The sequence below is a fragment of the Artemia sp. Qi Xiang Cuo genome, chromosome 4, assembly GCF_049724085.1.
Source record: "Artemia sp. Qi Xiang Cuo chromosome 4, ASM4972408v1, whole genome shotgun sequence".
Lineage (NCBI taxonomy): Eukaryota > Metazoa > Arthropoda > Branchiopoda > Anostraca > Artemiidae > Artemia > Artemia sp. Qi Xiang Cuo.
In genome coordinates, this window is record NC_142797.1 from 48,090,785 (window position 1) to 48,162,873 (window position 72,089).

General features: G+C 33.5%; 1 long non-coding RNA gene across 1 annotated transcript; it reads right to left on the bottom strand.

Annotated features, from left to right (window-relative positions):
* Positions 1-22,175: 22,175 nt before the first annotated feature.
* Positions 22,176-37,385, bottom strand: LOC148953177 (uncharacterized). Its single transcript, XR_016141626.1, has 3 exons — positions 37,362-37,385; positions 31,190-31,269; positions 22,176-22,608 (listed from the first exon to the last, which is right to left on the bottom strand). It is a non-coding gene; the product is annotated as an uncharacterized LOC148953177 (long non-coding RNA).
* Positions 37,386-72,089: the final 34,704 nt, after the last annotated feature.

A 72,089-nucleotide genomic window follows, 5' to 3' on the forward strand; every position in this document is an offset into this window, starting at 1 on the left:
CCTAAACCCATTATCGATATTTAATTACCTATCATTTTCTCACTACAAAATACTTTACATATTTTATTTTAAATAAAACAAAATAAACACATTTAGTATAAATGAACAGTGCAAGTTTTTATATAAGTGTAAAAAATAAGACCAACTTACAAGATGAAGTACTTATCTTTTTAAACAAAAAATAAACGATGCAGATTTTTGGATACATCAGCACCAAGAACTACATTTCAAAGACCATTTTAGAGTAAGTTACTTTCTTAATGTCCCTCCTAAACCCATTTTCCAACTAGAAGTACTTATCATTTTCATCCCACAACAAAAATTTACAGATTTTTGTATACATCACCACCAAGAAATACTTTTCAAAGACCTTTTCAGAGCAAGTTGCTTTCTTAATCTCTCTCCTAACCCCATTTTCCAACTTGAAGTACTTATCTTTTTCACCCACCTCTAGACTTTAAAGCTTTTTGGATAACTCATCACAAAGAAATACTTTTCAAATACCATTTCAGAGTAATTTTCTTTATTAATTTCCCTCCTAAACTCATTTTCCCACTTGAAGTAATTATCATTTTCATCCCACAACCATAATTTACAGCTTTTTGGATACCTCAACACCAAGAAATACTTTTCAAAGACCTTTTCAGAGCAAGTTACTTTCTTAATATCTCTCCTAAACCAATTTTACAACTTGAATTACTTATCATTTTCATCCCATAACTATACTTTACATCTTCTTGGATACCTCAAAACCATGAAATAATTTTCAAAGAACATTTTAGAGCAAGTTTCTTTCTTAATGTCCCACTTAAACCAATTTTCCAATTTGAAGTACTTATCTTTTTCACCCACAACTCTAATTTACAGCTTTTTGTATACCTCAACACCAAGAAATACTTTTCAAAGACCATTTCAGAGCAAGTTACTTTCTTAATGTCCCTCCTTAACCCATTTTCCAACTTGAAGTACTTATCTTTTACACCCACAACTATACTTACATCTTTTTGGATACCTCAACACCAAGAAATACTTTTCAAATACCATTTCAGAGAAATTTACTTTCTTAATCTCACTACTAACACAATTTTAATAATTTTAGTAATTATATTTTTCAAACAAAACGATACTTAAAAGATTTTTGGTTACATCAACACCAATAAATACTTTTCAAAGACCAGTTCAGAGCAAGTTACTTTATTAATTTCACTCCTTAACCCATTTTTCAACTTGAAGAAATTATCTTTTTCACCCACAACTATACTTTACAGCTTTTTGTATACCTCATCATCAATAAACAGTTTTCAAAGTCCATTTCAGATCAGATTACTTTCATAATGTCTCTCCTAAACCCATTTTCCAACTTAAAGTACTTATCTTATCCACCCACAACTGTGATATAAAGCTTTTTAGATAACTCAATACCCGGAAATTCTTTTCAATCGCCATTTCTGATTACTCTAATTTATTAATGTCCCTACCACATCAATTTTTCCAACTTGGAGTACTTTTCTTTTTCACCAACTACTGTACTTTACAGATTTTCCTATACATCAACAACAAGTAATACTTTTTAAAGACCATTTTAGAGCACATTCCTTTCTTAATGTCTCTCCTAAACCCATTTTCCAATTTGAAGTACTTATGTTTTTCACCCACAACCATACTTTACAGCTTTTTGGATACCTCAACACCAAGAAATACTTTTCAAAGACCATTTCAGAGCACGTTACTTTCTTAATTTCCCTCATAGACCCATTTTCCAACTAGAATTAATTATATTTTTCATACAAAACTATACTTTACCTATTTCTCTATTCCTAAGCACCAATAAATACTTTTCAAAGACCATTTCAGAGCAAATTACTTTCTTGATGACCCTCCTAAGCCCATTTTCCAATTTGAACTAATTATCTTTTTCATCCCACAACTATACTTTACAGCTTTTTGTATACCTCAACACCAAGAAATACTTTTCAAAGACCATGTCCCTCCTAAACCCATTTTCCAACTTGAAGTACTTATCTTTTTCATCCCACAACTATACTTTACAGCTTTTTGGATACATCAACACCAAGAAATACTTTTCAAAGACCATTTCAGTGCAAGTTACTTTCTTAATGTCCCTCCTAAACCCATTTTCCAACTTGAAGTACTTATCTTTTTCATCCCACAACTATACTTTACAGCTTTTTGTATACCTCAACACCAAGAAATACTTTTCAAAGACCATTTCAGAGCTAGTTACTTTCTTAATGTCCCTCCTAAACCCATTTTCCAACTTGAATTACTTATCTTTTTCGACCACAACTATACTTTACAGCTTTTTGGATACCTCAACACCAAGAAATACTTTTCAAAGACCATTCCAGAGCAAGTTACATTCTTAATGTCCCTCCTAAACCCATTTTCCAACTTGAAGTACTTATCTTTTTCAACCACAACTCTAATTTACAGCTTTTTGGATACCTCAACACCAATAAATATTTGTCAAAGACAATTTCAGAGCAAGTTAAATACTTAATTACCATTATAAATACAGAGTCAAACTTGAAGTAGTTATTTTTTTCACCCACAACTATAATTTACAGATTTTTCGATACCTCAACACCAAGAAATACTTTTCAAAGACCATTTCAGAGCAAGTTACTTTGTTACTCTCCCTCCTAAACCCATTTTTCAACTTGAAGTACTAATCTTATTCACCCACAACTATACTTTACAGCTTTTTGGATACCTCAACACCAAGAAATACTTTTCAAAGACCATTTCAGAGCAAGCTACTTTCTTAATGTCCCTCCTTAACCCATTTTCCAACTTGAAGTACTTATCTTTTTCACCCATAACTATACTTACAGCTTTTTGGATACCTCAACACCAAGAAATACTTTACAAAGACCATTTCAGAGCAAGTTACTTTCTTAATGTCCCTCCTAAAACCATTTTCCAACTTGAAGTACTTATCTTTTTCACCCACAACTATCCTTTACAGCTTTTTGGATACCTCAACACCAAGAAATACTTTTCAAAGACCATTTCAGAGCAAGTTACTTTCTTAATGTCCGTCCTAAACCCATTTTCCAACTTGAAGTACTGATCTTTTTCACCCATAACTATACTTTACCGCTTTTTGGATACCTCAACACCATGAAATACTTTTCAAAGACCATTTCAGAGCAAGTTACTTTCTTAATGTCCTTCCTAAACCCATTTTACAACTTGAAGTACTTACCTTTTTCACCCACAACTATACTTTACCGCTTTTTGGATACCTCAACACCAAGAAATTCTTTTCAAAGACCATTTCAGAGCAAGTTACTTTCTTAATGTCCCTCCTAAACTCATTTTCCAACTTGAAGTACTTTTCTTTTTCACCCTCACATATACTTTTCAGATTTTTTGAAACATCAAGACCAAGAAATACTTTTCAAATAAGGTTTAAGTGCAAATTTCTTTCTTTATTTCCATCCTAAATACTTTTTCTAATTTGAAGTACTTATTTATTACTCCAATAACTATACTTTACATCTTTATGGATACCTCAACACCAAGAAATAATTTACAAAGACCATTTCAGAGCAAGTTGCTTTCTTATTGTCACTCCTAAACCCATTTTACAACTTGAAATACATATCTTTTTCACCAACAACTATAATCTACAGCTTTTTGGATACCTAAACACCAAGAAATACTTTTCAAAGACCATTTCAGTGCAATTTACTTTCTTAATGACTCTCCTCAGCTCATTTTTCAACTTTTAGTTATTAAAATTTTAACCCACAACTTGACTGGACCTCTTTTTGGAAACCAAAACACATATACAAGATATACGTTGGCAATTAAAGATCCCGACACTTTCTTATTGTCCCTAATAAAACAAAAATTCAGCTTGAATGACGTGTCTTTTTAACACACAACTTTACTTTACAGCTTTTACGATACCTCAACGCCAAGAAATACTTTTCAAATACCAGTTTAGAGCAAGTTACTTCCTCAATGTCGCTGCTAAGCCCATTTTCCAACTTGAAGTACTTATCTTTTTCTCCCAAAACTATACTTTACAGCTTTTTGGATACCTCAACACCAAGAAATACTTTTCAAAGACCATTTCAGAGCAAGTTACTTTCTTAATGTCCCTCCTAAACCCATTTTCCAACTTGAAGTACTTATCTTTTTCATCCCGCAACTATACTTTACAGCTTTTTGGATACCTCAACACCAAGAAATACTTTTCAAAGACCATATCCCTCCTAAACCCATTTTTAAACTTGAAATACTTATCTTTTTCACCCACAACTATACTTTACAGCTTTTTGGATACCTCAACGCCAAGAAATACTTTTCAAAGAACAGTTCAGAGCAAGTTACTATCTTAATGTCCCTCCTAAACCAGTTTTCTAACTTGGAGTAATTATCTTTTTCACCCACAACATTATTTTAAAGCTTTATGGATAATTCCACAAATAGATATAAATTTCATAGAAAAAATCACAGAAATTTAATTGATTTTTGAACCAAATAACAACATTTTCCATCATGAAGTCAAGATCTGTTTCACAATAAACTATAATCTTCAGGTATTTGTATACATCAAAACCAAGAAATACTTTTCAAAGACCATTTCAGAGCAAGTTACTTTCTTAATGTCCCTCCTAAGCCTATTTTCCAACTTGAAGAACTTATATTTTTCACCCAAAACTATACTTTAAAGATTTTTGGATGCATCAACACCAAGAAATACTTCGGTTTGGCAAAATTAAATTAGGTTAGTTTAGGTTAGGTTAGGTTATCCTACGCACACTTCACTTAGGTTAGGTTAGGTGAAAGACAGGCAAAAAGTTAGGTGTATGGTTAGATTAGGATACACTAGATTAAGTTAGGTTAGGTTAAGTTAGGTTAGGCTAGGTTAGCCTACGTACGCGCGCGTACGTAGGCTAACCTAGCCTAACCTAACTTAACCTAACCTAATCTAACCTAATTTAATCTAGCCTAACCTAAGTATTTCTTGGTGTTGTGGTATCCAAAAAGCTGTACAGTATGGGTGTGGGTGAAAAAGATAAGTACTTCAAGTTGGAAAATAGGTTTAGGAGGGAGATTAAGAAAGTAACTTGCTCTGAAATCGTCTTTGAAAAGTATTTCTTGGTGTTGAGGTATCCAAAAAGCTGTAAAGTATATTTGTGAGTGAAAAAGATAAGTACTTAAATTTTGAAAAGGGGTTCAGGAGGGACATTAATAAAGTAACTTGCTCTTAAATGGTCTTAGAAAAGTATTTCTTGGGGTTGAGGTATACAAAAAGCTGTAAAGTATAATTGTGGGTGAAAAGGATAAGTACTTCAAGTTGGAAAATGGGTGTCGGAGGGACATTTTGACATTAACGTGCACTGATTCTGTAGTTTTAATTTATGTGGGGGTGTTGTGTTATACAAATAGCTCTAAAGTCTAGTTGTGGGTGAAAAAGATAAGTACTTCAAGTTTGAATATGGGTTTAGGAGGGACGTTAAGAAAATAAATTGCTCTCGAAAGGTCTTTGAAAAGTATTTCTTGGTGTTGAGGCATCCAAAAAGCTGTAAAGTATAGTTGTGGCTGAAAAAGATAAGTACTTCAAGTTGGAAAATGGGTTTAGGAGAGATATTAAGATAGTAACTTGCTCTGAAATGGTCTTTGAAAAGTATTTCTTGGTGTTGAGGTATCCAAAAAGCTGTAAAGTATAGTTGTGGGTGAAAAAGATAAGTACTTCAAGTTGGAAAATGTGTTTAGAAGGGACATTAAGAAAGTAACTTGATCTGAATTTGTCATTTAATTGTAGTTATTTGTTTTTAGTTATAAAAAAATAATTTTATTATTTTAGTTTGTGTTTTAGACAATTTCGTAAATTTTGTTAATGGTTTTAGGAGTGTATTTAAGTAAGTTACTTTCTATTTATGTTTCTTTGAATAGTAATTATTTTTGTTTAGGTATACATAATTAGGATAAGTATAGATTTTTGTGTAATAGTAATCTACTTCAAGATCGAGAATGTCTGTAGATCTGACATTAAGAAAATAACTTGCTCTGAAATGGTCTTTGAAAAGTATTTCTTGGTGTTGAGGTATCCAAAAAGCTGTAAAATATAGTTGTGGGTCAAACATATAAGTACTTCAATTTCATGGTCTTTGAAAAGTATTCCTTGGTGTAGAGGTATCCAAAATGCTGTAAAGTATAGTTGTGGGTGAAAAAGATAAGTACTTCCAGTTGTAAAATTGAGTTTAGGAGGGACATTAAGAAAGGAAATTACTCTAAAAGGGTCTTTTAAAAGTATTTCTTGGTGTTGAGGTATCCAAAAAGCTGTAAAGTATAGTTGTTGGTAAATAAGTCAAGTACTTCAAGTTGGAAAATGGGTTTAGAGCAGATATTAAGAAAGTAACTTGCTCTGAAATGATCATTGTTAAGTTGGTATTGGTTTTGTTTTTAACATTAAGCTTTTATGAATATCGATGTGTGCAAATGATAAGTTCGTCTAGTTGTAAAATGGGTGTATGAGGGTGGGTTAGAAATTAACTTGCTCTGAAAGGGTCTTTGAAAAGTATTTCTTGGTGTTGAGGTATCCAAAAAGCTGTAAAGTATAGATCTGGGTGAAAAATAAAAGTAGTTCAAGTTGAAACATGAGTTTAGGAGGGACATTAAGACAGTAACTTGCTCTGAAAGGGTCTTTGAAAAGTATTTCTTGGTGTTGAGGTATCCAAAAAGTTGTAAAGTATGGTTGTGGGGTGAAAAAGATACGTACTTCAAATTGAAAAATGGGTTTAGGAGGGACAGTAAGAAAGTAACTTGCTCTGAAATGGTCTTTGAAAAGTATTTCTTGGTGTTGAGGTATCCAAAAAGCTGTAAAGTATAGTTATGGGTGAAAAAGATAAGTTCTTCAATTTAGAAAAATGGGTTTAGGAGGGACATTAAGAAAGTAACTTGCTCTGAAATGGTCTTTGAAAAGTATTTCTTGGTGTTGAGGTATCCAAAAAGCTGTAAAGTATAGTTCTTGGTGAAAAACATAAGTGCTTCAAGTTGGAAAATGAGTGTATAAGAGACATTAAGAAAGTAATTTGCTCTGAAATGGTCTTTGAAAAGTATTTCTTGGGGTTGAGCTATCCGAAAAGTTGTAATATATAGTTGTGAGGGAAAAAGATAAGTACTTCAAGTTTTATAATGGGTTTAGGAGGGACATTAAGAAAGTAACTTGCTCTGAAATGGTCTTTGAAAAGTATTTCTTTGTTTTGATGAATACAAAAATCTTTAAATTGTAGTTGTGGGATGAAAAAGATAAGTACTTCAAGTTGGAAAATGGGTTTAGGTGGGACATTAAGAAAGTAACTTGCTCTGAAAGGGTCTTTGAAAAGTATTTCTTGGTGTTCAATTTTCACCTACGAATCTTGGGAACTTCAATTTTCAAAACCAAATGCGGGTGCTATACGATCTAGACCATAGTGATCCTACAGTAGAGACGTGTCGAGGATGACCGTTCCAGTGCCAAGCGGTGGAAGTGGCAGCACAGACACTGGTGGCAGAGAGAAAGCATGGATTTTTTAAAGTTGAAGTTAAGTGTTTATGTTTGTAAGGGTGGACCAAGGTAGCACGTGGGTGGTCATTTATCTTACTGTTTTGAAGTGTATTTTATGGTATTGAAGTGATGTTGTTGTAGATGCCTTTATTTCTCCCTTTATTGGGGAGGTAAACTCTGGCCCTAAGGTAATTTAACTTTGGTAGCGTGCCTTAGACTATGACCGAACTAATGAGGCGTACCGACTGGGTATGTTCGAGGGGTTAAGGGTAGATCGTAAAGAGGTTTTCTAAAATACAATACTTTTATTTAATTAACATATAATAATTCCAGATATAGATATTCAACTGGGGCTGGCTGTCCCAAGTAGGCTAGATCACAAGTCTCAGAAACTGCAATAATATCTAATAAGAAACTTAGACACTTACAATGATAAGACAAGATTCCAAGGTATTTCTAAAAACAACGGACCAGAGGTCAGTCCGGCATAAAGTTAGTATCCGATCTAAACCTTCTGATAAAATGTATCTTTTATACATTTTTGTCAACCACACCTTCCTTTAACCAACCCACGTAAATGCTAGGAAGTGGTAATTTCTCAATTTCCCGTTAAACAGAAACTCGGCAGGATATGTTCCTTATCTTAATAAAAAGTGGTATTTTGAAACTTTGTATTTGCGTCTTAATATATTTCTATTAAAATAATAATTAACTAATTAATTTGAAAGCTTTACCACAATACTACCCATTTAAAGAAGAATTGTCCCAATTCTCAATATTTTACTTTTAAAACAACTTAATTTTGTTTACAGCTATTATGCTGCCATCTTTCGGTCATTATGTGCATATACCCTTAATGGGTTTCCTTAGGGTCATGGTTCTGGTTCAATATAGGCCAGGTTCTTTTTTTCTTTTCTTTTTTTCGAGGGATTTCAATTTGAAACTCATCCTTGTTTCTCTTTTTCTCTGTCTCTAGGACTGAAAGATACTCTGTTTACCCTTCTTCATATGCATCTTATGCTTTAACTTGACCCCAAGTGGCCTTAGCATTTTATTTGTGGTTCATCCTATATTAGATTTCAAGTTATATTAGAAAAGCTTATGAATTATTTGACTTTAAATTTAATTTCCATTAGTAATTTAATTTATTTTTGTGATGTGGTTGATATACTGTTTATTTATTTATTTCTTTTTTTTCGTTTTAGAAATGCTTCGGGTAAATTACACATAACATTTTGATTTTTTTTTAATTTTCACATATTTTTCCCGCACAAGGCATTTTCATATATTTCAATAACATAAGCCATTTGGGCTATGTAGCACAATATCTAGGCCTAAATTATTTTCTGATTTTATCTCACTTTTTGATGAACTTGTATTAAAGTCTGTAAGACTGCTATATTTTCCAAAATATCAGTTCATCAAGTATGGTTTGGTTTCTGATGGTATGAGATGATAGTATCAGGATACATTTGAAGTGTCTTCAAAATTTGCTACTTTCCAAAAATGTGTCAAAATATGATTGAAAGAAAAAATGGATCCAAAAGGATACTACGAAAAATTTGATTTCCAAAAAAAAAAGCTAAGGCTGTATCTAAAATAAATATTCACATTAGTATACATATAAAGCATATAGTTTTACATATATAGTAGAAAGAAACACTCAATTTCATAAAGTTTAATTACTTTTATTTACTATTCTCTCTTTTAATTACTCCAAAAATAATATCCCGCTTAAATCGAAACATTATGTTTCTTGCTGGATTATTCTTTTCAAACTTAATACTAAACAGATTATTTCACAATAAAAATTATTAATGCGTTGACTCGAGGTCAAACATTTACATATAACATTAAATCACTAGTTAAAACTTAAAGTTAATAAAAACATAGTATATATATATAAGCATTGTGTAATAGCTTACACAAGTATTTTTTTAATTCGCAAAACTAGATAGGATATTTAACTACTGTTTAAAACTTAAAGCATTAAAAAAATAATACACGGTATAGATTAGCATTGGAATTAATTCTAATTATTTTTTTGTTAATTACTTATGAAGTATTAATGTAGAATACTTCTTGAATTATATAAAAATAAAAAAACACAAATGCTCAACATTTAATTCACTATATTTACATGGATAGTTTAGGTTATATATATATATATATATATATAAATATATATATATATATTAACAGAAGTTATGCTGATACTTAATTGTTAAAAACAAATAATAATTATGTACCCTAATAATTTATTTAATCACTGCAATATTTGTTCTTTTTACAACTTTTAATTAAGTCCGTCAAGACTTTTATATGATAAATCCTAACTGCAATTAAAATATTTACAAAACAAAAGCAACTCCAACAAATAGATTTATGCACTATAACTGATAACTGTGATTAGCCTCTATATAAGGGCTTGGCAATAGTTCATACAGCTGGATTTTGCTATCAAACTTTTCAGACTTTTGAGCCTTCTAATTTTTTTTGAATATTTGGTACTTGATACATTTTTGTAACATTTTTTTCTGTAATATCTCTTTTTAACTTCAATGTCCTTTTGGTATAAGGCTTCATTCACAATTTAGTTCTGAAAAGTTAAAAAAAAATTTGCTGTAGACTTGATACCTGTCATGTCATAATCAAATGGCTTTGCCTGTGCTCTGAAGGTTTTCTTACCAGGGCTACCTTCTGATAGTTCCTTATGATGGTTCCAGGTCCTCATGTCATGGGCTCCCGCTAAAAGGACTATTATGAACCTGCACACACAAAAATTAATAATTTATAGTATTGCCACATTTTTGATTTGTGGCCACAATTTTCTCTTGGTCTATTCTTTTTTCAGAAAAGAGGCCCTTCTGCAGAAAATACCTGGCCTCCATGGTACACAGTAATTTTTCATGCCATGTTAGTCATTTTTCTGAAAACGACTTCCACCTAAGAGAGCAAAATTTCTGTCCCGTCTACTTGGAGCATTTTTCCAATATTTTTGTTAATCTCGGCCCGAGTTAGCCACTGTAACGGTGGCTCCGTAGTATTGATGCTTCTTATTTTGTACCTATTTATTACAATTTTCGTACTAGTATCGTTCAGTCAATTCAATATGTGCGTATAACAGACTTTAACGTACTCCATTCAGTTTCTTCTCCTTTAATTTTATCTGACTATATTTTCAACTTTAACCCCTCTCCTTTTTTTGATTCGTTATTTCAATGAAGCCTAAGGGTTTTTTTTAAGTATTTTTCCGCTTTTTCAGTAAAATAGGTCTTTCCTAAGCCTATATTTATGTTTCACGTATTTTTAAAACCCTTAACAAGTTTTTATGCTGATTGCCCTTCTATGGTCAAATTCATTTTCTCCATATTTTTAAAAGGTGGGGTGGGGGTGTCTAATTTTTTTCCACCTTTATTTTTTTTACATAGTTAATTTTTTTTCTGTCCAAAAGTGTTTGTGCCAGAAAACTACTGTATTCTTCAGTTGATTTTTAGAACACTTTTAATTAAGTTTTGCTCCGCATTCTTCCTAAAAGTGCAATTATTACGATATACTGGTTGCCAGTTTTATCCCAGCTTTAATTACTATTTAATTTGCCATAGAAGAAGAGGCAATAATTCCTTTGCAAGGTTAAATAACTTTGAATTCGGTGCTCATTATCTGTGGTTTCTTGATAAGCTTGAATCTGGGAAAATTACAAGAATGAATTTCTTTTCATTACTGCGAGTTTTTTTGTTGTGTAATGTTATATTTTATTTTCAAAGAAAAAGTGGGTACGTTTAGTTTCTGTTAGGGTTCAACGGCTTGGAATTCGGGTGGTTGGGTTGGCACAGGTGACAACCAGTTGTTTAAACTAGGTTTCTTTTGTGCCAGTTCGTTTTTCTCAGATCCAACACATCGCTAGACCTAAACTTATTATCTTGAACTATGAATTGTCGTTTGCTTGTGACGATGGGGTTAATTTTTTGGCTTATTTTTAATGGATTTTGTCGTTGGCTTACTCCTCCTGGTAAGTTTTTAGGTTATAACATATTTTTATATTGCTTTCGGTTCCTTTCTTTTAGCACCCATTTTTTTCCTTCTAAGCTTATTCTAAGTTTCGCTTAAATCTTTATAGCGCTTAATTATTGTCTTTAATTTTTTTTTCTTTTTCACCTAGTGTAACTAATTAAAAAATATTATATTATACTATAACTAATTTTAATAAGACTACAGCCAGCTTGTACATGTATTGCGCGATTAATGTAAACTCTTGCTGTTTTTCCTATTATAATTATTTTAAAATTCTTCAAGAACCATTTTTTTTAATTCTACTGGAAGTGCCACTTCAGAGAGTCAAAGGTCAGTAGATGCTTCGCATTTGCTTAACAACGAGAGACCAGCAGTGATTGAGCTCAATTCCAAATTTGCTATCTTTCAATGACCCTATTTCATTAAACTATCCTCATTCGTTTTTTTTTTAATTATTACCCCAAAATATTATTTTTTAAATATACATATCAAAAGAATTGCCTTTTAATTTTGATTCTAAATATGTATAATTTAATTAGTTTCACAACACCTATTTATAAGTCACGTGGCCTTACTTAATTTCTTTTATGGGACGTAGCCTAATTCGTTTTGACAAGTCTTGTCATTTACAAAATTCGCGAAGTTTTATCTCGTCTTGGAAACAAAATTTTTTGCAGGAAGCTATGATGTCACTTCAGATTGGAGCTTATTTCTTTTCTGGGAATCTTACGAGTATTTAGGCTCAACAATTTTTGAATTTCTTTTCTACGGGATTGTAATTTTTTTTTTTGTTTTTTTACTGGCGATATATATTTGAAGGCAAACTTGATGTTATTTACATACCGATTAAAAAGAAAATATAGATAATTTTTTAAAGGATTATTACTCGTTTTATTTTTATTTATTATTTTTTTCCGTTACTATCGTTTTATTCAAATATAAATGTGCTGGGGGCTACGCTTCTTCTGCCTTTCTCCGTTTCCTGGTCCGAGTTTTGGACCCCCAATTTTTGCTTTTCTTCTTTATAATATTTGCAAGTTTTTCCGTGGTCTCTATAGTGCGGTTTACAAGGCTCTGAATTTGAGCGCGATTTTGTTGCCTCGTCAAATATCTTTAATCTTTGTTTCTCTTGATGTTTGGCCTTTTTCATAAGCGTTTTAGCTACTTGTGCTGCTGAAAAAGGAGCTTGTTGCTGCCCCTCTGGTTTCTTTACTTTTCTCCATAATTTCTGTCTTAAAGAGGGTTTTCTTAACGATGGCCCAGGTTTAGTGATATCGGTTTCTGTAGAAGAATTATCAGTGTCACATTCTGTTAGCTCGCGTCTGGTAGATGGCGTTTGTTCCAAAAGCCATTTTTGCGTTAAGACTGTAGTTGAGTCTAATGTATAAAAATCAGATAATTCATTGCTTCCTTCCAATTTTTCTTCCTCTGTGGATTTTACCCTAGGTTTTTCAAATTTTAAACCATTATGTTGTGTTTGATTTTCTTCCTCGCTAGTAGCCGATGAGAATCAAATATTTCCCTTTTTCTCTTGTTTGTTGTGTAGAGTTTGTACCAAGACCGGGCTAAATACTCCTTCCACTCCTCCCAACTTTTGTTGTCATTAAATAGGTCAAAAAATTCATATGGTCTTCTGATATGTAGTGGTGAAATTGTTTCCTCTATTTCTTCGTCTGAAAGAATAGGCTCTGTTTTCCACGGTTTTGAAAAATATCCCTTTTTCATCTATTGTGGTGTACTACTTCTTCCTTTTCCTTATACTGATGCTTTAAAACATATGTTAAGTTATTTGGTAGAATCTTTATAATTCTGTAGGGTCCATCACATTTCGGTTTTAACTTTTTGTTCCTTCCAGATTAGTTTTGTACACATAAACTAAGTCTCCTAAACAGTAACTCGTTTTATTTTCGCTTGTTCGGTCATATTTTTCTTTTTATTCTGTTTTCGCATCTTCCAGATTGTCTTTAACTTGTTCCATAGCCGTTCTCATTCATATCACCATTTCTTCCTTATATTGGTCTAGGTTGTAATATATTCTATCATTTTGTATTTCATCTAAACGAATTCTGGGATCTCTTAGATGTTGCAAAAAACATGGCGTTTCTTTTAAGGTACGTGAAATAGCCGTATTTATTGCAAAGACTACAAATGGTAAATGTTAATCCCTGTTTTCATTTTCCTCTGTTGCATGAATTCCTAGCATGTAAGCTAATCCCCTATGCTTACGTTCAACTCTCTTATTAGCTGCGGCCATGTAAGACGAGGTAAACCATCGTTTAACATCCAGATATTCTGTAATTTCGACTAAATATTTGGTTCTAAAACATGGCCCATTGTCGTTAATTAAAAGTCTAGGAAAAATTCTGTGTTCCAGAAATTGACGATTGACCAAAACTTTCCCAATGGTTTTTGTCTTTTCACCTTTAATTGGAAAAGCGTATAAATATGAGCTAAAATGGTCGACTACGGTTAGTAGGCACCTGTTTCCTTTCCTGGAAACTGTTAAACTTCCTCCTGTTCCCCAAATTGACTATTGAAATTAATTCTTTTATTCCAGAAGGAGTGGGGTATAGACCTCCTTCAACCGTCGGGGTGTGTGGTGGTGAATTTTGTTTGTCACACGCTTGCAGCTTTTTATGAAAACTTTTACTTTTGAGTACATTTTTGAAAAAAGAAAATTTTCTTTCAACCTCCCCATAGTTTTTGCTTCCCCCATGTGACAGCCAATCGTTGCATGTGCCATCTGTAGAATTTCTCCTTCCAAATATTTTGCAATTACTGGAATAATTTTTAACTCATTTTTTCTATATGCTTGCGATGGTCTATGATATCTTACCAGAAGATTTTTACTTTCCTCCAGATAAAAATTATCCAAGTCCTTTAAAAAATGGTTAAAGTGCTCTGGCAGTTCCCTTCCTTTTGATAAAAAGGATTTCATTGCTAAACAAAAATCATCTTTATCTTGATGCTTCGAAATATTTTCATTAGACAGTATTTCTAGCCCTTCCAGTTCGTTCTGGATGGTTATTACCAAATTTCCTTCCGTATCTGGATGTCGTGACAAATAGTCTGGTAAAATGTTTGTACAGCCCTTAATATATATATTGGGGTATATGAATGTTCTTGTAGGCGCAGTATCCACCATGTCAGCCGGGCTGAAGTATTTTGTATCGTGTGTAGCCGAATTAATAATTTTTTGTCTGCGCGTAAAATGAATTTTTTTCCAAGTAAAAATTGTCGAAAATATTCTGTAAAAACTACAACTGCCAAACATTCCCTCTCAACTGTCGAATATTTTCTTTCTGCCTCCGACAGTGACCTGCTGGCGTATTGGACTATTGATTTTACTCCTTCAGAATTTATGTTTAATAATATGGCTCCTATACCGTACCCCGAAGCATCTGTTTGCAGACAGAAGTCTTGTGACAAATCTGGTAGTTTTAGTATTGGTGCCAGTAATAATTGCCTTTTTATTTCATTTAGCGCTTGTTTTGCGTCCGCTGGACATTCGAATGCAAAGGTTGCGCTATGGTTGCGTAATTTTTAATATATCGTCTGAAATAGCTTAACAAACCACAAACTGATCTGCAGCTTTTTTTATCTTTAGGAGGCTGTAAATTTTCTATAACTGTAAATTTATCTGGATTTGGTGAAATAGTACCTTGGTTTATTAGGTGTCCAAGAAAAACTAATTTTGCTACTACTATTTTTAACTTTTCTGGTTTTAAGTTTAAGCCTGCTTTTTCAAACTTTTCCAGTATTTTTCTAAGTCCGACCAAGTGGTCTTCCAAGTTTTCATTAAACAGAATTACATCATCTAAATAAGCTAAAGTATTTTTTTTTCTTCCTGGCTCGTTATCTTTAAATAGCAAATTCAATAGTTAGCTCACGAAAGTTCGACTAAATAATTGTCCGAAAAACAAATTTTCAAAGTTGTATGTTCTTCCATTATCTAAAATTAATGTTGCCTTATGCTCTGCCTCTACATCTAAAGCGTTATGCCAATATCCTGCTATTAAGTCAAAACTAGTGTAATATTTTGAACCTCCTAGCGAGTCTAAAATCGTATCAATTCTTGGTAACTTCATCACGTCCTTAACCGTGACGGTACTCTTTCAACTATACTAATAAATAAAAAAGTTGAAGTGTGTCCGGGTTGTCAAAATGGCATAGATTCTGTATCCCTGCAACAGTAAAGGGTTCCTAGTTAAGAGTTCCAGGGATATTAAGGGTGATGGTCGATGAATATTTGTCAATACTGAAGTTTGTAACATGACGGGATGAGAATTCCTTAAATACTATAGGAGTCACCAGACTTTACAGATTTTCAATTCATTTGTTTTGAATATCTTGCCCAATGCTCATCCATCAAAATAATCAAGTAAAACTTTTCTTAAAATTTGTTGAAAATTTTCAAAAAAAAAAGAAAATATTGATAAACAAGTATCTAGATTGCTCAAGAGAGAAACTGACAAAAAGTTTTTTTTAATTAAGCAACAAAAATTTATTAGAAAAAGAACATGGATTAATTTTAAAACAAGCTTTTCTAGAAATGTTGTTTTGAAAGAAAAGTAAAAGGCTGCAGTAAAACAAGAGAAGATAAATTGTGAAGACCGGAAATAACCAGAAACCTCGTTAGTATCTTTTGTTCTGAATGCTGGAAATCACAAACAGAATAAAGGCTAACACCCACCCCTCTTGTCCCTTCTAAAGAGCTGGACATCATTTGAACCTTACTGTTGTTAAGAGCTTTAATTCAGATCAATATAGCCAAAACATATAATTGTTGGCGTAAGGCCTTTTCCATAGCAAAAACTATTTCTAGACTGGCTGATATCCTCATGAATCAAAGCCCTGGTTACGATCATGTTTCTAATATGCGTGTCTCTGATGAAAGGTAAACGAAAACGTAAAAAATTCATAAAACAGATGTCCTTTTAATCTCAAAATCTGCTTTCTATTACACAATGAAACCAATTAAAAAAATTTGCTCATTAGAAAGGTTACAGAAATGGAGTTGTAAATACGCGCAAGAGTAGCAAAAGCTTTTAGAAACATAAAAATTTACTGTACCGAGTTGTTTCTCAAGTCAGAAACGAGTCAAACAGGCAGTGACTTACTGAGGTTATAAGCGAAAAATACAGAGGTCAACAACTTTAGTGTTTTCCCTCAGTGTATTTCTCAAATAGAACAATAAAACAAAAGACAGAAGCGAAATGTACTCCCTGAGAGGGATGAATCAATAAATGAACTTTAAAAAACAGCAACTACGGGAAATACGAAAACTAATTCAGCACAAGAGGAAAAACTATATTAAAAAGAGCAGGTGCTTCCCACAGTTGACATCTCAACCCTCAACCACACTACACATCTTAAAGTTTGCTTCTTTCTTTTCAAAGAAAGATGCTGTAGACTTTTTTCCCCTATAAGAAAATAATAATTAATATTCGATCCAAGAAAATACAAGGTTTAGATTTGAATTATTTTACTTATTTAAATAACTGCATGCGCTTCTGAACACATTAAATAGATATAACCAACAATCGAAAATTGATATTTTTCAATAGATAATGGTATATAGGTACCCCTTTTCAAGATTTGAGTAATAGCATTTAACTTATACAGTTGAGACTGGTGTTCCAACTTAATATTTGTGGCTACATTTCTACAATTAATGTAAAATAAAAATTTTAAAACTGAAAAGAAAACTTCAAAATTTAAACATTTGGACGGTTTCTCGAAATTGGCGTATAAAAATTAGCATTCCATAGAATAAAACAACATTTAAAATGAAAAATATGTAGAAAATTGTTAGATAAAGACTCAGGGTTGACTTAAAATTGCTCTCTTGCATATATCGCATGCACTCTTTGAGGCCTCTAATAATGACTTAATGTAGAACAGGATTTCTCAAATACATCAATTTTAAACGGTTTTTAACCAGTATGCGTTTTATGGTGCATAATCGAACTGCTAGATTGAGAAAAGCATTTGGTACATGCATCACATTTCAACGGTTTTTACCTATATGCACTCTCTGGTGCATAATTAAATAGCTTGGACAAGAAAACCATTTGTTACATACATGACACTTATATGGTTTTTCACCGGTATGCACTCTTTGGTGGGTAATTAAATGGGAAGATTGAAAAAAAGCATTTGTCACATGTTTCGCACTGAAATGCTTTTTCACCAGTATGAACTCTCTGATATTTAATCAAATTACTAGATTCAAAAAACTATGTATTTAATACCATACATTGATATTTTTTTTACCAGTGTGCAGCCTTTGGTGTATATTTAAATGGAGAAAAGTATTTGTTACATACATGACATTTGAATGGTTTTTCACCACTATGCACTTTTTGGTGGTTATTTAAATGGGAGGATTGAGAAAAGTATTTGTTACATACATCACACTTGTACAGTTTTTCACCGGTATGGACTCTCTTATGTTTAATCAAACTGCTTGATTCAGAAAAGCATTTATTACATGCGCCACATTTAAACGGTTTTTCACCTGTATGCACACTCTGGTGCTGAATCAAAGCATTAGATACAGAATAGATTTTTTACATGCGTTGCACTGGAACGGTTTTTTCTGTATGAACTCTCTGGTGCTTGAACAAACTGCCAGATTCAAAAAAGCATTTGTTACATGCATCGCACTTATATGATTTTTTTCCTGCATGTATTCTAGGAAGTCTTTCTAATTTTCTATGTTTTTTACCGTAGAGGTGGCTATTCAGATACGTTTTCTTTTTCTCTAAGCTTTTCGCTTCAGAATACGATTCGATTGAATTTGAGCAAGCGCTTGAAAACAGATTCTGAGAAACCCCTGGCGATGTGACAGGTTTGGTGAGAAGTGACCTTTTATAATTAGGTGTTGTTTCATGTCACCAATACCTTCACATAAACAAATGGGGCATCTTCTTTTTTCTCCCATTCGGTGTTCCAAAAAATGAGCAACAAAGTATCCGTATTCATGAACTAGTGCAGGTCAGACATCACACTCTACTGGGGACAGTTTTTCACAGCCAGTGTCAAAGTGAAGATCTAATATCCAAAATGATTTCTCTGTTTTTCCACAGGAGTCACAACGCCAGATACCAGCAGTTAACTCTTCTATAGCCTTCTCTCTCAGCCTTTTCACGACAACTATTAGTTTTGGACCTAACATTTCTGATTGAATTACACCATCGAAAGCGCCCGCATAAGAACTCGTTATCTCTAAAGTAAAAGAAAAAATAAATTAAAGGCATCATTACAATTATAAACAAAAACTGAGCGTTTCGAAAGTATTACATGATTATGGTGTAGATTGTTTGCACTATTTGACAGATTTTAAGCTATCAGATATAATGTAGATCATGTATGTGGGATTCTAAATTCAAAGGAAACAAAGACACTTATTAATAATTTTATTTCATAGAATTCGAATATAAAAAAACTCACCGCCGAATGGAGCTGAAACAGATATTGAATGGGTAATATTTTTTTTTTTTTTAATACAAATTTTCCATTAACATTATGGTTCATAAAACATTACATTCTTTGAATGAAACATAATAATTCCTTGTTAACAAGTTTTTGAAAAGAAACATAACAATTCTTTTTTTTCGCAATTAGTGTAATTGTTGCAGTTTTTAAACTGATTGATGATTTAGTCTCTTTTCATATGAGTCCAATTTAAGTGACGCTGGTTGTTCTCAATTTTGGTGTCAATTTTTTTCTTTGATAATGTATTGCGTATATTACTAATAATTTAATTGTTTATTAATTATCGGTTCTTTTAAACATATTGCTTTAAGTAAAGTTGTAAAAGGATCCGTGATTGAATAATTTTCTTGTTTCTGTTATTTATGTATATCGGAGTAAATGAATCAGTTGTTGAGAGTTATCTGAGTTCAAGACCAGCGGGCGAAAGTGTCGTTTAATTGTTTTTACCGTTTTTTGTCATATTTACACTAGTTAATATGATTATCTACTGTATATCTTTTTTAATTCACTGATGATTATTTGGTTTTTTTTTTTTTTTTACCAATTGCGGCTTGATGCAATGATGTTTATATTATTTATGTTTGTTCAGTATTTAGGAGCCTAAAAAAAGAAAAAAATCATGTCGCGTACCTACAGAGCAGTGTATAATTGAGTTTTTCTTTCTCGTTTTGTGTAAATTGTTATAAGAGCTCATTAAAATCTTAGCTCCATCTGTCGTCAATAGAAACCACATGTATAACTCCAAGGTTTATGTGTATTACTTTTTTTTTTGCTTATTGCTCCGTGTTTTCCTTTTATGTGTGACGGGTTATCCAATAGATAATAATAATAATAACGTTATAAAAAAACCCAAAAGTTACTAACTGTTAAATTAAAAAACTTGTAAGATACTATTTAAAGGTAGTTTTAATAAGAGTATATTAGATGTGCAATGGACCAATACCTGAATAAGAGTGTAGTTTATTTCGCCTTCTACAGAAAGCATTAAGTCACTAGAAATAATAGTAAATAAAATTGAAAAATATTTTTTTCAGATGTTTGTTTTTTAATGTGTTTCATAATCGACTCCAGTTTAAATGTATATCATCAGGCGTTCCTCCTTCACCAACCCTTCTTGTATATAGCCCTAGGCTACACATCAAAACTTTGCTGTTTTATTGCGATTCTTATTACTGCTTTTACAAACAGCTATTACTGATGAACCCTTTGCTGTTTGTTTTTTTAATGGGCCCTAACGCATGAATTTTATTCGGAGAAATGGGGTCATTTTTTGTGAAAAGGTATCTCACATCTTATACCTGAACAATCAGTAGTAAAATTACAGATAGGGTTTTGTTATCTAGAAAAGTAACTAAGTTAATGAATGGAACTATTTCTTAAGTTTATAAGAAAATGTCTTGATTTAACTTAAAATCAAAATGAAGTTACAGAGATTCAATATTCAAAATTTAAGTTGCATAAGTATTGAAATTTTGCTTTCGTTTTTTTTTTTATTTTTTAAAGGCTTGGAAATTAGTTTATACAAAAATTGTAAGACTAATTAACACTGTATGTTCAAAACATCTTCATCATTGATATCCCTTTCCTGGGAGTCAGAGGGGGATGGAGAAAAACTGGATAGAATTCCAGGAGGTAGCTGATATTCCGGAGAGCAATTTGAATAGGGTGTTTCTTTTTCACTTGTTAATATATCTCCAGCGTCTGCAACAAAATACAAATTAAAAAAAATCCAAAAAATCAAAGTCTGAATCCAAAAAAAAAACAAATACTCGGAATCTATTCAAGTTCATATACACTTTATCTAATGAACAGATAAATAATCAACATTAAGAGTTTATAGATTCATAATAGAACAAATAGAAAACAAATATTTATTATATTTAAAAATTTACTTTTAATCTTATACAGATGAGTTCCTTTTAAGCTGATCAATAGTTCTTCATAAGCAGGTCGAAGCATAAAAGATCACTTTTTTTCGTTCAAAAATTTATTAATGTCTAATACTATTTAAAATTTTTGTGGCACAACTTAAGAAAAAACTGGCTCAACATTTAAGACAAGGCAGGCTAGCATAACTAACAACTTTCTTTTACGTCTCTGACATCTTGCGATCTTTTATTTGCATCTTTTGCTAGATGGTACACCTTTTTCTAACACGTTTGAAGGAGGAAAATTAAGTTCCATATTTATAAAATTAAAGAACAAGCAAGCGAGAATAGACAGTTAGAGTGTGATCATTTTCTTCGTTGAGGGGTTGAATAATTAGTTTAGATTGTAATTCATCAAAAAATTACTAATACCAAATTCGAAACATGGGAGAGTTACTAATTAAGAATCGGTTGTTACACCACCATCTTCTCCTGAGATAAGAAGTTAGGTTCTTCAACGGACTTATGTACCTTTCTTTCATCTTTACAATTTTCCATCTATAGTAATACAATTACGAAAACTGAAGAAAACTTTATAATACCAAATATCTTCAGTAAGATTATATTGCAGATTTTGGGCTCTTTCAAGAGTTATATTATTTAAAAGGTTCCAAGTAGCTAGCAACGTCAATTTTAAGAAATAATTGAAAGAAAAAGTTCAGATTAAAATTCTAAGACAATTTAGAAACAAAATTTCAAATATTTAAGGGGGGAAAAGTAACATTTACCTGTTAGACCGTAGCCATCTATGTCGATCACGGGTTTGCAACTTTCTTTGGTCTGTTTAGACTACCTTCGATTGATTCTTGGTGTGCATCTTATGATAAGACAAATACTTTGTCAATATTTTTTTCTTTCTTAATTCCTTTAAGGGTAACTAAAATATGTCTCCATCTGGTAATTCCTCGATCATAAATAAATGCATCACAATAAGGTAGTTTCACAAATATTTAATAAAAAGTGAGTTACTGATTCTGAAAAGTTGGCAATAGTAAATAGTGGCCAGAGCACCAGCGTCGTCAATTCACGGAAATTCAAGGAGAGAAGGTTTGACGTTTACTCCAGTTTTTTCTCAATAAAAAGTACAATTTTTTTTATCTGGAAGGAATCTGAAGCGGTAGATGCCTCAGGAATCACTAAATACTATCAGTTTTAAATTACCAAATACATCTTTCTACCAGGAAACAAAAAAACCTTTGATCAACTTTCAGACCATAGCAACCCATTTTCTGCTTGTTTCAAAATCATAACCCATCATCTTAAAATCGGGACTGTCAAAATTTTCCTTATAGATTGCAATCCCAGTTTAGTCAACGCCAACAGCCAACATTGCGATTAGATAAAGGAAATTTTTCATCTTAAGATAAGTCTAAAGTCCTTGTTTTTTGTACACTTCCCCTAGTTTTTAAACAAAAATGCAATTTGATTTATTTGATTAAAAAAAAGAAGCAGATTTTAGACATGAAGTTTTATTGTCCGAACATGTGGCTCCCAATTCATGGGTATCAGCTTCAAGTTTACATGGTTCTGCAATGTCAGGAAAAGTAGTCAGAGAAGCATCTTCATGTTTAGGGGACAACAAATGGTCTGAGATGTCAAATAACTCCTCATATTCATTTCGTGGAGCATATTCATGTTCTAAAACAAAATACAAATAAAAGAGATATACAACCACATTTAAGAGTAAGGCTTACAGAACAAATCAGTAAAATATCTTCACTTAGCACCCTTATTTGACAGACTTGCATTTTTTTTCAACTAGCTGAGAACACACACAAAACTTCTGGGTTTAACATTTAATGGAAGGTAAATCATGACGTTTTTCTCACAGTTATGTAGTTTAAAAAAACAGGGTACACAAATTTCAGAACAGGTAAGGATCCTTTAATTTTGTTTATTTACACTAAGAGAGCAATGCTAGTCAGATTTTTCAGGCTTGATATTTCACTTCGATGACGTTATTGAGGATGCTATAAGCGTTACAACCGATGCTAGAAACATAGCTACCGAGGAAGCCATCGAAGTCCAGGAGTCTTGTTGCATACAATGTTCCTAGGCGATAATTCTACCTTTGATTTGATTTGCACCAATATGCAGGCTTTCAATGTCCCATCTGTTCCTTTGCCCCCGTTAGCAGGGATCTACCATCTTTGTCTATTAATGAAGCCTCTCACCAGTTTTAATCATACCTTTTCTGTTACTGAGTTTAAAAACCATAAAAGAACTATGGATTTAGATTGTTTTATCACTTAAACAATACAGGAGAGACTTCGAAATAATTCGATTAGCATATTTCGCATAGCATGCTTCCATCTCTCCCCCCCTCCCTCATATGGTCCTTCCCCTAGGAGTTGAACCCCAAAAACCTTGCCTGATTGTTGATGCGCGATATATAAATCTTTGGACTGAAAAGTGAAATTTCAATCTTGAGGTGCTAAACGACGCCTGTCGTGTCCTTGATTCGAACTATTTTGTGGGTCTCCTAGAAGAAAAGTCGGCCTATGATAATTTACGAATATCCCAGAATTCCAGAAGTTATTTTGGAATTGAGTGGCGAGAAGCATATTTCGTTTTTAATTTTAAACCTTTCGGCTATTCTTTATCAGGTTTCGCGTATCTGGAGGTCGAAAATATGGTTGTTTCTGTATTAAGGAATATAGGGGTATGGACGAGCAGATACGTGAATGACATTATTGTCGGAGGATCTAAGTTTCACGGAGCTAATTCTGCCGTCTCTGCGACCGTTCTAACTGAATTAGGGCACACTTTGTCCGAAAAGTCAGTTCTCCGGCCAACCCAGCAGATGAAAGACTCATAATCGACACGAACATACCTGCCTTAATTATGCCGGAGGAAAAAATTGGGAAGATGTGCAAATTGGTGGAAAACCTATCATTCTCAGAGAGAGTGGATATCAAATCCATTCAAACGTTTATAAGCTACGCTATGTCCCTCAGCGCAGCTTTTCCACATGCTCGGTTGTTTACTTCACGGTGTACGCAATTTTTAGCGAGTATGGAGCGTGAGCAGTCACATTCTAGGGGACTTGATAATGAAACAAAAGAGAAACTGTGATTTTGGTGTTTCCTGCAGGACAGGACAAGGGAATTTTCCCTTGGCATTCGGAAGAGCATATGGCAGTATAAATCCATATTGATGCATCCGATTTTGCTTGGGGAGGTGTTATCAGTTTCCCTGGGTCAGAAGTAGTGAACTTGCGGGGGTTTTGTGAAAATCCTGAAAAAGACAAAAATATTTAGGTAAAAGAAGCATATGCTTTAAACAGGGTCCTTATCTCCAATGGAGCCAGACTAAAAAATCATAGAATAAATGCGTACGTAGACAATTTATCAGTAGTAAATCGTTGGATGAAGGGATCTGAGACTTCACATAGCTCGGAATTGGCGATGAAAGATCTTTTTATACGGTAATGGGTCTCAACATATACCTCAGAATAGACCACATCCCAACACACAAGAACTTAGCAGATCCGGGATCAAGTGGTGTTTCAGACTCTATGCTGTCAACAAATGCTTGGGAAAAAAAATTCAATATTTCTATGGAGGGCACTCGGGTCATACCTTTGACCTGATGGCTCTTGATTCAAACGCCATGACGGACAAAAAAGGGTCAGAAATTGCCTCATTTTAGCCCCTTCCCACAACGGGAATCGGCAGGCATTGATTTTTTTTTTACCCAAAAATTACCTACGGGAAACCTTTATATTTTCCCACCGTTCTGCGTAATTTCAGCAATAATCAAGCATATGAGTAGATACGCAGAAGGGCAGTATACGCTGGTTGTTCAAGGGCTGCCGGTAACTCCTACATGGTGGACCGAAGTTTGTAATCAAACCGAAAGCTGGTTGAAACTGGCCAAAAAAGGGGATATCGAGCCACTTCTCACTCCGTCAAAAAAGAGTTTCGCAGAGAGGGCTTTAAAATCCGATTTGCTTTCCTTCAGGATGCATGCGAGATAAGAGATTAGGTTATGAGTCTATGTTTATTTGTGCTATGAACCATTATGTTCTCCTTGAATCAGTTTTGTATTATTCAATTTAAAAAAAGGTATAAATAAATGAGATATCAAATGAGCTTCTTTAATTGCTCATATATATTTCTAGGACTTCAAGCTGGACATAGAGAAAAGGAGAGTTGAATTGCAGTCAAGTTTAAAAAAATTTAAATATGAAAAACAGAAAGATGCTCTAAAATCGGCTTTAGAGAGATTCATGGTTATTTGGTATCAAGAGGAGGAGACACTAGAGAGGATATCACCCATAGATATCGTACGGTTCTTAATTTCAAAATATAAAATGGGGAAAACTAAAGTACATGAACAAAAATGAAAATTATCAGGAGAGTACGCCCTACGGGACTACTCTTGCTCAGTTGGGCTAAATACAAGTACATTGAGCACACTGACGGGTCAACTATCTTCAATTTTCACTGAAATGGGTATGACAGGACAATACAGCGCACAAACAAATTTAGGAAACCAAGTTCTGTCGTATGAACTGCGACAATATGTAAAAACTTTTTTCAGAGCAAAAAATGCTCTATTGACGGTTCGAAAAGCCATTCCAATGTGAATGGCCAAGTTAAAATGTCTTGCAGAAATTTTAGCAAGGAAAATATTGTCTGAAATTGACTATTATAAGAAATTTATATTAATGCGAAACAAGGCCTTTTACTACTTCAGTTTTTCACAGCAACACGGTTCTCTGACTTGCAAAGACTTCCAACGACGGCAGTCAGAAAAGGCGAGAAAAACTCCTCACTATTTTTGCAGTCCGACGGAAAAACTATCAAACCAGTTGGAAGCCGTGTCCTCCCCACTTCCCCAAACAAGGATTCATTAACCCGTCCAGTTTCCGCACTTGTGTATTATGTAAATTTATCAGGAGATAGGCCAACTTTAACTGTTGCGAAAAGTTAATTGTTCCCGAAAGCTAATATTAGGGGGAATCGGCTTGGAACCATTGACATACGATGACATAAGATTATATATGGTAAACAATTTGAGTGAACTGGGACTGTATGAAGGAGACACACCACACGGCTTAAGATCGGGCGCGGCAATTGAAATAGTGAATGCCGGAGTCCCTCTTGACACAGTTAAGACTTATGTCGGATGGGGCTCAACGAAAATGGTACAATTATAAACAGGAAACTCAAAGCCCCTACAAAAGAGTCAACCTTATGACGTCTGGAATAATGTGAGTATCGGTCCTGCGTTTTGGCAGGGGGAAACACCTGCCACTTTCCCCTGTGTTTTCCAGTGATAACTTATTTATATGTAGAATAGGAATATAGAGAAAAAAACATGTATGAATATGTTAGATGAACCATATTAAATGTTTGAGTAGGTAAGGGATTGGGACTCGGAAGAATAAATAGGTTGTGTTTGGGCTGAGAAGGGATATATAGGATAGAGGAGTGGCCAAGGACTCTGTTCTCCTCCGACGCTTTACCGAAGGGTCTGCGTGGTCCGGGTTCGGAATGTAGAGCTATTTCGAACGTGGAGCAAAGTAGACGCTTCAGTCTGTCCGCGAAACAATGTTGTAGTGGACAAGGAAGGAAACACTCTAGATGGAGGAGCAAAAAAAGAAAGTCAATCAAGGTATCTATGAATGCATCTTGAAGGAAAGGGGGAGGGGACCAGGCCACGCAGAAAATCCCCTTTTACTATAGGATCTGCATCGTTCCTTGTGGACTCTGTTCACATACGACATTTAACCGAGGGGTCTGCGTGGTCCGGGTTAGGAATACATAGCAAGGCATCATTACAGTGAACTCCAAGTGATAGCTGTATGTAAAGCTCCAAGTGATGGGGTATATGTAAATTCTGCTGTACTTTCTTTATGTATAATCGTCTAAAGCAAACCTCTGTTGCTGTTTTCACAGTTGCATCATCTCTTTACGATTATTGAACTAGAAGTAATCATTTTATACGTTGATGCTTGGCTATAATTACTAGACCAAGACATAGGAATTGACGTGTTGGAACCATAATTTGGAAAAGTTAGTTGATATAGTTAAGGTTGTTTTAAGTTCTTTTAGATTATCGTACAAAGTTCAAGTTATATTTCTTTAAAGTTTATGAATGTGATACATACTTAATTTTTTAACAAGCCAACCCATCAAAGTTATTAGTTTTTATTTTTGGGAATATTGGCAATGTGTTTGTATGGACATTTATTTTTTGAGTAGCTAAGGGGTCTTAGGCCGACTTTGTCAAGCTTCTTTTAAAAAATTTATCATTCTCTTATGTTTACCTTTATTTGAATCGACTTGTTTTCTAATATTCTTAGGATGTTCGGCCTCATACTGGCAATAGTCTATGGGCATTTATCAATGATTTTTTTTTGTACAAATCATAACTTGTTATTATTAAATGATCATATCGAAGAAAACTGAAATAGCAGTTCTAGCAATCAATTTGCAACTTATACAGAGTTTTGCCACTTTTGCTTTCACTTACTCTCTTTCTCTGCTTTCTTATCTCCAAGGAAATAAGATGAAGCCAATTGAAACTACCGTCAGAAGTAGTGAAGACAGAAACAAGAACAATTTTCTTAGTTTATTTAAATATCATCAATTTTACATTTCTGATCGTCGATGAGACATTGAAACCAAACAGGACATGAGTAATCCCGTGAGTGTTCAGCATACGACAAGTGAATCGTTTTCAAACGATCATAAACGTTATTGTAATACAAAACATATTCCAGCAAAAAGCCAGCAGATTAAATCGTTTTAGATATCAACAATTAAAATTAAAATAGCTAGCCAACATTCACGAGTTTTAAAGAGTAGAAATGTGGTGTTATTAAAATATAATTACTAAGGTGATAGAGGTTATTAATTATTCGAAAAAAAAAACGGTGCCAAATTATAAATGAAGAGTAATATTTGTCATTTAAATTCAAAAAGTTACTTTTCAAACATTTAGCATTTTTTGGCTGATAGGGAGAATGGCAATCTTGGAGATTAATAGAACTCACTATTGTATTAACCATTGCTGTCTTGTCTAAAACTGGCACTACTTTACTTTTAGAAGTATTTCTAAAAGTAATTTTAGAAGTATTTTAGAGTCACAGTCGCAATCAAGTGAATCAATTAAGTCAAGGTACGAATAGTATTCTTCACAGTCAAAAGCGGTTACAGTCACGATGTGTCACTTTCGTCGTAAGCTATTACACATGCAGTTGTATTTAGTCGCAGTTGCAAGTTGTCAGAGCCGTATGTAGCCACAGTAGCATTCGAGATGCTTTAACATTCGCAGTCGCAAGTAGTTAAAAGTTGTCAAGATCCCAAATAGTGGCAGTCGCAAGTACTCGTAGGCATAACAATTTATTGTCGCTAGTAGTCATAGTCAGAATTAATCACGGTCACAAGTAGCACAGTAGCAAATAGTCTCAGCTGCAAGCAGTCGTAGTCACAGTTGAAATCGCAAGTAGTCTCAATCACAGCCAAAAGTAATCACAGTCACAAGTAGTTACACTCCAAAATAACCAAAGTTAAAAGCAATCTCATTAGCTGATACAAATAGCCTCAGTCATAAGTAGGCTATTCACGCTTGCAAATGATCAATTTTGCACTTGCAAACAGTCATATATACAGACGCAGTAGTAATAGCAATAGTGGCCGTGAAAGTATCAAGTTATTACGCTTAGCACATAATGGACACAGTACAGGTCTAAAGTGGCGGTAGTCAAATTCACAAGAAGTCACACATGCAAGTAGCCCCAAGAAGTCAGCCGTAATTATTCGCAGTTGCATCCAAAGAAATGGTCACAATAGTGGTCTTGGAAGTTTAGCTTCATTTCAAAATAGTGAAAGTTAAAAGTAGTCTTGTTAGCGGATACAAATAGCAATAGTCACCGCCATAAGTAGTCGCATTTATAAGTGGTCCTAAGTAGTCAATTTTGTAGTTGCAAATAGTAATAATTGCAATAGTAGTAGTAGCAATAGTGGCCTTGATAGAATCAAGTTAATACCTTTAGATATACTCCTAAGATATTGCAGATATACCTGTTTGATAACCTTAATGCAAGTTGTGTCCTTTGATTTAGAGTAACCTCCCCCTCAACATTCCATGAAGTTCTGTCTCAGTACCCTTAGCCCTTTCTTGACAAACTAAGTATAATTCTGTATGAAGAATTCTGTATGTAAAGATCAAGCACATTGCGTTATTTAAAAACCTTTTCTCCAAGCTATATGGCTATTTCATTATTTTGACCAGCGTTAAGGGGTTAGAAAAAAGACAAGCAGAACCCTTCGCATTTCAAGCACTGTTCAAACTGAACTGACACTTTTAACTTAGCCATTTCTCAACCCTCTGCCATTTCTGAGATGTTGCTGATGCGCTCTTTCGGAAATCAGCATGAACATAGTGTTTGGATGTTGTACAACATCTCCCTCTATATTTCTTGAAAGTAGTCACAATTAAATGCAGGGCCATTCCTATGGTTGGTGGTGCGAGGGAAGAATTAATTCCAGTACCCCCCCCCCCTCTCCCGGCTCAAATATAAGCAAAAAAGCGATTGAACGGCTCCTTTTGGCTTCAATTTGGTCAAAACGGTTAATTCCCTAGCCACGGCACCTGGACTCTTATTAGATGTAATAGGAGTTGTAAGCAGTCACAGTTACAAATAGTCGCAGTCATAATTGCAACCAGCCATTTTCATTTATAGACTCATTTATTTTATAAACAACTATCGTAGCCGTGGCCGTGACTAAATGGCGCTATTCAGTACATTGCACAAAACTGGTCACTGGCAGTTTAAATAACTGACAAAAAAAGGCACAAATGAATTGCTGTGACGGGTTGTTCGACACTTTGGCGGCACTAGTTGGTTCTTATGGCGGGTGTTGGTGGTAATAGGCGCAGGTGGGGGAAGCAACAAACGGTGTTTCTGGGACGGAAGAAGGGACTGCCCAAAATTGCACATTTTTGTAATTTTTTAGTTTAATGTATTCATTAGCTAACAAATGCTCTTTTTCCTCTGTTTTCACACTCTCGACTTTGGCTTATTATATCTCTTATGCTAGTTGAACATCATTGAATTTGATTTTACACAAGTTAAATTTTTATAGGGCAAGTTTTGTCCAGGCCCACTTTTAAAATTTTGAGTTTCATGCGGTTGTAATTTGTATCAGATACAATTTGTGTAGTATTAATTTTTATGGCAAACTTCCCTGGTTTGGGTTTACTAGAGTTGAGTTTATTGTGTTTGACTTTTTAATTTTCAAGAACAGTATAAATCAAGATAATAATTACTCCAGAATTTTAATATTACAATTGAAAATGGAATTATACAACTGGAATTATAAATATAATAATTCTAGAATTGCCAAGAACAGGGTAAAGTTCCGGTCTAAAGCTATATCAGAAAAAATGCCGCATTATCCATGCTTAGATTCCAAACAGATTGTGTGCTTAATGAGGGATTGGTATACAGGTTTCCAAGAATTTTTCCAAAAAAGATCAAGCCTACAAATTTTTTTAGATTAGATAGTTATGTATATAGAATATTTTTAGGGGGAGGGTAATATTATATTTAGCACATTGGTTTATTATTTCATATCATATTAATATTCTTACACAATTTTGGATTCTGAAGGAGCAACAGCAAAATAGTTTTTCATTTAAAAAGTTGCTGTGATGACTTCCATTTGCTGTCAACAACCTTAGATACTCCTCCGTGGCAAACTGGAATTTAAGCAAAAAAGTCATGAGCCAATGCACAAGCTAAAGCTGTCTTTATTTTATACGTTTTTTCATTTCTGACAGGATTTAGGGAATATGTGAAAAAATTCGGTTTAGAATAATATATTTTGAGGAAATTTACATTAAAGATTCTTTGTGTTATTCTAGTTGACCATACTTTAACATGTTTTAGCAAGGTTTTTTTTATCTCTTCTCTGTAGCTAAAATATAAGTTTTTATAGTTTTGTTCGTTTTATCACTTATTGTAAAGAACTTTGGAAACCATCAAAATACACAATTTTGAAAAACTGTGAGATGAAATTAAGAAACAAGACAAAAGCTGCTCATTTGACAAGAATTCTAGCTCCCGTATAACAGCTTCCACTTTCACAGTATAGTTGTTTTTGTATTTACAAGCAGGAAAAAAAACAAGGGAAAATCATTTTCTAAAGTAAATCAGCTTACCTTTCATTCAATAACAAAAAAACTTAATTGGATAACTTACCAATTTTGACAGTACAAGCCTCAGGAATGGTGATGAGTTCAGCCACATTTGAAAGTAGAGGCAATTCCATAGTAGAATCTCTGAAAAAGAGTTAATGCCCCTTGAGAATCCTTTAATAGCAGTTGTGTGTGTAGATGTACAGCCGTTTTACAAAGGAGAGCAGAAGCACCAAGTCCCTAGATATAAACAATCTGTAATGACTCCTTTGAAGCCCCAAAAAGCTACTTTTATATTAATGCAATTGAAAGCTTAGGCTCAACTCTGTCAGCAGTCAAGAGCATTAGCAATGTGATAATGTTTTCTCCTCGAATACTTTAAAAGAGGAGGGTTCTAAAATAAAATAAAAACCATGCTTCTCATCAAGCTGTATGGCTTGAATTTTTAGGTAAAAATAAACTTTAACAATAAAACTACAGAATACACTTTAATTAGTTTGAAAGTTTGATGAACCAGAAAACTAAAACTTTCAGAATCAGAATAAAAGTTTTAATCAGAGTCCAGGAACATGTTTTGATGCTGATTGCACTGCTTTATGAAAATATTTTAAAAAGAGATATTTTTTTCCTATCTCTGTTCAAACAAATTTCCACAGTAAATTTACAGAATATAAATTTTTAATAGCTTAGAATAGTGACACTTTCCCAATGAAATTCAGTATAAACTAGGACCCATAAAGATATTTTAAGTTTTGCTAAGACTTTGTGCTTACCTTCAAATGCTTAATAAAACTAAATTTAGTCATTATCCAAAGTAGCTGTAATTTTGGCAACACAAAGTATGCATTTTAAGCCTAGTCTTCCGGCTTTCAAGTCACGGGCAAAGAAGTTTCTTTTATCTCGTGAGTGAATTTGGTGTTATGCCCACTCCAGGTTGTCATTCTATTTAAGGTATTTCCCCGATTTAGCTTGCTTTTTTTCTTTTTTCTTTTTTTTCTATCTACTTCTTGTCTTTTCCTCTTTCTCTCTTTTTAACTTTATTCCTTCATCCTATAATTTTCTTGTGTGTTGAGTAGCAAGGTATGAATGTTATTTTAATTAGCTGAGAGTGATAACCTCGCTTGCCCTTTCAAGCTTATTGTCTTTCTTGGCAGGCGAAAGGCGAATAGTGTTTGTTTTCTTTTTTAATAAATGTATCTCTCATATCTCATATCTCAAGGGTTTAAATCAGGCCATTTTTGCTGTAACAATTCTGCAACAATTAATGAGCTAACTATAAAAAAAAATAAAGCAAACAACGTATGTTTGTCAAGCAAGATAATTAACATTGGTTTTCAAATAGTGTCAGGTAAATTTTTACTTTCCAAGCAACTCTTGCATGGTAAGTAAAATTGAAGGAATCTAAAAAAAAATTCTAGCCTAACAAGCCCTGTAGTCTCTATTATTCACTTAAATGGTACAATGTTACCTAAAATACTTTTAAAAAATCCATTATTTAATTTATTCTAGACTGACAATTTATTTAGGACAAAATTATGACTAGGCATAAAATACCTTTGTAGCCATAAAATACTTTGTTAAAAATGCCAATGATGCAGTAGGTTACAGATTTTCACAGTGAGAGAAGGAGGCGAAACCCAAGCTCTTGTTTGCAGTAATTTTGGTTCGTTTCAAATTTGATTTGCATATTCAATTTAAGTTTTGCTTGTTTTAAGATTTATTTATTCATTTATATTAGAAGCTATTGTATGTTTGTTTGCTATGATTGTTTAGTTAATTTCTGTTTGTTTTGGGTTTTATTTATACTTCAAAAGCAAAATATTTTTGTTTGTTTTATGCTTGATTTGCATATTCAATTTAAGCTTTACTGGTTTTAAGATTTATTTATTCATTTATATTAGTACCTGTTGTATGTTTATTAGTACCTGTTGTATGTTATAAGAGTCCATTAAAATGACAAGTGTTATTTACAAGAATAACAATGCTGAGGGTAAGGCAGGTTGTGAGTTCAGCAGTTGGTTCAGTGTTAAGTCAGGAGATAAGCATGGTATTGTCCTTTCCCTGTTCTTATGGATTATTTGGATTGAATTTATCCTTAAGAACATGGCAAAATCTATGGGGAACATTGGTATCAAAAAGGAAATGAGAAGTCTCCAAGAGTTAGATTATGCACTTGATTTGAAAGTACTAGATAAAATGTTGATAAAATGAATTTCAGAATTTTAAAAGTAGTTTTAAGACTCACAGATTCTAGATTAATAGACAATTTAGGCAGACAAACCTTCAGGTTCAGAATTTTATGCTGAATTCAAGTAGATCTATAAAATTTATTTGTGGGCCAAATTTGAAGAGACTCTAATATCTTGCTTCGAGTCACCTGAGCCCACTAGCCAAGCTGTGGCTAGTAGTTTCAACCCTAATATTTTATGCTTTTTGCTAAATTTGGGATTGTTTATATTACTGACCTACGAATAAGGTGACCATACTACTCAATGTCATACTTTTTATGCTCTTTCTAAGCATAATATTTGCTTTGCTTGGAAATTTATATAAACTTATACATTTAAATTATATATTCAATTTAATCAATTTATATATTTAAATTATATCAACTGTGACAAAATATAGACCCAGAAAATATATCAGAAATATTTTTTTCAGGCTGTACATTGGCACAAGGGAACGAGGGGGGGGGGGAGGCAGGGTAAAGTATAATCAAGCTTTAATTGTAACTTTTTAACTACAATTGTTCTGCATATAATGACATAAAAAGTTGTTGTCTTTGATTATTTTATATCAGAACGAAAAAATAGTAAAGAAGAGAGAAACAAGGATTATACAAGAAAGTGAAAAACGTAAACTATAATGCAAATATTTTGGTCAAGACTTCCACTTGACCATCCTCAATGCATGATAATAAAATAAAAATTACTAATAAAAATCCAAGGATAATATAAAAAATCAAACACAATTACGGTAAGTAATTTTTACTTTATTATCATGGACTGAGTATGGTCAAGTGGAGGTCTTGACCAAAATATTTGCACTATAGTCTACGTTTTTCACTGCATTTCGATTTAATCTTAAGGCAACATTTAGTTTTTAAACATAATGGGCAAATGGGAGGGTGGGCGTGGGAGAGGGATTAGTTGCCATCCAATCTCTTTCGACTATTAAAAAGGGCATCAGCCCTTTCTATTTTCAATCGAATAAGCCCCTTTCGAAGCTCCCACGACAACTCATTCGATACGAAGTGTCCTGGTCTAAAAAACAACAACAACAAAAAATATTACAAATCACTTTCGACTATTAAAAAGAGCACTTGCCCTTTGAATTTCAAATCAAATGAGCCCTTTTCTGAAGTTTCTACGACAACGCCTTTTCTAAAACCTTATATGCCCCCAGGGCATAACTTAAAACCCTTGCCCTGAGGGTTGTGGGGGAGTGTCCTCCTTAAAAACATATTTTCTATCTGGAAATCAACTACGCTGAATAAAATGGCTTTCTCACAATTTTGATTGGATGTGTTTTGGAGAACGCTGGGAGTGGGGGGGCTAGTTGCCCTCCAATCACTTTCGACTATTAAAAAGAGCACTAGCCACTCCAATTTCCAATCGAATGAAGCCTTTTTGAAGTTTCTACGACGACTCCTTCGATAAGAAGTGCCTGGGTATGGAGAAAAAAAAAAAAAAAAAACAACACATTGTGTCCACATCGTTCTTTACTTAGGCAGCGCTAGCGCGCTGCCTATGATACACTATTTCGTTTCGCGCTGAAGAAGAGAGGCGTTCGTCCTCTCGAAATATTCGCTTTGTTGTTTTTTTTTTAGTATTTTCATTTGGCGTTTAAAAACCCCATTTTTGCTCGTTTTTCTTTCTTTAGCTTTTAACTGTTCTGCCTTCTTCGTTAGTTTAGATTCTATTTGATTTGCTATGGGTAAACTGAGATGTAATACTGATAACACCTACGATAAATATATTACACCTTCTTTAAAAAATGAAGCTCCAGATTTTATAGCCATATTTAAAAATTTATTTTTTTTAATATAATTTGATGCGTAACGCCTCTAAAAACACTACTAATATCTAAAAAATATCCAAAAAATCATTATAATGGTACATACATACTAACCACGTGACTTTCTTTTGTTTTATTCAATCTTTAAATAAACCACTATTAAAAGCGTTATTTTTGTTGTTGTAACTGTTCCACCACCTGCTGTAACAGGTGTAAAAGGCCTTTCAACCTCATTTTCTGCTTTAAAGGAATCAAGGGATTGGGTTTAATCTTCGTTCCAAAACAAATTAGTAGCTGCACTTCGACTATAGGCATCTGAAAATTCAAATAAATTTTTTACAGTAGTCGTTATACCTACATAATCAATACTTTTAATACATTTTCCATTGGTAATATATTCAGAATTTCTGAACAGTTTACAACCATTATTTTTAAAGTAGCTTCATCATTATTTTGCATATTTGTTCCATCCAATCGTGTTATTTTTACTTTTGCATAAAGATAACTATCACTTGGAAGAATCCAAGATTCCACATTTTTTAAAATGAAATTATAATTTAATTGTTGAGATACATTCACATTGTTTTCACTAGTTTCTGTATATTTATATTTGGTTGTACAATCATCAACAATTGATTTTTCAAATATTTCCCAATAAGGAGCAATAACTTGAATCACTGCCATTTATATACGGAAAAAATTATTAAATAAATTTTAATAGATTTTCAAAGAGTGGATGTGAATCGTTGACTGTCACGAAGGGTGTCAAAAAGAGCATCACCGGGGATGTAGTTTAATATCCTTCCCTAAAATCATTGCATCCAATAAGCCTTTCCTCTGTTCATCAAGATGTTTATTGAAATATCTCTTGTTATCTGAAATTATATCTTTGAAAGATTTCACATTTTAGAGATTTAACTCTCTTTGATTATTATCTATCCAATCTTTTCCATATTCAATCGCTGTTTTTTTAAATAACTTCAGTCGAGGTTTAATCATAATTTTATATATGGGGCGAGCTTCATCTTTTATATTTTTATGGATATCTTGAATAATTGAGACTTTATAATATTTTTAATGAAACTACCAATCCCGCTACTATACTGTCTTGTATACAATATTTTGATCAACATTTATTATAGACAAATTTTATCAAACTTTTTTCAAATCCAAAACATATTCAATATTTTCTCCATTCAGATCAATTAACCTACCTAATTGATCAGTTTTAGTCATTTTTAGCGCGTTTACATATTCGTTTCGATTCATTGGAAGATATTGCCTTTCTATAGGAATCTCACAGAGTAGCGTTTTATTCCCATTCACAATGGAACTATCCACTAATGAGCATTGAACATGTGTATTTTATGAACATTTCTTGTAATATTAGGAATTTAGTGCCTTCATTATCTTTACTACTTAGTTCAACTCCATTTCCAAATCCTAAAATAAAACATAAATCACTACTTAACCGAAATTTATAATTCTCTTACAAACTAATAACACATTTCATTGTAGCTAGATTGGATGATATACTGATTGAGAATCAATCTAGGGATGAATTGAAATAACGAGTTAAGAAATAATTTAAACCCTCTTCATCATACAACCCATTGGGTATAACAACATTTACCCATTCATCCTTATTTTTTTCCTGTAATCAAATGTATTATTTTTAAATTGATCACTAATGTAATACCATGAATGACATAGAGTACATTGGATTAAAGCTATTTCATAATCAGAGCTTCGATCTAACGTGATAGGATTACTTGTATAAGACTGTTCGATTTCACTTTTGTTACTACTAACGATAATCAAAACCATTTATTAGAAAAGTATTCCAATTCATTAAATTCAAATTCTGAGATAGTTGTTTTAAATTGTATTATAGTCATTTTTCTTAACAATTTTATTTTTGAATAATGAATTGAGCAGGTTAATAGCTTCATTTCTTATTTCATCAGGTGTGTTTTCTCCAGATCTGCTACTTAACAGATTATATAGTTTTTCGAGAATATCATTTGCATACATGTAAATCCCAGTTCCCTGTTTAAGACGTATAATACCAAAGTTATCTTTAATAGTCTCAAACCTTCTTATGTAGAATTTTACGAACTGAGACGATTTTCTAATTCGCTTTTTCATCATCGATCCATATTTTCTCATCTTTCCTCAATATCTTTGATTAAGGGTTCTTGATCCATCTATTACCTTACCTTAGATCCACCTGTGCCTCCAGAGGCACCCAGGGCATCAGGAAGGAGCCGCCAATATTCCCGCCGGTTTGTTGCTGCAAGTATGTCCTCCCACTGAGGTTGGATTGATGTGTGCAGGTTACGGAGATCTGTCTGGTACGTTCGACGCAGGGTGTTTCTGGGTCTGCCCCTGCGGCGTGGACCCGATGGCTGCCAATGGAGCGCTGCATTTGGTAGTCGGAGATTGTCCATACGTAGTACATGGCCAAGGTATCTCCATCGGCGGACTCTTATAATATGTGTCACAAGAGGCTGACCAGTCTTGTCACGGATGGATTGGTTTGTTATTCTCTGCTGCCAACGGATGTTGAGAATTCTTCTGAGACATGTGTTTTCGAAAGCAAGTATTCTTAGCTCTTGTTCCTGGTTCCATCCATCTATGGCATCCTTTAAATATTGATAATTTTCTAAATAATACCTAGGCATTTCAAAATAGGATCTCTTAGGGTCATAGACCTTATTGATTTCTCTCAAAAGCTCTTTATCTATTGCAGAATCAACATTAGCAATGAAATTTTTGCTTATTCGGGGGGTAAAATAGCTTGACTTGACCTAGCTTGAAAACCTACTGCGTTGCTTGAACATTGATCCAATCGTTGTAATCGTATTCTTAAATTAGTGTCATTTCCATGTAATTTATCAGTAATCAATTTTGTATTTTTTTTTTCTTCTGCTTGAACGATTGAAGCACCAAACTTTTCAGCATAGTCACAAAATCCAGCTTGCTCTAAGGAACGTTCAGGAACTATATTTCTTTGCATTTCTCTACTTTTCACTATACTCGCTAATAATTTATTCAACTTTATAGGATCCTTATGGGACTTTATAGGATATATAGAATGAAAGTTGTTATTGAATAACTTTTAAGAGTTCTTTTTTCGTTTAAACCACCAATAATGATTTCCCCCGTCTTATCCGACAGTTCACACGTTATAGGCTTGTATAATTCACTGCACCCATTTGAAACACTTTAGTTGTGAAATTGGGTAGGTAGCCTTTATAAAAACACCCTTACTTTTATGAATTCTAATCAAATCACCAACATTGAATTTGTTTAGGGATGGCTTTTGAACTTCAATATCAGGAAATAGATAATTGTACATCTTCTTTTCATTTTGTTGTTAACTAGCTTTTATTGGTCTCATTTTGATGGATCTAAGAAATATTATAATTATCAACGAAAGAGGGTAATACAACTATCCAACGTTTTGTGTTGTTATGAGTAAAATATTTCCATAATTTCTATTTCTTTACCAATTGTGTTAAGTGAGAAATGAAGCTAATGACCTGCTCGATTCATTATTAGAAAATAAAATTATTAAGAAAAATAACTATAATACTATTTATAACAACTATCTCAGAATCTGAATTTTAGGAATAAAAACACTTTTCTAATAAATGGTTTTGATTATCATTGGTAATAACAAAAGTGAAACCGAACAGTCTTATATAAGAAATCCTATCACGTTAGATCGAAGCTCTGATTATGAAATAGCTTTAATCCAATGTACACTATGGTATTTATGGTATAACATTAGTGATCAATTTAAAAATGATACGTTTGATTACAGGGGACAAAATAATGATGAATGGGTAAACGTTGTTATACCCACTGGATTTTATGATGAAGAGTTTAAATTATTTCTTAACTCGTTATTTCAATTCATCCCTAGATCAATTCTCAATCAGTATATCATCAAATCTAGCTACAATAAAATGTGTTATTATTTTGTAAGAGAATTATAAATTTTGGTTTAGTAGTGATTTATGTTTTATTTTAAGATTTGAAAAGGGAGTTGAACTAAGTAGTAAATATAATGAAGGTACTAAAGTTCCTAATATTACAAAAAATGTTGATAAAATAAATATTCACTGCTCATATAGTAGATAATTCCATTGTGAATGGAAATACAACCTTTGATTTGATCAGGAGTTTTGCTCCAAAAACGCAAGCTGGAACGCTTCTCTGTGAGATTCGTATAGAAAGGCAATATCTTCTAATCAATCGAAACGAATATGTAAACGCTCTAAAAATGACTATAACTGATCAATTAGGTTGGTTAATAGTAGTAACCGTATAATGCATTGAAAGCTTACATACATATCTATGCCTTAGGCGTAAGTTTGAATGTAAGCTTTCAATGCATTGTACGGTTACCAGGGTCATTTGCGTACAAACATGTCTACAGGTCTTTAAACTCGATGAACGACGCAATTTCAAAGTTCAACGTCTTTTTTTTTTTAGTTCAAAAAAACCGGTGTCTCTTATTTTTTACACGCCTATTATTTTTTTTTATATAATAAGGGTCAATATTTGATTCTCAGTCAGTTTCGAGTAGTGTATTTTAGATTTATAAATTTTTTAATTAAAAAAAAAAAAATGATAATTATAAACAATTTCTGGTGTGTAAAAAAAAATAGCATTATTAAAAATAAAGTGTAATTAAGTTAAGTAAGAAATTCTTTCCTTACACTAGAAAAGTCCCACGGGAGAAAAGTTAAATTTAAGTGTTTGGGGAGGGGTCGATGGGAGAGAAAAATTGTCTAGAAGTATTATCGTCAGAAATTAAATAAAAAAAAATAAGTCTTTTATAAAATTAAAGTTGGTTAATGATTGTTTGTGACGCACAATCGTCCGCCAGAAATGGGAGGGGGGACGGCGCACCGCGGCGGGACGGGTGCGGGCGTACGGGCCCGGGGGGCGGGGAATTGTAGGCGGGACTAACCTACGAGGACCTATTTGGGCGTAGGGGTTGTTGCCATGGCGGGCTGGATAGTTTTTTTTATTATTTTAAAAATTAAAATAAAAAAAATTAAAAAAAAAAAAACGGTTTTTATAATTAAAGTAAGGAGTAATATTAAAAACAAAAACTAACAGAAATTTATACGTATATTTTGGGAGCTTTCCCCACCTCAATACCCCGCTATCATAATTTCCACCTTCTGTCCCAATTTCTTAGGAACGATTCTTGAAACGCAAGGGCCTTTTAATTGGATTATTATAGTGCGGGGTACTGAAGAGGGAGCAGTTCCCCTTATATACGGAATAGTTTCTGTTCGTTTTGAGTTTTAATATTTCTTCTTACTTTCAGTAGAAAAAATTTGTGTTTTATTTAATATCACTGAGATTTATCGATATAATAGTTATCATTCCTTAATCAGCATCAAATTGTTATTCTTCCTCACTTTAATTTAAAAAATTTTATATAAATTTTTATAATGATCCTTTAACATTTTTTGGTATTTTTTTGAAAAAAAGTGATTAGCTATATTGAAAAAAAAAAAAATGTTTTGCAATAATTTAAATGAATAAAATAAACTGAATTTTTTTAACAAACCTAAAATGAATTTTTTTTTCAAGGAAGTGGACACATTCAATACCCCCCCTTCTGAAAAGAGTGCACGATATAGCGAAGGTGTACTAATGCAAGCTACAATACCTTCAGTTATCAAATTCGCTACTAGAACTACACAAGACCAGCCAATGCCTGCGAATATTTTAATGACAGGGACCTATGACCACCTTGTCAGATACAGCTCATCCTGAAGTAAAGATAATATTGGGTTTTCGTCATTATATTCGTAATCATCTAACACGAAATTTTTGTTTTAAATTAAAAACAAAAAAGGATTTCTAAGTTTTTAATATATATTGTCTAAATCTTTCGTTTTACTTCTAGAACTATTTTTTTTTTCTATCAATATTTTCAAAAAATAATACAAAATATTATCAGGGGAAATTTGTAAGTATATACATATTTTTTTTTTCTACCCCTATTTTCAAAAAATAAGACAAAATTTTCTCAGGGGCATATATTTTTAAAAACTTAAAATTTGTTTTTAAGATATTTAATTTTATTTAATTAACAAAATTATCGATATATATATAAAGTAACGATTTTAATGAATTTATATAACAAAAAAAAAAACCTTAACGCTTAAATTATAAAAAATATTGTTTATATTTAAATTTACATTTTAGAGAAAAAAAAAAAAAATATTTGAAAAAAAAAAACGAAAGTGAAAAAAAATGCACCAATAAAGTTAAAGCGCACTTGTATACTGGTATTTTAGTTACTAATGCATTTGAATACATCCGCTATACTTATCAGATCTATCATCGCCTTTCAATCCGATATGAATTCTAAGTAGGGTCGTACGCAAATTGGACTTTAAAAATAGCATGATGTATATCTTCAATAAGCAATTTACACAGGGAAAAAGGTTTTTTTTGATAATTTCCAAAATATGTCTTCGCGGTAATGTTAAGAAACATAATTTGGGTGAAGCCGTTTTTGATCATTTCATTGAAACACATAGTTGTTTACGAAAAAGAATTTGAGGTTGTTCTATTTGAACAGTGTTGTGAAGTCCAATACCCCATCCCCCTAACTCGAAAGGGTATCGATCCTCCTACATCGAAGGAAGCCCCCGGTTCCCAAGGGTCCTCCCCGGGAGAGGGGGAGGGGAGGGAGGGTTCTAAAAAGGACCATCCAACATTTTAATTGCACTTTAATTGTTGATATGAATGGAGAAAAAAGTTCTTCTCTCTCTTACAAGCATTTATTCAGCCCAGGTCAACTTCAAACAAATCCGTTGGCAAAATACACAGGAAAATAGGGATTATTGAGAAGGTAGCACCATCAACCACCGACATATGGAGTTTATACTTTTAAAAAAAATACAAAGTTCAATATTCGAAACTAGCTTCTGCAGGAGCTTAGGATAGTAGTGGTGACAATTTAGATATAAGGAGCAATTGCCCCCCCCCTATTTTTGAAAAAATACATTTTTGTGGTATTTATATTTTTTAAAAAAATACAAAGTTAAATATTCGAACCTATCTTCAGCAGGAGCTTAGGATAGTAGTGGGGGCAATTGCCTCCCAATTTTTGAAAAAATACATTTTTGTGAAATTTATAATTTTTATATATAGAAATTTCAATATTTTAAGCTAGCTTAAGCAGTAGCTGAGGATAGTAGTGGTGACACTTGAGATATAAGGGGCAATTGCCCCCTATTTAAAAAAAAAAAATACCTTTTTTTGGCATTTATACTTTAAAAAAAATACAAAGTTCAATATTCGATGCTATCTCCAGCAGGAGCTTAGGATAGTAGTGATGACAATTGAGATATAAGGAGCAATTGCCCCCTATTTTTTAAAAAATACCTTTTTGTGGCATTTATAATTTTTAAAGATACAAATTTCAATATTTGAAGCTAGCGTCAGCAGGAGCTTAGGATAGTAGCGGGGGTCAAACACTCGAATTGCAATCATATTTTTAATTTTTTTTTAAAAAAAAAAAATTTTTGGAATAAAAACATTAATTTTTTATAAGAATAAAAATAAATTTTCACTACTAAAAAAAAAAAAAAAAAAATATTTTTTAACATTTTCAGTTTACATTACGAAAGACAAAATACAATTTAACTTTTTTTGTTCTTCTTTTAATTGTTCAGGTGGTGGTGTTGGTAGTGTTACAATTACTATGAGAAATTGACAAAGTTTATTAACTATAAAAAAATTTACATAAAAAATAAAACTTTTTTTTTCTACAGATTAAAAATATATCACCACCACCAGCGACAACATTGAGTGATGAAGCAACTATATTTACAGGACCAATTCTCTCACCACCAGCAGAGTCCGCTGATGAACCACGACTGGTCCTCGATACGCTGTAGTGTGACAGTTGCGTCCATCACGAGGTTTTTGGTGACATGGCCAGCCTTGAGGACTGAAGCTGTAATATTGACATGGTTTAGGACCCAGAGTGGGCGGATAATTTCATGCGCGAATATTTAGATGATGATGTTACAAGTAAATCTGAACCGGGTCCTCATAACGAAATTAGATCAGAGGACAATACAGGCTGGCTTGACCAATTGTCCCCAAACACATTGGAATATGTGCTGGGGGACCTCATGCCACACCCCCCCAATCTGATTGAACAGACTGGGAGTGGTGTTATCGACAATTCTCTGTCACCCGCCACCACTCCACTTAATGCTATAGATAGAAGTAGTAGTAATACAACAGCAACAGTATCCCCTCTTCCGGATTTTTTTTCTCCAACTCTGCCTTGCATCACACATTGGTCTACAGCGCCAAATTCGGTGACCCTTTCAACTCTCTAGTGTCGGGGGATATAATAACAGATCCCCTGGCCATTACACATTCATATACTGATAAGATTCGAGCCATTCTTGAAGAACACATGGGGGTGTGGGGAGTGGGGGTCAGTTTAAAAGCATCAATAGCACTAAAAATATTTTTTTAAAATGAAAGTGCGGGTGAGATGTATTCGACATACTTGCACACAGTGATGTTGGCAATACACCCGAATTTATAAAATTATGGGGAGGTTTTTCTAAATTGGGCAAATAGTATTCAAAGTAAGTGGTAAACTTATCCCGAGGGGGTTAGTGGATCTGTGGTTTTATTTATATAAATTTTAATTTTTAACATTTGTTGTTTTAAAATGGTTTTTTTGGTCTGAGGGGGGTGGGGGGGGGAGAGGGCTATAGTTTTAAAATATCATTCAGATTTAGAGGGGGGTAGGGGGATACAACGAATCTGTTTCGATACGAGGCTGCAGTGTTTCAAGTATGCGTTTTTAATTGCGGCATACAGACCTCTGCGCGATGATGCATCTAAGAAGAAGCTGGATAAAATGGCAGTTAATGGTAGGGAGGGTTCAAAGTTCCCTAAAGTAGATTTTAATTGTTTAAATGGTCAATATCCCGTGACACTAAAAGGAAGAGATATTTTTGAGCGGGCTAATGCACAATTAAAGATTGGTGTCACGGTGTTACAGTATGAACCAGAATTTGAAGAGGGTCAGCATTCCGATAAGAAGGGTATATTATTTCCAGTGCGAGCTCATTCAATTGAATCTGTATAATTTTGGGTGTGGATTATATACCCCCCACCCACATAGTCCTTTTAATTTGTTAATTTAAATCAGTTTACGTATTGTAGTAGGTTGCTTAGGGAGGTTAACAAGGGGGGGCTGTGGGTTGTATGTTAGTACTGTCCAACATTTCTCTCAAGATTTCGCTCTGATATAAAGTTATAGCACCACATTAAACAATGTACATGTCATGGTTACAAGGCTGTTGAGACGTTAGGCGGAGATAGAGTCATATTACATTTTAAAAATTTTCAAAACAGACTCCTGCAGAGCACTAAGATAACTTTCGACTGCGAGGCTAAGCTGAAAGACGTATACTATCCGTCAAATTCGAATCATGTTAAAATACATGAAGCCATAGGGGTCTCTTACGCTCAAGCGCAACGAGATTCCAATAATACCATGCAAGTGCTGGAGGTAGTGGAGATGTTGAGTGACGGTGAAGACTGCATGCGCTCGGCAGTGGTCAGTCTAGTCAAAACAGCGAACGGTGCAATTTCGCGCCTTCGTTATACAAACTATCCTATGGTCCTATCACCAGATGACATAGTGGCCAATAAAAATCGTAACATGTGCTGAGTTTGCAAGGGAGAATTTGATGATGGTGTTGGGACTGGGGGGAGGAGGACGGTGATCGACCATCATCATTTGTGGCAGGAAATTACCTCGGGAGGGAGTAACTTTAGAGGGGTATCCCACCAGTCATGCAATTTAAACGTTAGACAACAATATTTCTTACCTGTTTTTATACACAATTCCAATTACGACTTAAAGTTTGTTCTTCCGGCGTTGGCACGCATTGCCAAGGGGGGAGTTGTAGATGACGCATGGATAGATGGTTCTTTTTCATATAATATCATACCCAAATCATTAGAGAAGCTATTGCTGCTAGAACTTATGTGGAAAACAGTTGACAAGGGTAACACGTGCCTGAATAAAATCTTTTTTGTAGACTCGTTCAGCTTCTTCCCCAAATCTTTAAGTCAATTGATTCAGGTGCAGAAAAGTGACAATTTTAATAGCTTCCCCCTCCTCAAACAGCGCTTCCCCGATGAAGAAATGTATGATTTATTAACGTGTAAGGGTATATATCCATATGATTATTACAAATCTGGATTGAGGATAGATTAGGTGTCACTACCACCCATTGAATCTTATTAAAATTATCTTACTGAGAGTGAGTGCACCACTATCGACTACGAATTTTATGAGAGGGTTTGGGCAAAGGGTGGATGTAAAAATGGGTGGGATTATTGTAAACTTTACTTGGCCAGTGACGTACTCACTCTTCTGGATATTGTGTGCAAAAATACGGATAAAATCTATGGGGACTTTGGGTGGGATTTAGGTTATTATTTTTCCACTCCCCATTTGGTGATGGACTTGATACTTAAAATCAGCAAAGAAGAACTAGGTCTGATTGCCGTTGTGGATCAGCATCTGTTTGTAGAGAGATCACTGAGGGGGGGGTATGTTTTTCACGGGGATCGTATCATGAAAACTGATCTGAGTGGACAGCACACCGATGAAAAGTCGGACGCAGTTTTTTTGGATATGAATTCTCTTTACCCATCGGCAATGTCTCACTACTGTTTGCCGTGTGGCACTTCTAAATGGCTTAACAATCCCTGTGCTTCGAATGTCCCTGACATTGCTAGTGTTGAGGAGAATGGGGCACAGGGATGGTTTTTTGAAATTGACGGTTAAATACCCATGGAAATCCATGACTCGGTAAAAGACTTTATTTTTCCGTGAATAAACAGAACGGTGGGTAGGTACTCTCTGAGCCCCTACACTTTATCTTTAGTAGAGGATGGGATTATGCACTGGGTACCTTCAAAACAAAAACTAATTGCCGACCTCAACCCGAAACATAATATCGTTGTTCATCACGTGCTATTGAAATGGATGGTGTCCAATGGTTTCAAGGTCACAAATATTCATAGAGCCCTCCAATTTGATCAAAAGCCTTACATGGAAACTTTTATTGACACCTTTGTCAGTAAGTATTCACAAGCGAAAAAAAAAGTTGAAAAATAAGTCTATAAACTCATTTTGACCTCAGCTTTCGGTAAAATGTGCGAGAGCGTACGACACAGAAGTCGATGTGACATTGTAACCAACCCCAAAGATTGTGCTCGAATTATTGTGGATCCGAACTTCACATCGTTCAAAATCATAGACTCCAATATGGTTCTCCTACATCGCAAGAAAAGAAACATTGTATTAAATAAAAATATTGCAGGCGGAAGTGCAATAACTGAAATATCCAAGAAACTCATGTTGTCGTTGTATTATAATGTATGCACGGTACAGTGGCCGATTGAGGGACAAGTTCAAGTGTATTTCGGGGACACTGATTCACTACTGTTAAAAGTTAAAACTGAAAATCTATTGAATGATTTGGAAAAGGGTGATTGCCTTAGCTCAAGACTAAACAACACTCATTGGGATGAATCTTGCCGTCTTAAGCGATTGAAACGCCAGGACCCAAATAAATTGTTGATTCTCCAATATGAAATGCGTCGCGATCTTATATCCAGTGGTGTGTTTCTTGGAACAAAGGTATACTTTGTGGAAACGCATGTCTCGGATATCGAACAAGTTTGCAAGGGTGTACCTACACACTGTGTAAAAAATAATTTTGACATGTTTGTGTATAGAAACTGTGTGGAGCGTCGTTTAGTGCCAAGGGCGAAAGTCATGGCGATTCGCTCTTTACAATTTAAAAACTACACAGTTAGAGTCGATAAAAACGCCAGGTCTGCCATATCGGACAAAGTCTATGTACTTGAGGATGGTGTGAAGGTATTGCCACACGGTCATTATTTAATTTCACACCGAGTTGAATTTAAAGATTAAAGAAAACAACTCGGTATAAAAAAATTAACTTAAATTAAGTAAAAAAAAAGTATAAATTGGGTGGGAGGTTTTTTTTGGGTAATTAGGTTTTTTTTTTTTAATTCTTTTTTTTCTCTATCACAATCAATTTTCAATTTTTGTGTGTGTGTGTGTGTGTATGTTTGCAAGGCAGATCAATTTCCAGTATTTAATGCCGGCCCCGGCCCGGGCCCCCCCCCGCGGGCCCCCCGGCGCCCGGCGCTTCCCGCCCCCGGCCGCCGCAGCGGCCGCTCCCCGGGGGGAGGGGGGACCCCAAAATTTAAAATGTTGTAAGTAAAAGTGTATGATATTTCAAGTGCGCATTAGTCCAATAAATGTTGTATTTTTTTTATAAATAAATAAACAGAAAAAAAAAAAAAAGTGTATTTATTTAAGTGTTTTTTTTTTTTTTCTAGTGGTTATGTAAATGTTGTATTTTTTTTTTATTAAAAATAAATTAAAAAAAAGTGTATTTTTTTTTTATTCATTTTTAATTTGACTTTTTAAATTTAGTATTTTTTTATTTAAATTATTTTCACCTTTTTTATGTATATAATAAAATAAAATGTTATTCTTTATTCTTATTCTTCTCGTTATTATTATTCTTGAGCGGAGTAGTAGTAGTAGTACTAGGGAAATTATTTAGTCATTAGACAGCCATAGTCTACAGTTAGTTGTCCAGGTGAACTGTTGAAGGGAACATGTATCAATTTAAAACACCATTCAGATCGTTTCTGTGTGGACCGTCAATGTCGGGCAAAACAACACTCTTAACTAAAATAATTAAAAATTGTGATCAAATGTTTGTGGAAAAGCCGAAAAAAATCTACTATTGCTATAGTATTTGGCAGGAGTCATATGATAAAATAAAAGCAATTGCTGCCACGACAGGGTTGGTGCAGATATAATTCATACAGGGACTTGATGTTTTCAACATTATTGAACCAAACTCATGGCTGATTATTGATAATCTTGCTGAATCTCTTTAATGATGGTCCCATGAAATACTGCAATTGTTTACTGTTCTCTTTCATCATGAAAAGAATTCCATTACTCTAGTTCTACACAATCTCTTTCATCAGAGCAAATGTATGTGAACACTTGCTTTGAACTGCACCTACTATATAATTTACAGTGTTGTTCGTGATTCTAGCTCGCTAATAACTCTCAATAAACAAATCTATTCGGGAGCCCCCAAATTTCTGCTCTCAGCATACAATCATGCCACTAATAAACCCTACGGCTACATCCTATTGGATCTTAATCAAAATACACCCGAGGATCTTCGTGTAGTCACAGATATTTTTGACGATGAAATTACAGTATATCTCCCTGTGAACACTAAAAAGACCTATTAGCGGCTATTTTGACACTGAAGAAACTACATGAAAATAGACACTTGTTTTCAGTTCTAAGCACTTCAAAACCTCTACTCAGGAAGCCAAAACTCAAACCTGGTATTGACAATGATTTTATTAATCTAATATCCAAACTGTGTTTAAATTTGATCGAGGGTAATGTTCAAGTGCCAGAAGTAGTTAAGCAGCAGGCAAAGCAACATCATTCCATTGTACTTACATTGGCCTCTAAAAATAAAGGAAAGAATTTCAAAAGGAAACGACTTCTTCAGGCGGGCGGTAGCTTTTTCACACTTTTACTGCCAATAATTGCAGGACTTGTAAACAGTTTTCTCTAAAGAGAGAGAGAGAGAGAATGGCAAAACCCTATAAATTGACGCCAATAGAGCTCGCTCTCTCACCCGTCGAACACTTTGAGAACAATTTGAGTAAATTCCTTGACAATGAAAATATTGAGGATGATAAAAAACTGCTTTTACTTCAAGATGCACTTCGTCGAGTGGACAAACACAAATCCTATCGCTCGAAGACCACTGCTGCTGCTGCTGACCCCAAAAAAAAATCATCTCCTCAGCATTCTGCTTGTGGAACACACTAGAAGAAGGAGGACTTGGATGCTATGTTAATTAAAATTGTAAATATACGGCCCCACTAATATCGCGAAAAAATAACACGACTCCTAGCCTATCTCTTGGAAAGTGATCACATTCAAGTTGAGATCAATGGGGCAGGGGTTATAATTCAGGGCAAGAGATATAATCTACTTGATTTAATCTATGATATGGTTACAAATCGTAAAGTAATATTATCATTTTATACTAATATATACAACTTTATAAATAAATTAAACTTCCCCAAAATTATTATTTTAAATATAAAAATTATAAAAAAAATAACTTCAGCTGAATCATCGTCATCATCAACAACAACACCAACATTGTTACCATTAAAATATTAACTTGAAGAAGAAGATTATAAATTAATTTTGGAAAATACTAGCCAACCACTAATAGCTCCAATAAGGTAAAGACGCATCCGCTCAACATCACCACCACCACCACCAACGGCCAGTATACAAAAGGGTAGCGGTCGTTACACAACGTGTTTACGTTCAAAATGGTTGAAGTTCTGAAAGGTGTTTATGAAAGTATTGGTGAGGCGGGGAGTTTAAGTTCCCCCACAACTCTTTCCAAAGTCACTGGTGTTCGCACTAAAAATGTACAAGACTATCTACTGAATGAATAAAGTTACACTCTGCATAGAAATCATAGACTTCGTGCCAATCAATATCGAAAAACTAAAGCCTTTTACCCATTGCATATAATGCAAGAAGATCTCCTGACTCAAGATGAGCTTCAACGACGTCACAATACACCATACAAGTACATTCTACTTGCAATCAGTGTGTATAGTCGCTATGCAGATGCAATTCCATTGCGATCAAAGAGAGGTGTTGAAGTTGCTCAGGGCATTGAAAGTATTCTCCAACATGATACGTATAAAAAAAATTCAAACGGATCGCGGTAGTGAATTTGTTAATCCTCATGGTGCAAGATTACTAGAGAAATATAGTACACTGCTGTATTATAGTCACAGTCCTATAAAGGCTGCATTGGCCGAACGATTGATAAGAACTCTTCGACTTTTAATTTCAAGATATTGTACATTGAAAAATACATCGGCTTTTATTCATGATCTTGGCAAAATTATGTTGATTTATAATCAACGACCTCATAGATCATTGTCCAACTCTACGCCAACGGAAGTTCATAATTCTGATCATGATACAATTGACACCTTTCTTAAACAGTATTCCAATGAATCGTCGGCTGTCAAGAAGATGAAAAATAAATTCAATGTTGGTGATACTGTCCGAATTAATAGAACAACTAATGTTTTTGAAAAGGGGAATTACTTGTGGTCCACCGAACTTTTTAAGGTGGCAAAAATCCTAGACACTAAAGCCATCGCCTGCGTGATACCAAAGATGAGGAGATTTTCGGCGGGTTTTATGACTATGAACTACAAAAAGTTAAAAATGCCAGTGAAATCTATCAAATTGAAAAGATATTACAGAGCAGTACTCGTGGGGTTAAGAAACAGTATCTCTCACAGTTTAGTTTATACAATTCTGAGTTTCATTCTTGGATCGGTGTTGAGGATCTTGACAACGCCCAAGGATCTCAATGCAACATTCATGTCAATCGTTTTCGATTCTCTCTGCAGTGACTTGAATACGACAAGTGATATTTGGACGAAACTCTCCCCCGCAGTCAAATTTTACGGTGCATATGAAGTGGCTCTTGTCGACTGTATTCTCAAAAATACCTATGACATCCTGAGAAAGGATCGTAAATATGAAATAAAAATACGACCGTTTTAATTCGGTGATGACGGTGCAATGGCAACTTTTGACTCTAATCAGTACCCTATTGCTAACATCCCCTACAGGGAATACAATAACATGCATGAACTGTGTCGAGTTATCAACAAAAAAATTGCAAGTCGAAAAAAAGGCGGTTTCACTTTCAATTACTCGACGGAACAAAGGAGAATTTATGTTACCAATCCATTTGAGAATGAAAGAATTTTCCTCAATGAGAATTTACGTGAGGTTCTTGGTTTTAAAAACCGTATTATTAAGACAGAAAATTTCAGTGGTAGTGACCATGTTATCTATGCAGACTATGCATCCAGCTTCTCCATAGACACTTGTATATTTCTCTACGCTTCATTTGTGGAAACATCTCGGGATGGTAATTCAAATGTTCCCCTCCTACGAGTTCTTGAACGAAAAACCAATCAAGAACATATTCACCACTACAATATAAAGCATCTTCAGTATATACCCGTAAACACTTCCTATTTGGAACTCTGTCAGTTAACACTAATAACTGACTTAGGTGATCCAATAGCAATTTCAAAAGGATTAGCAGTGATTACATGTCATTTTCGACCCATCGTCAACGACAACGACGGTACAATCACCTAAAAAATGAGAAATAGAAGAATTCCATTTGTCTGTCCAGATATTGACTGTTATGTTGGTGCTTTGAGTACACGTCAAATAGGCAATGGATTGGACTACTACAAGGGGCGTACTACAATGTCTGGCTATGGTCTTGGTAGCTGGTTTGCTAGGCTATTTCGTTCTGCACTACCCCTTGCCAGAAAATATCTTGTACCTGCTACATCAAATTTTGCTGCCTCCACACTACAGGACTGGGGGTCGGGCAAGAATTTCAAGGAGAGTGTTAAAGAAAATATTAGATCTTCAGCAAGAGCCGTTGGTGAACAATTAAAATCTAGACAAAATGGAGAGGGATTAAAAAGGATACGTTTGAGTCATTCACTCATCAGTCTCCACCCAGGCAGGAAGCAAAGGACATCAACAAGGACGTTGATGAATAAAACAACGAAGTCCAATAAGCAACAGAAGAAGAAAAAGAAAAAGATTGTTAGATCAAAGAAGGATTTCTTCTCTTAAGATGACTTATCTACCTCACAAGGACTCATATCAATCAATCACGTCCTCAATGAATCTATTCAATGCTGAAAATGTGGATGTCAGCGTCAAGTATGGCTACTATGAACAATTTCATCCCCAACAGCCCCCCTCGGAAAATATACACTTTCAAATATTTTAAAATTACGACTATTTCATTGATTTGTCATCAACATTTATTGATTTAAATGTTGTGGTGAAGAAAAAGTCAGATAATACCACTCCAAATGCTGGCGAGGGTCTCTCCTATGAAACCTGTATTCTACACAACCTATTCAAACAAATTAATGTATTTATCAATGAAACATTGGTGAGCACTAGCAATAATTTATCAAACTATGCAAGCTACATACAATTTATGATGATGACGCCAAAGGCATACAATGAGATGAGAGGACAATCGCTGGGCTATGAATATCGAACAGGTGTTGATACTGACGGTGAGTTGACTACTGCAGTGACCCAGGAGTATCATCTAGTTGGAAAATTAAATCATTAGATATTCAATATATCCCAATGGCTACCCCCCAATGTCAAGATTGACATAAAGTGACAGATGGCACCATCGAATTTCATTCTGAGAAAAACACTTCCTGCTGCATCCGATGCAAATTTCATTATCACATCGGCAATTCTCCACGTTCGAAAACAACAGGTTATGAGTTCTGTTGTATTGGCAGTGGAAAAGCTAAGAACCAATGGTAATAACATTAAACGTCTTGTTTCCCAGCCACTCAACCCTCCCCGTCAAATCGCCCCTGTTTCTACTAGCTATAGCGATAAACCATTTATAAGTTGCAAAATCCCATCAAAAAAGTCTGTGTCCTTTTTAAATAGTGGGAGTGCTGTTGGATCCGGGACTGACTCTCCCCATGATTTTAATTTTTTTGGTCTATCTAGCCTTGTGTGCAAAGTGAATGATATTCCACTGTACACTCTATCGTTTGACAAAAAATCCTATAGAAATCTGTACGAGTTGACAATGCAATCTCTACATCATGACTCTCAACTAATTGAGAATAGACTAACCGATTCAATGTTTTCAAAAAATCATGGGGTTATTTTTTTGGATTTGTCTGGGACTTAGGATATGACCATAGTACGAACAGGGAATGTATGTTTAGAGTGTACATTTGCCAATGCTCTGACCGAGAGTATCACGTTAATATCACTGAGTCAATTTGAAACTTATTGGGAAGTCACCCCCGACGGCAGTGTTCTACTAGACCTAGCACCATGAACACAGACCAAATAATCAATGTATTTAGTATGGATCCATACATGTCCCAGTACAAGTCCTATTGCCTACCTTCGGACTTCATTGAAAAAATTCCAAGTGTTAACAAGACCCTGATCATTGTTAATAGCAGTCCGTCGACTTTGACAACCGGTCATTGGCTAAGCATCTTTCGAACAGCGAAGAATATTGAAGTTTTTGATCCTCTAGGCCTATCGTATAAATTCTACGCTCCATACATCAGCAACTTTATTGAAAGCAGTGGGAAAACCATTATTCAAAATCAACGAAGAGTACAGGATTTAGCGACTAGGACATGTGGCTTTCATGCACTACTCTTTTTCTTGTTCAGATGTCGTGGCTACACCTACAAGCAGTTTCTCGACATCTACGTTGACTTACCTCAACTGAACGACTTTCTAGTGGAGAATATACTTACAAGTTTATTTAATTTTGATTTTAGTGCCATAATAATAAAATTTTATAAAGATGTATTTTAAATTGTTTATTAATAAAAAAAATTATATACATGATAAAAAACGACTTTTCTACTCTTTAGATTTCATCCACTACTAGGTATTTGTCGACAACAACTAGTGCAGGTAGATTATCTGAATTCACTGTGAACTGATCCTGATGTACTGCAATGTCAGGGTCACGTTTTCTACAGTAGAGTGTGACTTCACTCTTGTCATATCTCTTTGTATAGTCAATGATACTATTCTCATTCATTCTAAAGAATTCACATGTTTCAATTTGCCTATTTGAAGCAATTTCACAAACAGTGTCCTCAAGTGTCGAATCACATTCCGTCACAGCCAAATAAAAATCAGTGGGCTTATAATCATAACACCCAGTGTCTTCACAACGATGACGTAGAAACCATATTCTTTTGTTGTTCCAACAGTTGAATCGTTGACCCGGGTCCTCCTCCCAGAACAATCTAAAACCACGACGATACCAATCTCGTAGCAATAAACTAAAATCACGGTTAGGATTCTTTCCAATCATACCGGGATATGTACTCTCCCACTGCTTGCATTTTTCATAATGACAATTGGAGCATAGGTGACCTCTAGGATGAGAGTCACACACCTCTTCAAGACAGGAATTACAACCTTTTATTTTTACAGCATATCCTCTATGCAATTTACACGGGTTGCATAATCTACACTTTTCATCATACTCCTCAATCATTGTGCAATTCTCACATGATGACCAACTGCCCTGTGTGTACATACATAACGGACATGTATGGAACATTTTGTCATGTGTTATCGCTCTCACTGCCCCAATGAAACTGACTTATCAACAAAAAAAAATGTCTGAGATAGAGAGAGAGAGGAGTAAACCATCCTTGAGCACCATCTTTCCTATGAAACAAAAAAAAAGTCCTAAATGTCTAAACTAATGTTTAAAAGCATATTCACAACATCATTTTGCCGTGTCGTGATCAATATATCAATAAACTGTGTAAATGCATTTGGACCACGATGTAGAAGCTTCATGCAATAGTCTAATGATGGAGAATCAGTTTTCATTATATCGACAAGCATTCCTCGAGAAAATATCCTCCTTTGAATAGACAACTCTATAAAATCATCATCTAGAATCAAACGTTTTTCCATAAGAACTAGATTCCTCATGATTCGCTCTTTCTCGAATCTATCCATTTTTTTTTAGTCCTAACTCTCTCACAACCAACTTCAGACTAATCAGAATTTCTTTTTTCTACTCTAGAAAATATACGCTTGTCTACTATAGAAAGAAAAAAAAATACCATTAATTTATAAACAGTTTTATTGAACATAATTACAATAATAATATTCACTGATGCATTTTGTTATCATCAATATATTTCAATAGAACATCTAATGCTGACCGAAGTTTATTTATATGGAGAATATTCACTTTTCCAGCAAAACATAGTTGCTCCTCCTGCTTAAATTTGCTTAATGATATCACATATCTTGCATACATAATGTCCCATTCGAGACATAGTCTACAGCCCGCGGTTATTTCCACAGCTACCTTAGGTACTCGTATATCACTGCTGCTGTTGCTGTCGGTTAAATAATTAATCCCAAATAGTGTAAATGCACCACTCATTTTTTTTCACTAAAATACAATCAAATAAACTATTATATTTTAATTAAATTATCTTACTAATATTAAATAAAACGAAAATTACTCCTAATATCCGAATCCAACTACTAATCAAGTAGTTAGTGTGACCATCGCTCTCTCTGGGTGTCCTCCAAATATGGGTGTCATAATAGAAAACATGTCGATCAACCCATGTAGAGTTCATTGTAATAGGCAAATGACCCTGGTAACCGTACAATGCATTGAAAGCTTACATTCAAACTTACGCCTAAGGCATAGATATGTATGTAAGCTTTCAATGCATTGTACGGTTACTACTGTTAATTGATCTGAATGGAGAAAATATTGAATATGTTTTGGATTTGAAAAAAGTTTCTTTAAAAAATTGTCAAGTCTTGATCATTCAAGACGTCCATAAAAATATAAAAGATGAAGCTCGTTCCATGTATAAAATTAAATAAAAAAAAACAAGTTTTTTAACTGAAAGTAAGGAACACGTTAAAACTTAAAACGAACAGAAATTATTCCGTATATGAAAGAGGCTGTCCCCTCCTCAACGCCTCGCTCTTTACGCCAAAGTTTTTCATTGTAAAAAAAAAAAATAGAGTTTCTGTTCGACCCAGTGGTCCTAGAATATCGTGGGATGGCTCATTCAAACGGAAATTATAAGTTCTAGTGCCCTTTTTAAGTGACCGAAAAAAATGAAGGGCAACTAGGCCCCCTCCCACGCTCTTTTTTTTCCCAAAGTCACCCGATCAAAATTTTGAGAGCCATTTTGTTCAGCATGGTTGAAAATATGATAAATATGTCTTTTAGGATGACTTAATCCCCCGAAGTCCCCAGGGGGAGGGCTGAAAGTTATGAACTTTACCCAATGTTAACATATAGTATTGGTTATTGGGAAGTATCCATACGTTTTCAGAGGGGATTTTTTCTGGTAGTGAGGGGGGGGGGGATTGGATCGGGAATTATGTGGAAGGATCGGACCACGAAGGAACTTTTCATGGGAGAGGAACCATTGCTATGAAGGGGGCGCCGGATTTCCAAGCCTTTTTTAAATAAAGATCAGAAATTATATATAAAAAAAACAAGTTTTTTAACTGAAAGTAAGGAGCAACATCAAAACTCAAAACGATACAAAACATTACGTTTATGATTGGGTTCATCCCCTAGTCAATACCTCGCTCTTTAAGCCAAAGACTTCTAGTACTTTCACAAGAGCTATTTATTCTAATTAACGGCCTTCGTGATTAAGGGGTCATTTTTAAAGAATTGGAACAAAATTCGAACTTTTGAGTTTTCGAGTTAAAGTATTGACTAGGGGGCGAACCCTCTAATATACGTATTAAAAATATAAGAATATAGAGGTTCGTTACGTAAGTTAATTCGTAAGTTACGTATATTTATTACTGATAAAAACGTTCCTAAATAATATTAAACAGGTTTCAAGAAAGCCATTTAACCAAATAAAAATAAAATTAATATTCAATTTTTTTTTTTTATTATTTATGTACGGTGAGCCAAAATCAAAACCTGCATTAATTCAAAAACGTTCAAAAATTAAATAAAAAAAGCAAGTTTTTTTTAACTGAAAGTAAGGAACGACGTTAAAACTTAAAACGAACAGAAATTATTCTGTTCATTGAGTTATCTATGGCAGCGCGCTAGCGCTGCCTAAGTAAAGAACGATGTGGACACAATGTGTTTTTTTTCTCCATACCCGGGCACTTCGTATCGCAGGAGTTGTCGTAGAAACTTCTAAAAGGGCTCATTCGATTGGAAATTGGAGTGGCTAGTGCCCTTTTTAATAGTCGAAAGTAATTGGAGGGCAACTAGCCCCCTCCCCCTAAGCCCATCATTCCCCCAAACACATCCAATCAATATTTTGAGATAGCCATGTTGTTCAGCGTAGTATATTTCCAAATAGAAAATATATTTTTGAGGAGGACACTCCCCCACAACCCTCCGGGCAAGGGTTTTAAGTTATCCCCGGAGGGCATATAAGATCAATGTTGACACAATGTACAGTTTTTTTTCAAACAGTTCGTGGTAACGAACTGTAAGTAAGGAGCGACCCGGCTCAATGGTAACCGAAACTGCAGAAAACGGAATTTTGATACCAATAGTTACATCAAAAGAATCAGATTTTAATGCTGATTGCAATTATATACGTTTCATCAAGTTTAATCCTACTTATCAAAAGTTAAGCGCCTGAGAAAATTTGGCTGATTTTCGAAAAAAGGGGAAAAGACCCCCTAAAAGTTATAGAACCCTAATGAAAATCACACCATCCTATTCAGCGTATCAGAGAACCCTACTGCGGAGGTTTCAATTTCCTATCTATAAAAATGTGGAATTTTGCATTTTTTGCCAGAAGAAAGATCACGGATGCGTGTTTATTTATTTGTTTGTTTTTTGTTTTTTTTTCCCGTATCGACCCAGCGGTCCTAGAATATCGTGGGAGGGCTCATTCGAACGGAATTTAAAAGTTGTAGTGCCCTTTTAAAGTGACCCAAAAAAATAGAGGGTAACTGAGCCTGCACTACTGCACATTTTTTCCCCAAAGTCACACAATCAAAATTTCGAGATAGCCATTTTGATCAGCTTTGCGGAAATTACGATGACTACACATCTTAGGGTCATACAATTCCCCAAACTTCTCGGGGGGAGGGCTATAAGTAGTGCGCTTTACTAGAATGGCCCCTATTGATCCCACGAGTACCACGTGGTTTATGGTTTTCTCAGTGAGAATGAAAAAACAGGAATTTTCTCACTTAAAAAAACATGAATTTTCTCACTTTTATGGATGTTTTCTTGGATGGTTATGTGTGTTGGTCAATTTATTTGATGTTTTTCATGGATGTCAACAGCAATTTATGAATTTTTTATGGTTTTTGTCAGTGAGAATGAAAAAACAAGAACTTTCTCACATTTATGGATGTTAACAGCAATTTATGTATGTTTTATGGTTCGTTGTCAGTGAGAATGGAAAAACAGGAACTTTCTCACATTTATGGATGTTAACAGCAATTTATGTCTGTTTTATGGTTTTTGTCAGTGAGAATGGAAAAACAGGAACTTTCTCACATTTATGGATGTCAACAGCAATTTATGTCTGTTTTATGGTTTTTGTCACTGAGAATGAAAAAAAAGGAACTTTCTCACATTTATGGATGTTAACAGCAATTCATGTCTGTTTTATGGTTCGTTATCAGTGAGAATGAAAAAACAGGAACTTTAGGCGAACCTAACCTGAGAAATTGATTTACATAATCGGCGGGGGAATTATTGATTCACGAAGGGGAATTAAGAAACAATCATGGTTTCTTTGATCTTTAGGCTAACCTAACCTGAGAAATTGATTTACATAATCGCTAGGGGAATGTATTGATTCAAGAAGGGGGAATTAAGAAACATTATGGCTTTCTTTAATCTTAGGTCTGAGGGATAAACGTTCTTTAGGTCAGAGAGAAAAATTAATATTCTATTTTTAAATAGGGCTTCATTGATATTTACTGTCAGGAATTAGAAATGACATCACTTGTTATCTTGGAATTATACGGGAGTCTAAAGAGATAGAAATTCTATTTTTAAATACGGCTTCACTGAGCTTTAAGTCGGAGAGATAAATTGATATTCTAACGAAACCTTAATAGTGTAGCTAGGAACATTTATGAGATGAAGAGATTTACATAGGAAAGGCTTCATTGATCTTTACTGTCAGGAATTAGAAATGGCATCACTTGTTATCTTGGAATTATGCGGGAGTCTAAAGAGATAGAAATTCTATTTTTAAATACGGCTTCACTGAGCTTTAAGTCGGAGAGATAAATTGATATTCTAACGAAACCTTAATAGTGTAGCTAGGAACATTTATGAGATGAAGAGATTAACGTAGGAAAGGGTTTCATAGAAATTTGAAATGTGGCAGCGCAGGGATGCCAAAAACAAAAGGAACATGCTGAGATTACGTTTAGGGATTATTTGGGTGAAACGGTTTTAGGGAATTATTTCGGCGAAACAGTTAGAGACATTTTAAAAGATGATCTTAGAAAAGGTTTTAGAAGAGGTTTTGAGTGTGGTCGTTATAGTAAGCAAGTTCTATATGAACAGTGTCGTGAGGTCCTCTACCCCAACCCAAAAGGGCCCTGATCGCCCTACCCCGACCCAAAGGGCTCCGATCCCCATACCCCAATCCCGAAGGAACCCCCCGGTCCCCAAAGGTTCCCCGGGCTACCACCCGGCCCCCCACAACCCCAAACGCCCTCCCCGGGCCCCGTCTTTCGTTGATGTACGTTGTCTGAAACCTATGATTTTGGGTGTATGGGTTGCTATTTTTTGACTTTTCTGAGTTGGATTTCTTAGTCCTTCATAGGTATGTGTTGTCTGAAACCTATGATTTGGGATGGGTGGTTTGCTATTTTTGACTTTTCTGAGCTAGATTTCTTAGCATTTCATAGGTGTGTTTTGTCAGAAAATTATTATTTGGGATGTGTAGTTTTCTATTTGGACTTATCAGAGCTATGATTCTTATTCTCTCATAGGTGTTTGTTGTCTGAAACTTCTAGTTTGGGATGAGTAGTTTGCTATTTCAGACTTTTATGAGCTAGGCTTTCCTAGTATATCGTAGGTGAATGTTGTCAGAAAATTATGATTTGGGATATGTAAATTACTATTTCTGGCTTTTCTGAGCTAGATTTCTTAGTCCCTCAGTGGTTTGTGTTGTCTGAAACCTTTTTTTTGGTATGTGTTGTTTGCTTTTTTTGACCTTTCTGAGCTTGCTTTCTTAGCCTTTCATAGGTGTGTGTTGTCTGAAACTTATGATTTGGGATATGTAAATTACTATTTTTGACTTTTCTGAGCTAGATTTCTTAGCCTTTCATAGATGTTTGTTGTCTGAAACCTATAGTTTGGGATGAGTAGTTTGCTTTTGGACTTTTCAGAGCTGGATTTCTTAGCCTTTCGTGAGTGTGTGTTGACTGAAACTTATGATTTGGGACATGTAAATTACTATTTCGGGCTTTTCTAAGCTAGATTTCTTAGTCTTTCGTTGGTGTGAGTTGTCTGAAACCTATGATTTGGGATTTGTAGTTTTGCTTTTTGGACTTTTCAGAGCTAGGATTCATAGTCCCTCATAGGTGTTTGTTGTCTGAAAACTAGAGTTTGGGATGAGTAGTTTGCTATTTCAGACTTTTCTGAGCTAATTTTTCTTAGTATTTCGTAGGTGTGTGTTGTCTGAAACTTATGACTTGAGGTGTCAAATTTGCTATTTCAGGCCTTTCTGAGCTAAGGTTTCATAGTATTTCGTAGGTGAATGTTGTCTGAAACTTATGATTTGGGATATGTAAATTACTATTTCGGGTTTTTCTAAGTTAAATTTCTTAGTTTTTCGTTGGTGTGTGTTGACTGAAACCTATGATTTGGGATATAAGGTTCTTAGTCTTTCGTTGGTGTGTGTTGTCTGAAACCTATGATTTGGGATTTGTAGTTTGCTTTTTGGACTTTTCAGAGCTAGGATTCACAGTCCCTCATAGGTGTTTGTTGTCTGAAACCTATAGTTTGGGATGAGTAGTTTGGTATTTCAGGCTTTTCTGAGCTAAGGTTTCCTAGTATTTCGTAGGTGCGTGTTGTCTGAAACTTATGATTTGAGGTGTGTAATTTGCTATTTCAGGCTTTTCTAAGCTAAGGTTTCATAGTATTTCGTAGGTGAATGTTGTCTGAAACTTATGATTTGGGATATGTAAATTACTATTTCGGGCTTTTCTAAGCTAGATTTCTTAGTCTTTCGTTGATGTGTGTTGTCTGAAACCAATGATTTGGGATGGGTGGGTTGCTATTTTTTACTTTTATGAGCTGGATTTATTAGCCTTTCGTAGGTAGGTGTTGTCTGAAACCTATGATTTGGGATGGTTATTTTGCTATTTTTGACTTTTATGAGCTAGTTTTCTTAGCCTTTCATAGGTGTGTGCTTTCAGAAAATTATGATTTGGGATTTGTAGTTTGCTTTTTAGACTTTTCAGAGCTAGGATTCTTAGTCCCTCATAGGTGTTTGTTGGATGAAACCTATAGTTTGGGATGAATAGTTTGCTATTTCAGGCCTTTTTGAGCTAAGGTACCTTAGTATTTCATAGGTGTGTGTTGTCTGAAACTTAGGATTTGGGGTATGGTATTCGATAGTTCCGACTTTTCATAACAAGATTCCGTAGTCTTTCGTAGGCGTGTGGTGTCTGAAATCTATGATTTGGGATGTGTGGGTTGCTATTTTTTGACTTTTGTGAGCTAGATTTCTTAGCCTTTCGTAGGTGTATGTTGACTGAAACCTAAGATTTGGGAATGAGTGGTTTGCTATTTTTGACTTTTCTGAGCTAGATTTCTTAGCATTTCATAGGTGTCTGCTTTCAGAAAATTATGATTTGGGAGGTGTAGTTTGCTTTTTGGACTTTTCAGAGCTAGGATTCTTAGTCCCACATAGGTGTTTGTTGTCTGAAACTTCTAGTTTGGGATGAGTAGTTGGATATTTCAGGCTTTTCTGAGCTAAGGTTTCCTAGTATTTCATAGGTGAAGCTTCCACGTCAGTTTTAAGTTCACCAAAACATACAAAATTTAAAGTTCAGTTCAAAGTTTTTCCATAGAAGATAGGAAAAGTTATACTATGATTTTGATTATTTTATTTGAAGATTTAAAGTTTCACTTTAATTCTAAAATTTCTTAAATTCAGTTCCGACTTTTCTCAAAGAGATGAAAAAATTTAAAGTTCGGCTCCAAATATTTCAGTGGAAGATAGAAAAAGTAATACCATACTTGTGAATATTTTCACGGAAGATAAAAAGTTCTAGTTCAATTTAAAATTTTCTCAACGAAGTCAAGGAAAGTTCAAGTTCTCTTCTGAATTTTCTCAATGAAAAAGAAATTATTCATTGATCCTTTCTATTTTTCCAAATAATATAAACATTTTTCACTTTAGTTCAGATCTGTCTCGAAGAGATGAAAAATTTAAAATACTGTTCCAAATTTTTCACAGAAGATAAAAAAGTTCAAGTTCTCTTCGGAATTTTACCAAAGACACAATTCAATTCTAATTTCTCCAGAGAAAACAAAAATCTTCCACTTCAGTTCTTTATTTCACAAGGACATAAAGAAATTTAGAGTTTAATTCTAAATTTTTCGGTGGAAGATAGAAAAAGTAATACCATACTTGTGAATATTTTCCCGGAAGATAAAAAGTTCTAGTTCAATTTTAAATTTTCTCAACGAAGTGAAGAAGAGTTCAAGTTCCCTACTGAATTTTACCAAAGAACACAATTCAATTCTAATTTATCCAGAGAAAACAAAAATCTTCCATCTAAGTTCTTTATTTCACAAATACATAAAGAAATTTAGATTTCATTTCTAAATTTTTCAGTGGAAGATAGAAAAAGTAATACCATACTTGTGGATATTTTCACGGTAGATAAAAAGTTCTAGTTCAATTTAAAATTTTCTCAACGAAGTGAAGAAAAGTTCAAGTTCTCTACTGAATTTTACCAAATAACACACTTCAATTCTAATTTATACAGAGAAAACAAAAATCTTCCACTTAAGTTCTTTATTTTACAAAGACATAAAGAAATTTAGAGTTCAATTCTAAATTTTTCGGTGGAAGATAGAAAAAGTAATACCATACATGTGAATATTTTCCCGGAAGATAAAAAGTTCTAGTTCAATTCAAAATTTTCTCAACGAAGTGAAGAAGAATTCAAGTTCTCTTCTGAATTTTACCAAAGAACACAATTCAATTCTAATTTCACCAGAGAAAATAAAAATCTTCCACTTAAGTTCTTTATTTCACAAAGACATAAAGAAATTTAAAGTTGAATTCTAATTTTTCGGGTGAAGATAGATAAAGTAATACCATACTTGTGAATATTTCCTCGAAGAGATGAAAAATTAAAAATACTGTTCAAAATTTTTCAAAGGAGATAAAAAAGTTCAAGTTCTCTTCAGAATTTTACCAAAGAACACAATTCAATTCTATTTTCTCCAGAGAAAACAAAAATCTTCCACTTCAGTTCTTTATTTCACAAAGACATAAAGAAATTTAGAGTTCAATTCTAAATTTTTCGGTGGAAGATAGAAAAAGTAATACCATACTTGAGAATATTTTCCCTGAAGATAAAAAGTTCTAGTTCAATTTAGAATTTTCTCAACGAAGTGAAGAAAAATTCAAGTTCTCTTCTGAATTTTACCAAATAACACAATTCAATTCTAATTTCACCAGAGAAAATAAAAATCTTCCACTTAAGTTCTTTATTTCACAAAGACATAAAGAAATTTAAAGTTCAATTCTAAATTTTTTGGTGGAAACAAGAAAAAGTAATACTATACTTGTGAATATTTTCACAGAAGATAAAAAGTTCTAGTTCAATTCAAAATTTTCTCAACGAAGTGAAGAAAATTCAAGTTCTCTTCTGAATTTCACCAAAGAACACAATTCAATTCTATTTTCACCAGATAAAATAAAAATCTTCCACTTCAGTTCAATATTTCACAATGACACAAAGAAATTTAAAGTTCATTTCTAAATTTCTTGGTGGAAGATAGAAAAAGTAATACCATACATTTGAATATTTTCTCTAAGAGATTAAAAATTTAAAATACTGTTCCAAATTTTTCACAGAAGATAAAAAAGTTCAAGTTCTCTTCGGAATTTTACCAAAGAGCACAATTCAATTCTAATTTCTCCAGAGAAAATAAAAATCTTCCACTTAAGTTCTTTATTTCCCAAAGACATAAAGAAATTTAAAGTTCAATTCAAAATTTTTCGGTGGAAGATAGAAAAAGTAATACTATACTTGTGAATATTTTCTCGGAAAATAAAAAGTTCTAATTCAATTCATAATTTTCTCAATGAAGTGAAGAAGAGCTCAATTTCTCGTCTGGATTTTACTAAAGAATACACTTCAATTCTAATTTCACCAGAGAAAATAAAAATTTTCCACTTCAGTTCTATATTTCACAAGGATATAAAGAAATTTAAAGTTCAATTCTAAATTTTTTGGGTGTAAGATAGAAAAAGTAATACCAGACTTGTTAATATTTTCACGGTATATAAATAGTTGTAGTTCAATTTAAAATTTTTTCAACGAAGTGAAGAAAAGTTCAAGTTCTCTTCTGAACTTTACCAAAGAACACCCTTCAATTCTAATTTTTCCAGAGAAAATAAAAATCTTCCACTTCAGTTTTAAATTCCATAATGAAATAAAGAAATTTAAAGTTCTATTCTAAATTTCTAGATTAAATATGGAAAAAGTAATACTATGATTGTGATTATTTTCCATGAAGATCAAAAGTTTCACTTTATTTATAATTTTTCATAAATTCAGTTCTGATTTTAGAGATGAAAAATTTTAAGTTCTGTTCCAAATTTGTCATAGAAGATAGAAAAAGTTATACATTGATTGTGAATATTCAACATGAAAAAAGGAACTCCACTTTAATTCAGAGCTTTATCGAAGAAGTGCAAAATGTTCAAGTTCTCTTCTGAATTTTCTTAAAGAAGAGAAAAAAGTTAGCTCAATTCTGAATTTTACCAATGAAAATGTAAAAACCTTCCACTTCAGTTGTTAATTTCTCAAAGACATAAAAAATTTCAAGTTCAGTTCTAAATTTTTCTGTAGAAGATAGGAAAAGTTATAATATGATTGCCATTATTTTCCAGTGAATATAAAAAGTTTCACTTTAATTCAAATTTTCTTAAACTCAATTCTGATTTTTTGCAATGAGATGAAAAATTTAAAGTTCTGTTCCAAATTTTTCATATAAGATCGACAAATATGTACATTGATTTTGGATATTCGACACGAAGATAAGGTGCATCACTTTAATTCTGAGTTTTCTCGAAGAAGTGCAAAATGTTCAAGTTTTCTTCTGAATTTTCTTAAAGAAGATAAAAAAGTTAGCTCAATTCTGAATTTTACCAATGAAAATAAAAAATCTTCCCCTTCAGTTCTTAATTTCTCAAAGACATAAAAAATTCAAAGTTCTATTCTAATTTTTCCAAGAAAATAAAAAGGTTCCACTTCAGTTCTGATTTTTTCTCAAAGAGATGAAAAATTTAAAGTTCTATTCTAATTTTAAATTAAATTTTAGCTCCTTTGTCTTTTGGATTTACCCCTCAAATTTTTAAATTAGAAAATGAGTGACTCGTTCTATTATTAAAGACAATCGTTAGGCTAGGTCAGCCCACGTACGCGCGCGTACGTAGGCTAACCTAGCCTAACCTAACATAACCTAACCTAACTTAATCTAACCTAACCTAACCTAATCATACACCTAACTTTTTGCCTGTCTCTCACCTAACCTAAGCTAACCTAAGTGAAGCGTACGTAGGCTAACCTAACCTAACTTAACCTAACCTAATCTAACCTAACTTAATCTAGCCTAACCTAACCTAACCGTACTCGCCAGAAAAGGTTAGGTTAACTTATCATGAGCGCGCATGATAAGTTAACCTAACCTAACCTAACTTAAACATGTAGAAATGTTTCTATTTATTCATTAATATTTATTTATACCTAACCTAACCTATTGTTTTGGAGGTTAGATGAACGAGTTTGAACGATTGTCTTTAATAATAGAACGAGTCACTCATTTTCTAATTTAAAAATTTGAGGGGTAAATCCAAAAGACAAAAGAGCTAAAATTTAATTTAAAATTAGAATAGAACTTTAAATTTTTCATCTCTTTGAGAAAAAACCAGAACTGAAGTGGAACCTTTTTATTTTCTTGGAAAAATTAGAAGAGAACTTTGAATTTTTTATGTCTTTGAAAAATTAAGAACTGAAGTGGAAGCTTTTTTCATTTTCATTGGTAAAATTCAGAATTGAGCTAACTTTTTTCTCTTCTTTAAGAAAATTCAGAAGAGAACTGGAACATTTTGCACTTCTTCGAGAAAACTCAGAATTAAAATGATGCACCTTATCTTCATGTCGAAGATTCAAAATCAATGTATAACTTTTTCTATCTTCTATGAAAAATTTGGAACTGAACTTTAAATTTTTCATCTCTTTGCAAAAAATCGGAACTGAATTTAAGAAAATTAGAATTAAAGTGAAACTTTTTATCTTCACTGGAAAATAATCACAATCATAGTATAACTTTTCCTATCTTCTACAGAAAAATTTAGAACTGAACTTTAAATTTTTTATGTCTTTGAGAAATTATGAACTGAAATGGAAGGTTTTTTCATTTTCATTTTTAAAATTCATAAATAATCTAAATTTTTTCTATTCTTTAATAAAATTCATAAGAGAACTTGAACATTTTGCACTTCTTCGAGAAAGCTCTGAATTAAAGTGGAGTTCCTTATCTTCATGTCGAATATTCACAATCAATGTATAACTTTTTTTATCTTCTATGAAAAATTTGGAACAGAACTTAAAATTTTTCATCTCTTTGAGAAAAATCAGAACTGAATTGAAGAAAAATTATAAATAAAGTGAAACTTTTGATCTTCATTGAAAATAATCACAATCATAGCATTACTTTTTCTATCTTTCATCTAAAAATTTAGAATATAACTTTAAATTTCTTTATTTCATTGTGGAACTTAAAACTGAAGTGGAAGATTTTTATTTTCTATGAAGAAATTAGAATTGAACTGTGTGCTTTGGTAAAAATTCAGAAGAGAACTTTAACTTTTCTTCACTTCGCTGAGTAAGTTGTACATTGAACTAGAACTTACTATTTTCCGTGAAGATATTCACAAGTATGGTATTACTTTTTCTATCTTCCACCGACAAAATTAGAATTGAACACTAAATTTACTTATGTCTTTGTGAAATAGTGAACTTAAATGGAAGATTTTTGTTTTCTCTGAAGAAATTAGAATTGAATTGTGTTCCGTAGTAAACTTCAGAATAGAACTTGATCATTTCTTCACTTCACTGAGGAAATTGGAAATTGAACTAGAACTTTTTATTTTCCTAGAAAATATTCAAAAGTATAGTATTACTTTTTCTATCTTCCACCGAAAAATTTTGAATTGAACTTTAAATTTCTTTATGTCTTTGTGAAATAAAGAACTTAAGTGGAAGATTTTTATTTTCTCTGGAGAAATTAGAATTGAATTGTGCTCTTTGGTAAAATCCCGAAGAGAACTTGAACTTTTTTATCTTCTGTGAAAAATTTGGAACAGTATTTAAAATTTTTCATCTCTTCTAGAAAATATTCACAGGTATGGTATTACTTTTTCTATCTTCCACCGAAAAATTTAGAATTGAACTTTAAATTTCTTTGTGTCTTTGTGAAATATAGAAATGAAGTGGAAGATTTTTATTTTCTCTGGTGAAATTAGAATTGAATTGTGTTCTTTGGTGAAATTCAGAAGAGAACTTGAATTTTCTTCACTTCGTTGAGAAAATTTTAAATTGAACTAGAACTTTTTATCTTCTGGGAAAATATTCACAAGTATGGTATTACTTTTTCTTGTTATCACCGAAAAATTTAGAATTGAACTTTAAATTTCTTTATGTCTTTGTGAAATAAAGAACTTAAGTGGAAGATTTTGATTTTCTCTGGTGAAATTAGAATTGAATTTTGTTCTTTGGTAAAATTCAGAAGAGAAATTTAATTTTTCTTAAATTCGTTGAGAAAATTTTAAATTGAACTAGAACTTTTTATCTTCCGGGAAAATATTCACAAGTACGGCATAAGTTTTTCTTTATTCCACTGAAAAATTTAGAATTGAACTCTAAATTTCTTTATGTCTTTGTGAAATAAAGAACTGAAGCGTAAGATTTTTGTTTTCTCTGGAGAAATTAGAATTGAATTATGTTCTTTGGTAAAATTCCGAAGAGAACTTGAACTTTTTTATCTTCTCTGAAAAATTTGGAACAGTATTTTAAAGTTTTCATCTCTTCGAGAAAATATTCACAAGTATGGTATTACTTTTTCTATCTTCCACCGAAAAATTTAGAATTGAACTTTAAATTTCTTTATGTCTTTATGAAATAAAGAACTTAAGTGGAAGATTTTTATTTTCTCTGGTGAAATTAGAATTGAATTGTGTTCTTTGGTAAAATTCAGAAGAGAACTTGAATTCTTCTTCACTTCGTTGAGAAAATTTTGAATTGAACTAGAACTTTTTATCTTCCGGGAAAATATTCACAAGTATGGTATTACTTTTTCTATCTTCCACTGAAAAATTTAGAATTGAACTCTAAATTTCTTTATGTCTTTGTAAAATAGAGAACTTAAGTGGAAGATTTTTGTTTTCTCTGGAGAAATTAGAATTGAATTGTGTTCTTTGGTAAAATTCAGTAGAGAACTTGAACTTTTCTTCATTTCGTTGAGAAAATTTTAAATTGAACTAGAACTTTTTATCTTCCGTGAAAATATTGACAAGTATGGTATTACTTTTTCTATCTTCCACCGAAAAATTTAGAATTGAACTTTAAATTTCTTTATGTCTTTGTGAAATAAGGAACTGAAGTGGAAGATTTTTATTTTCTCTGGTGAAATTAGAATTGAATTGTGTTCTTTGTTAGAATTCAGAAGAGAACTTGAATTCTTCTTCACTTTGTTGAGAAAATTTTAAATTGAACTAGAACTTTTTATCTTCCGGGAAAATATTCACAAATATGGTATTACTTTTTCTATCTTCTACCGAAAAATTTAGAATTGAACTTTAAATTTCTTTATGTCTTTGTGAAATAATGAACTTAGGTGGAAGATTTTTATTTTCTCTGGATAAATTAGAATTGAATTGTGTTCTTTGGTAAAATTCAGTATAGAACTTGAACTTTTCTTAAATTCGTTGAGAAAATTTAAAATTGAACTAGAACTTTTTATCTTCCGTGAAAATATTCACAAGTATGTTATTACTCATTCTATCTTCCACCGAAAAATTTAGAATTGAACTCTAAATTTCTTTATGTCTTTGTGAAATAAAGAACTGAAGTGGAAGATTTTTGTTTTCTCTGGAGAAATTAGAATTGAATTGTGTCTTTGGTAAAATTCCGAAGAGAACTTGAACTTTTTTATCTTCTGTGAAAAATTTGGAACAGTATTTTAAATTTTTCATCTCTTCGAGACAGATCTGAACTAAAGTGGAAAATTTTTATATTATTTGGAAAAATATAAATGATCAATGACTAATTTCTTTTTCATTGAGAAAATTCAGAAGAGAACTTGAACTTTCCTTGACTTCGTTGAAAATTTTAAATTGAACTAAAACTTTTTATCTTCCGTGAAAATATTCACAAGTATGGTATTACTTTTTCTATCTTCCACCGAAATATTTGGAGCCGAACTTTAAATTTTTTCATCTCTTTGAGAAAAGTCGGAACTGAATTTAAAAAAATTTAGAATTAAAGTGAAACTTTCTATCTTCATAGAAAATAATCACAATCATAGTATAACTTTTCCTATCTTCTATGGAAAAATTTAGAACTTAACTTAAAATTTTTTATGTCTTGGTGAACTTAAAACTGACGTGGAAGCTTCACCTACGAAATACTAAGAAACCTTAGCTCAGAAAAGCCTGAAATATCCAACTACTCATCCCAAACTAGAAGTTTCAGACAACAAACACCTATTAGGGACTAAGAATCCTAGCTCTGAGAAGTCCGAAAAGCAAACTACACCTCCCAAATCATAACTTTCTGAAAGCACACACCTATGAAATGCTAAGAAATCTAGCTCAGAAAAGTCAAAAATAGCAAACCACTCATTCCCAAATATTAGGTTTCAGTCAACATACACCTACGAAAGGCTAAGAAATCCAGCTCAGAAAAGTCAAAAAATAGCAACCCACACATCCCAAATCATAGGTTTTAGACACCACACACCTACGAAAGACTACGAAATCTAGTTATGAAAAGTAGGAAATAGCAAATTGCATGCCTCAAATCATAAGTTTCAGACAACACATACCTATGAAATACTAAGAAACCTTAGCTAAGAAAAGCCTGAAATAGCAAACTATTCATCCCAAACTATACGTTTCAGACAACAAACACCTATGAGGGACTAGGAATCCTAGCTCTGAAAAGTCTAAAAAGCAAACTACAAATCCCAAATCATAATTTTCTGACAGCACACACCTATGAAAGACTAAGAAACCTAGCTCAGAAAAGTCAAAAATAGCAAATTAACCATCCCAAATCATAGGTTTCAGACAACACATACCTATGAAAGGCTAAGAAATCCAGCTCAGAAAAGTCAAAAATAGCAACCCACCCATCCCAAATCATTGGTTTCAGACAACACACATCAACGAAAGACTAAGAAATCTAGCTTAGAAAAGCCCGAAATAGTAATTTACATATCCCAAATCATAAGTTTCAGACAACATTCACCTACGAAACACTATGAAACCTTAGCTCAGAAAAGCCTGAAATAGCAAATTACACACCTCAAATCATAAGTTTCAGACAACACACATCTATGAAATACTAGGAAACCTTAGCTCAGAAAAGCCTGAAATATCAAACTAATCAAAACAAAATCTATTTTTCAGACAAAAAACACCAATGAGGGACTATGAATCATAGATCTTAAAAGTACAAAAAGCAAACTACAAATCCCAAATCATAGGTCTCAGACAACAAACACCAACGAAAGACTAAGAACCTTATATCCCAAATCATAGGGTTTAGTCAACACACACCAACGAAAGACTAGGAAATCTAACTTAGAAAAGCCCGAAATATTAATTTACATATCCCAAATCATGAGTTTCAGACAACATTCACCTACATAATACTATGAAACCTTAGCTCAAAAAGTCTTGAAATAGCAAATTAGACATCTCAAGTCATAAGTTTCAGACAACACACACCTACGAAATACTAAGAAACCTTAGCTCAGAAAAGCCTGAAATAGCAAACTACTCATCCCAAACTATAGGTTTCAGACAACAAACACCTATGAGGTACTAAGAATCCTAGCTCTTAAAATTCAAATAATCAAAACTACATATCCCAAATCATAGGTTTCAGACAACACACACCAACGAAAGACTAAGAAATCTAGCTTAGAAAAGCCCGAAATAGTAATTTACATGTCCCAAATCATAAGTTTCAGTCAACACACACTCACGAAAGGCTAAGAAATCCAGCTCTGAAAAGTCCAAAAGCAAACTACTCATCCCAAACTATAGGTTTCAGACAACAAACATCTATGAAAGGCTAAGAAATCTAGATCAGAAAAGTCAAAAATAGTAATTTACATATCCCAAATCATAATTTTCTGACAACACACACCTATGAAAGTCTATGAAACCTAGCTCAGAAAATTCAAAAATAGCAAACTGATCATCTCAAACTATAGCTTTGAGACAACAAACACCTATGAGGGGCTAAGAAATCTAGCTCAGAAAAGCCCGAAATAGTAATTTACATATCCCAAATCATAATTTCCTGACAACATTCACCTACGATATACTAGGAAAGCCTAGCTCATAAATGTTTGAAATAGAAAACTACTCATCCCAAACTAGAAGTTTCAGACAACAAACACCTATGAGAGACTAAGAATTCCAGCTCTGAAAAGTCCAAGTAGGAAACTACACATCCCAAATCATAATTTTCTTACAACACACACCTATGAAAGGCTAAGAAATCCAGTTCAAAAAGGTCAAAAATAGCAAATCAACCACCCCAAATCATAGGTTTCAGACAACACATACCTATGAAAGACTAAGAAATC